A 68,100-nucleotide genomic window follows, 5' to 3' on the forward strand; every position below is an offset into this window, starting at 1 on the left:
TTACCGGTATTGTACCGGGACCACCGGAAGGGTCCCGGGGGTCCACCGGGTGGGGCCACCTATCCCGGAGGGCCCCGTGGGCTGAAAGTGGAAGGGAACCAGCCCTTAGTGGGCTGGGGCGCCCCCCTTGGGCCTCCCCCCATGCGCCTAGGGTTGGGAACCCTAGGGGGGGGCTTCCCCCTTGCCTTGGGGGGCAAGGCAACCCCTTCCCCCCTTGGCCGCCGCCCCCCCCTTGAGATCCATCTCTGGGCCGGCGCCCCCCCCAGGGGGCCTATATAAAGGGGGGGAGGGAGGGCAGCAACCTACAGCCTTGGGCGCCTCCCTCCTCCCCTGCAACACCTCTCTCTCTCGCAGAAGCTCGGCGAAGCCCTGCCGGAGACCCGCTACATCCACCACCACGCCGTCGTGCTGCTGGATCTCCATCAACCTCTCCTTCCCCCCTTGCTGGATCAAGAAGGAGGAGACGTCGCTGCACCGTACGTGTGTTGAACGCGGAGGTGCCGTCCGTTCGGCACTCGGTCATCGGTGATTTGGATCACGGCGAGTACGACTCCGTCATCCACGTTCATTGGAACGCTTCCGCTCGCGATCTACAAGGGTATGTAGATGCACTCCTTCCCCTCGTTGCTAGTAACTCCATAGATGCATCTTGGTGAGCGTAGGAAAATTTTAAAATTATGCTACGATTCCAGTCCCTGGCGCCTCCCTCTCCCTCGCAACACCTCTCCCTCTCGCTGAGCTTGGCGAAGCCCTGCTGAGATCACCGCTACTTCCACCACCACGCCGTCGTGCTGCTGGATCTCCATCAACCTCTCCCTCCCCCTTGCTGGATCAAGAAGGAGGAGACTTCCCACCGTACGTGTGTTGAACGCGGATGTGCCGTCCGTTCGGCGCTCGGTCATCGGTGATTCGGATCACGACGAGTACGACTCCATGAACCCCGTTCACTTGAACGCTTCCGCTCGCGATCTACAAGGGTATGTAGATGCACTCCTCTCTCTCGTTGCTAGATGACTCCATAGATTGATCTTGGTGATGCGTAGAAAATTTTTAATTTCTGCTACGATCCAACAGTGGCATCATGAGCTAGGTCTATGCGTAGTTTCTATGCACGAGTAGAACACAAACTTGTTGTGGGCGTAGATGTTGTCAATTTTCTTGCCACTACTAGTCTTATCTTGTTTCGGCGGCATCGTGGGATGAAGCGGCCCGGACCGACCTTACACGTACGCTTATGTGAGACAGGTTCCACCGACTGACATGCACTAGTTGCATAAGGTGGCTAGCGGGTGTCTGTCTCTCCCACTTTAGTCGGATCGGATTCGATGAAAAGGGTCCTTATGAAGGGTAAATAGAAATTGGCATATCACGTTGTGGTTTTACGTAGGTAAGAAACGTTCTTGCTAGAAACCTATAGAAGCCACGTAAAAACTTGCAACAACAATTAGAGGACGTCTAACTTGTTTTTGCAGCATATGCCTTGTGATGTGATATGGCCAAAAGGATGTGATGAATGATATATGTGATGTATGAGATTGATCATGTTCTTGTAATAGGAATCACGACTTGCATGTCGATGAGTATGACAACCGGCAGGAGCCATAGGAGTTGTCTTTATTTATTTATGACCTGCGTGTCAATGAATAACGCCATGTAATTACTTTACTTTATTGCTAAACCGTTAGCCATAGAAGTAGAAGTAATCGTTGGCGTGACGACTTCATGAAGACACATGATGGAGATGATGATGGATCATGGTGTCATGCCGGTGACGAAGATGATCATGGTGCCCCGAAGATGGAGATCAAAGGAGCATAATGATATTGGCCATATCATGTCACTATTTGATTGCATGTGATGTTTATCATGTTTTGCATCTTATTTGCTTAGAACGACGGTAGCTAAATAAGATGATCCCTTATAATAATTTCAAGAAAGTGTTCCCCCTAACTGTGCACCGTTGCGAAGGTTCGTTGTTTCGAAGCACCACGTGATGATCGGGTGTGATAGATTCTAACGTTCGAATACAACGGGTGTTGACGAGCCTAGCATGTACAGACATGGCCTCGAACACACGCAATACACTTAGGTTGACTTGACGAGCCTAGCATGTACAGACATGGCCTCGGAACACGGAGGACCGAAAGGTCGAGCATGAGTCGTATAGAAGATACGATCAACATGGAGATGTTCACCGATCTTGACTAGTCCGTCTCACGTGATGATCGGACACGGCCTAGTTGACTCGGATCATGTTTCACTTAGATGACTAGAGGGATGTCTATCTGAGTGGGAGTTCATTGAATAATTTGATTAGATGAACTTAATTATCATGAACTTAGTCTAAAATCTTTACAATATGTCTTGTAGATCAAATGGCCCACGTATGTCCCTCAACTTCAACGCGTTCCTAGAGAAAACCAAGCTGAAAGATGATGGCAGCAACTATACGGACTGGGTCCGGAACCTGAGGATCATCCTCATAGCTGCCAAGAAAGATTATGTCCTAGAAGCACCGCTAGGTGAAGCACCCATCCCAGAGAACCAAGACGTTATGAACGCTTGGCAGCAGCGTGCTGATGATTACTCCCTCGTTCAGTGCGGCATGCTTTACAGCTTAGAACCGGGGCTCCAAAAGCGTTTTGAGCAACACGGAGCATATGAGATGTTCGAAGAGCTGAAAATGGTTTTCCAAGCTCATGCCCGGGTCGAGAGATATGAAGTCTCCGACAAGTTCTTCAGTTGTAAGATGGAGGAAAATAGTTCTGTCAGTGAGCACATACTCAAAATGTCTGGGTTACACAACCGCTTGACTCAGCTGGGAGTTAATCTCCCGGATGACGCGGTCATTGACAGAATCCTTCAGTCGCTTCCACCAAGCTACAAGAGCTTTGTGATGAACTTCAATATGCAGGGGATGGAAAAGACCATTCCTGAGGTATATTCAATGCTGAAATCAGCGGAGGTGGAGATCAAAAAGGAACATCAAGTGTTGATGGTGAATAAAACCACTAAGTTCAAGAAAGGCAAGGGTAAGAAGAACTTCAAGAAGGACGGCAAGGGAGTTGCCGCGCCCGGTAAGCCAGTTGCCGGGAAGAAGCCAAAGAATGGACCCAAGCCTGAGACTGAGTGCTTTTATTGCAAGGGAAGTGGTCACTGGAAGCGGAACTGCCCCAAGTACTTAGCGGACAAGAAGGCCGGCAACACCAAAGGTATATGTGATATACATGTAATTGATGTGTACCTTACCAGTACTCGTAGTAGCTCCTGGGTATTTGATACCGGTGCGGTTGCTCATATTTGTAACTCAAAACAGGAGCTGCGGAATAAGCGGAGACTGGCGAAGGACGAGGTGACGATGCGCGTCGGGAATGGTTCCAAGGTCGATGTGATCGCCGTCGGCACGCTACCTCTACATTTACCTACGGGATTAGTTTTAAACCTCAATAATTGTTATTTAGTGCCAGCTTTGAGCATGAACATTGTATCTGGATCTCGTTTAATTCGAGATGGCTACTCATTTAAATCCGAGAATAATGGTTGTTCTATTTATATGAGAGATATGTTTTATGGTCATGCCCCGCTGGTCAATGGTTTATTCTTAATGAATCTCGAACGTGATGTTACACATATTCATAGTGTGAATACCAAAAGATGTAAAGTTGATAACGATAGTCCCACATACTTGTGGCACTGCCGCCTTGGTCACATTGGTGTCAAGCGCATGAAGAAGCTCCATGCAGATGGACTTTTGGAGTCTCTTGATTACGAATCATTTGACACGTGCGAACCATGCCTCATGGGTAAGATGACCAAGACTCCGTTCTCCGGAACAATGGAGCGAGCAACCAACTTATTGGAAATCATACATACTGATGTGTGCGGTCCAATGAGTGTTGAGGCTCGCGGAGGCTATCGTTATGTTCTCACTCTCACTGATGACTTGAGTAGATATGGGTATGTCTACCTAATGAAACACAAGTCTGAGACCTTTGAAAAGTTCAAGGAATTTCAGAGTGAGGTTGAGAATCAACGTGACAGGAAAATAAAGTTCTTACGATCAGATCGTGGAGGGGAATATTTGAGTCACGAATTTGGCACACACTTAAGGAAATGTGGAATAGTTTCACAACTCACGCCGCCTGGAACACCTCAGCGAAATGGTGTGTCCGAACGTCGTAATCGCACTCTATTGGATATGGTGCGATCTATGATGTCTCTTACCGATCTACCGCTCTCATTTTGGGGCTATGCTTTAGAGACTGCCGCATTCACTTTAAATAGGGCTCCGTCGAAATCCGTTGAGACGACACCGTATGAATTATGGTTTGGGAAGAAACCTAAGCTGTCGTTTCTAAAAGTTTGGGGATGCGATGCTTATGTCAAGAAACTTCAACCTGAAAAGCTCGAACCCAAGTCGGAAAAATGCGTCTTCATAGGATACCCTAAGGAAACCATTGGGTATACCTTCTACCTCAGATCCGAAGGCAAGATCTTTCGTTGCCAAGAACGGGTCCTTTCTGGAGAAAGAGTTTCTCTCGAAAGAAGTAAGTGGGAGGAAAGTGGAACTTGATGAGGATAGTACCCCTTCCGAACCGGAAAGTAGCGCAGCGCAGGAAATGTTCCTGTGGTGCCTGCACCGACTAGGGAGGAAGTTAATGATGATGATCATGAAGCTTCGGATCAAGTTACTACTGAACTTCGTAGGTCCACAAGGACACGTTCCGCACCAGAGTGGTACGGCAACCCTGTCCTGGAAATCATGTTGTTAGACAACGGTGAACCTTCGAACTATGAAGAAGCGATGGCGGGCCCGGATTCCAACAAATGGCTTGAAGCCATGAAATCCGAGATAGGATCCATGTATGAAAACGAAGTATGGACTTTGACTGACTTGCCCGATGATCGGCGAGCCATAGAAAATAAATGGATCTTTAAGAAGAAGACAGACGCGGATGGTAATGTGACCATCTATAAGGCTCGACTTGTCGCTAAGGGTTATCGACAAGTTCAAGGGGTTGACTACGATGAGACTTTCTCACCCGTAGCGAAGCTGAAGTCCGTCCGAATCATGTTAGCAATTGCCGCATTCTATGATTATGAGATATGGCAAATGGACGTCAAAACGGCATTCCTTAACGGCTTTCTTAAGGAAGAATTGTATATGATGCAGCCGGAAGGTTTTGTCGATCCTAAGAATGCTAACAAGGTATGCAAGCTCCAGCGCTCCATCTATGGGCTGGTGCAAGCATCTCGGAGTTGGAACATTCGATTTGATGAGATGATCAAAGCGTTTGGGTTTACACAGACTTATGGAGAAGCCTGTGTTTACAAGAAAGTGAGTGGGAGCTCTGTAGCATTTCTCATATTATATGTGGATGACATACTGTTGATGGGAAATGATATAGAATTCTTGGGAAGCATAAAGGCCTACTTGAACAAGTGTTTTTCAATGAAGGACCTTGGAGAAGCTGCTTATATATTAGGCATCAAGATCTATAGAGATAGATCAAGACGCCTCATTGGTCTTTCACAAAGTACGTACCTTGACAAGATATTGAAGAAGTTCAATATGGATCAGTCCAAGAAGGGGTTCTTGCCTGTATTGCAAGGTGTGCAATTGAGCACGGCTCAATGCCCGACCACGGCAGAAGATAGAGAAAGATGAGTGTCGTCCCCTATGCCTCGGCCATAGGGTCTATTATGTATGCCATGCTGTGTACCAGACCTGATGTAAACCTTGCCGTAAGTTTGGTAGGAAGGTACCAAAGTAATCCCGGCATGGAACACTGGACAGCGGTCAAGAATATCCTGAAGTACCTGAAGAGGACTAAGGATATGTTTCTCGTTTATGGAGGTGACGAAGAGCTCGTCGTAAAGGGTTACGTCGATGCTAGCTTCGACACAGATCTGGATGACTCTAAGTCACAAACCGGATACGTGTATATTTTGAATGGTGGGGCAGTAAGCTGGTGCAGTTGCAAGCAAAGCGTTGTGGCGGGATCTACATGTGAAGCGGAATACATGGCGGCCTCAGAGGCAGCACAAGAAGCAATCTGGGTGAAGGAGTTCATTACCGACCTAGGAGTTATTCCCAATGCGTCGGGTCCGATGACTCTCTTCTGTGACAACACTGGAGCTATTGCCCTTGCCAAGGAGCCCAGGTTTCACAGGAAGACCAGGCATATCAAGCGTCGCTTCAACTCCATTCGTGAAAATGTTCAAAATGGAGACATAGATATTTGTAAAGTACATACGGACCTGAATGTAGCAGATCCGTTGACTAAACCTCTCCCTAGAGCAAAACATTATCAACACCAGAACTCTATGGGTGTTCGATTCATCACAATGTAACTAGATTATTGACTCTAGTGCAAGTGGGAGACTGTTGGAAATATGCCCTAGAGGCAATAATAAAATGGTTATTATTATATTTCCTTGTTCATGATAATTGTCTATTGTTCATGCTATAATTGTGTTATCCGGAAATCGTAATACATGTGAATACATAGACCACAACATGTCCCTAGTGAGCCTCTAGTTGACTAGCTCGTTGATCAACAGATAGTCATGGTTTCCTGACTATGGACATTGGATGTCATTGATAACGGGATCACATCATTAGGAGAATGATGTGATGGACAAGACCCAATCCTAAGCATAGCACTAAGATCGTGTAGTTCGTTTGCTAGAGCTTTTCCAATGTCAAGTATCATTTCCTTAGACCATGAGATTGTGCAACTCCCGGATACCATAGAAGTGCTTTGGGTGTGCCAAACGTCACAACGTAACTGGGTGGCTATAAAGGTGCACTACGGGTATCTCCGAAAGTGTCTGTTGGGTTGGCACGTATCGAGACTGGGATTTGTCACTTCGTATGACGGAGAGGTATCTCTGGGCCCACTCGGTAATGCATCATCATAATGAGCTCAATGTGACCAAGTGTTTGGTCACGGGATCATGCATTACGGTACGAGTAAAGTGACTTGCCGGTAACGAGATTGAACAAGGTATTGGGATACTGACGATCGAATCTCGGGCAAGTAACGTAACGATTGACAAAGGGAATTGTATGCGGGATTGATTGAATCCTCGACATCGTGGTTCATCCGATGAGATCATCGTGGAACATGTGGGAGCCAACATGGGTATCCAGATCCCGCTGTTGGTTATTGACCGGAGAGTCGTCTCGGTCATGTCTGCATGTCTCCCGAACCCGTAGGGTCTACACACTTAAGGTTCGGTGACGCTAGGGTTGTAGAGATATTAGTATGCGGAAATCCGAAAGTTGTTCAGAGTCCCGGATGAGATCCCGGACGTCACGAGGAGTTCCGGGATGGTCCGGAGGTAAAGATTTGTATATAGGAAGTCCAGTTTTGGCTACCGGAGAAGTTTCGGGGGTCACCGGTATTGTACCGGGACCACCGGAAGGGTCCCGGGGGTCCACCGGGTGGGGCCACCTATCCCGGAGGGCCCCATGGGCTGAAGTGGGGAAGGGAACCGGCCCTGGTGGGCTGGTGCGCCCCCCTTGGGCCTCCCCTGCGCCTAGGGTTGGAAACCCTAGGGGTGGGGGGGCGCCCCACTTGACTTGGGGGGCAAGTCCTCCCTTGGCCGCCGCACCCCCCTTGAGATGGGATCTCTAGGGGCCGGCGCCCCCCAGGGCCCCTATATAAAGAGGGGGGGAGGGAAGGCTGTACACACCAGTCCCTGGCGCCTCCCTCTCCCCTCGCAACACCTCTCCCTCTGAGCTTGCCCTTCTGAGATCACCGCTACTTCCACCACCACGCCGTCGTGCTGCTGGATCTTCATCAACCTCTCCCTCCCCCTTGCTGGATCAAGAAGGAGGAGACGTCTTCCCAACCGTACGTGTGTTGAACGCGGAGGTGCCGTCCGTTCAGCGCTCGGTCATCGGTGATTTGGATCACGGCGAGTACGACTCCGTCATCCACGTTCATTGGAACGCTTCCGCTCGCGATCTACAAGGGTATGTAGATGCACTCCTCTCTCTCGTTGCTAGATGACTCCATAGATTGATCTTGGTGATGCGTAGAAAATTTTTAATTTCTGCTACGATCTCCAACACTTCTAACTCGCCTCCATCGGTTGTGGCTTATTCCTAGACGAGGCCTTGCCAGCATCCCCGTGCCTCACTTCCCTCGCCTTGGCGCCGCCGGCGGCAGCCTCGGTGCCCCCCCCCCCCCCCCCCCCCCCCCATCACACCTCCATCGTTGTTCCCACACAAAATCGAATGACCCACATTTGAAATTCAGGCAACTTACTTCCCACACAAAGCAAAACTGTGATTTATTCGACCACCACACGTCTACGGCAACTATCCATCCGACGCACGCGGTATTTTATTTTCTCTTTATCTTTTCATCATCACCACCATTCCACCAAGTAAAAGCGCCAGCCAAGATTCGAATCCCGTAGGGAGCAGGCTGCCGTCAGCATCGGCGGTCGTCGTCGAGGCACCAACATCGGTAGTCGGGCTTGGACATCGCCAGGAGCTCCTCCGGCGACATGCGCTCCAGCTCTCGCTGCCTCCACGCCGGGAAGGCCTTGACCGCGGACTCATCATCGTCGTCCTTGGGCCGGCCGTGCAGGTGCAGGTGACTCATGGCGCGCATCCTCTTGTAGAGGCGCATGGCGGCCACGCAGTCGTCGTAGGGGTGATGGTGTCCGCCGGTCTGTATGTCATAGCCCAGGCAGCTCCGCGTGAGATACCGGAGCGAGTTGCTCATGAGCCTGGCGCTCGTCTTCATCAGCGGCGGGTACGCGGCCGTGTCCCGCCTGAGGTGCGCCGGGTAGTCCATGCCGAGCGCGTCGAGGTCGTGCTCCAGCCCGTGGCCGACGAGGAGCCGGGCCGCGCCGCGGGAGGAGTAATAAGATTGCTCGCCGTTGAGGAGGATGTCCTGGACCCGCCTCATCGCCTGCTTCACCGTCGGCGCGTCGCGCAGGTGCTCGGGCCGGATGCCCGTGGTCTCGTACCGGTAGTGCGTGACCGGGATGAGGGGCTTCACGAAGCTCTCGTAGAGGATGGCCTCGTGCTCGTCGACGACGCAGACGCGCGCGCACACGTCCAGCGTGCCGTCGCTCCCGCCGCCCACCATCTTGCACCCCAGCGCCACCGCGCCGCGGCCGCCTCGCGCGCCCACCCTCGACATAGTCCTCGTGAGGCTCTGCACCGAGGAAGGATGGGGGGCGCCGGAGAGCTTGCATGCTGGGCGGTGGGCGCGAAGGGCGGCGGAGGTGGGGAAGACGGCGAGGCAGAGCGGGCAGCCGTGGGCTTGGAAGGTGGCGGCGCAGGCGGGCTTGGAGGGCAGGGAGGCGCCGAAGCCGAGGTGGTCGCGGAGGGCGTCGAGGGAGCGGCAGTGCTTGCCGCAGACGCCGCAGCGGGGCTCGTGGTGGGAGTGGTGCGACGACCGCATGTGCTCCACCAGGTGCTCCATCCGGTTGAACTGACGGTAGCACGCCGCGCAACTGTGACGGCTACACACCCAAGAAGTCCTCGTTAGCAAGAAGAAAACGTATACTATGTGTTGTAGTACGTGTGATCGTGCAATGTGGCATGCACACGTAGCCACGTACGTACGTACTCCCTCCGTCTCAAAATAAGTGTCTTAATTTTAGTATAACTTTATACTAAAGCTAATACAAAGTTGAGACATTTATTTTGGGACGGAGAAAGTACAAGAGAAAACAAAGCAGTGCAATCTGAAGATGGAGTATACGATGATGGAGAAGGAGTGGGCACCGTACCTGTGAGCATCTGAAGAGTTGTCCATGGTCGGCAGTGAGTGAGTCACCTAAGTAAGTGCAGAGACGCAGCAAACCGTAGTGGTTGTGCTTGGATGGTTGATTGGGGCTGTAAGAAACGGACGGCTATTTATGTAGCTGCAAAACGGACGGCATTCGATTCCTGACAGCGTCGCCAACGGCTACGGGCCTAGCTACTGGAATAACTTTCTTCACGGGTACAGTAGACAGTACATTATAGATGAGCGACAAAACATATGCTATCAACTTTCTTTTTTGCAGCATCACACACCATATCATGATGCAAAGGCGGCAGAAGTATATTCATGGTTCAGGATACTAGCTAGCTAGCTAGCTACTATGCTCAGAGATAGTAGAAGAAATAACATAGACACCGGAATATCCTCAACATACACCCACCATTTGCCTTTTGCAGAAAGAAAAAGAAATGACGAGAATAGATACTCTGGTCAAAATATCCGGTTTGAAGGCAAGAAGAACAGCCCACCCAATCCTCGCAGATCGATGCTGCGGACGAAAAGATTGGATTGGGATTCCGGCTGGAGATCGACCGACGTGCACACGCTGGCAGGTAGGTAGCCGCTGCAGCGTCGGGCGGACGACGATCGTCGTCGTCTTATATTGGCTCCGTCTTTTGGCGGTGGCGGAGAGCCGCGCAGAGCGCGTGATGGGATCTGCGTGGATATCCTGGGAACATAGCATCTCTAGATGAGCTTTGGGTTGGGAGATATCCTCATCTCATTCTCCTGGTCCTGGTTCTGGACATCTGTTTTGCTGCCTCTGTGACTGAAAATACATGTTGAATTGATTCCCAAAGATTTCTGCTGAGCACAACAAACGGCATATTGGACGGATCTCACCAAAGCTATGTTTGGCATATCATGAGACAAAAAAGAAGCATTGGCCTATGCATACCGGTGCATGACGGAGAAAATAGCACATCTTCGGCACCTGAAACGGACATGGAGTTTCTTAGCCCAGGCTCAAATGATCCCAGATGGACAGTAAAATAGTTCTTTTATAGTTTTTTTTAAATTAAGATTTTTTTGTGGCAAACATTAAGAAATGTTTAGAGTGCTTGTCAAGTTTCATCATGAAATCACATTCGTGGAAGTCATGGCGGAAAAAGCAAAATCGATTAAATTATTTTTGAACAAATTAAATGTTTTTATTTACAACTATAACTATGACATTTGAATGTCAAGTTATTAAGATAAAAATAATTGTTCTTAATCCAATCTTTTAGTTTTAAATGGTTGAACTTTTAGTTTCTGTAAATTCATGAACATGAACTTCATAATCCATAACATAAGATGCACGCTGTAAGAACATGCGTTCATGTTGAATTTTAATCTCCTATAACACTCACACATATTCTCTATATTGTAAAATATTTCATTGTCTAGGGGGTAATCACTTTCTCCATCTAGTTAATAAAAGTTCGGGGGAGCAGTTGATACGTCTCCAACGTATCTATAATTTTTTATTGTTTCATGCTATTAATTATATTAGGGCCATTTGCATTTCTGTCCCTAACTCGAACCACCTACTCAGATTTGCCCCTCCGCCGTTAGGTGACCTTATAGAAATGCCCTTCCGTGCCGTTTCCGTTAGGTCAAAGGCCTTTGACCGTCTACCAGACATTTTCTGGACATTTTGCCCTTGCCTCCGTGTGTCACTTACATGTGGGACCCACTCAGAGAAAAAAGAAAAAGAAAAAACGCTTTCTCTCACCCCTCTATCTCTCACTTACACGTGGGTCCCAACTAATAAAAATAAAAATAAAACTAGATATGGACCGGTCAAACTCCATATAGGGCCCATGTGTCATTGTTCAATTATTTTCTGAAACGGTGTTCAACTGCTATGCTGCATATTCTCGTTTGTATTAAATTAAACTAATGTGCACCTAAACTAATTCCTTCAAGGGTTGCCGGCGGCGACCAAATCTCGCGGCGGAGGCACGCCGGGAGGCTGCGGGGAGGCCGGCTGAGGGAACCACATGATAGCCTTGGCTCGACCGCGTCCACATATGGTGTCTTAAGACCATATGGTCGCCGGGGCTGATGGCGAAGACCGTTCCCGCGGCGACTTTGGGCGGCGCAAGTGGGTGAGCTACTGTGCAAGAGGGAGCGGCTAACAGGATGTGCAAGACTAAGGAAATGACTAGGAGCACGATGGCGACGCTGCTGGGGCTCGAGGAAGACTGAAGTGTGTACTTCAACGACGGCGGTCATGGCATTGCTCGGAGCTTGCGAGGAAGATGACCGGAGGTCACGAGGCCTTCTGTAGAGGACGCACACATCTTTTGAGGTACCTCAGGATGCTCGGGGAACGTAAGGGGTCGGCCGGGGAGCTTCAATGGCGGCGAATCGGTGGCGGCTATTCGAGATCGGAGGCGGGGAAGATGCATTGTGGCACTTGGTCCTGAGTTTCTCTGGTCGAATTCGTAAGCTGGGAGCATGAGGGCATCTCGTAAGAGCTTCCTGGCGAGGTGGTGGCGCTTGGGGTTGCCGTTGGTCACGCGGAGACGAAGGCAGTGGCGACGGTGGCGCTCTGCACAAGGAGGAAGGGAGAGGGAGGGAGGGAGAGGGCGGGAGGGAGGGAGGGGTGGAGGAAGGGGTGCGGCGCGTGGGGAGCTAGCGGCGGCGGCGCACAGTCCCTGGGCAGCCGGCGCTCGCCGGAAGTGAGAGAGAGAGGTCGTGAGGTAGGGGGAGAGAGGTGGGAGGTGAGAGAGAGACCGTGAGGGGGTCACATGTAAGTGTGTGAGAGAGAGGGGTGAGAGAAAGAGTTTTTTATTTTTATTTTTTCTTGAGTGGGTCCCACATGTAAGTGATACATGGAGGCAGGGGCAAAATGCACTAGTAGAAAACAGGGCTTTCGTTCGGGCATGGCCAGCCCATTAGTCCCGGTTCACTCACGAACCGGGACCCATGGGGGAATTTGTCCCGGTTCGTGAGCCCAGGGGGCCGGCCGGGGCCTCGTGGGCATTGGTCCCGGTTCATTTCGACCCATTTGTCTCGGTTCTAGGCACGAACCGGGACCAATGGTCCTCGCTCCTGGCCCACAACCATTGGTACCGGTTCTTGGCTCGAACCGGGACAGGAAGTTGGGCTTTAGTCCCGGTTTATACCACGAATCGGGACAAATGAGTTGCCTATATATACCCCATCGCCGCAGCAGAGCACTCCACAGTGCTCTGTTTTTGCTGGCCAGCGAGGGGGGGGGCATTGAGTGCTCTAGCTCACCTCCCATGCACATGAGGTGTTCGATGAAATGCCCGAGCCACAATAGTTAAGCTTTCTCCTCTCGAAGCTCAACCTCCGAGCTCCATTTTTCCCAAGATTTGTCTAGGTTCATATTAGCGGTCTGTCACGCCCCGTCCCCGTCTTCACCGCCGCCGATCGCCCGCGCCGATCTCGTCGCCGGCACCACCGTGGTGAGCCTCTTGGTCTTATCTTCTTTCTGAAAGAAAAAAATTCTTACTTTACATAGATACTTGTCTAATTTTCTTACTTTTGACACACATAATTATATATAATGCACGCAGATGAACCGGCAATGGATGTACGGTAATAGACACACCTCCGAGTACATTAAGGGCGTGCATGATTTTCTCGAAGTGGCTGAGGCAAACAAGCAGAATGGTTTTATGTGTTGTCCATGCCCTAAATGTGGGAATACGAAGTCTTACTTTGACAGGAAAATCCTTCACACCCACCTGCTTTACAAGGGCTTCATGCCACACTATAATGTTTGGACGAGGCACGGAGAATAGGGGTTATGATGGAAGACGGCGAAGAAGAAGAGTACGATGACAACTATGTGCCCCCTGAATACGGTGATGCTGCTGAAGATCAAGAGGAACCAGACGATGTGCACGATGATGCTGCAACGGGCGAAGCTGCTGAAGATCAAGAGGAACCAGACGATGTGCCCGATGATGATGATCTCCGCCGGGTCATTGTCCATGCAAGGACGCAATGTGAAAGTCAAAAGGAGAAGCTGAAGTTCGATCGCATGTTAGAGGATCACAAAAAAGGGTTGTACCCCAATTGCGAAGATGGCAACACAAAGCTCGGTACCGTACTGGAATTGCTGCAGTGGAAGGCAGAGAATGCTGTGCCTGACAAAGGATTTGAGAAGTTACTGAAAATATTGAAGAAGCTTCCAAAGGATAACGAATTGCCCGACAGTACGTACGCAGCAAAGAAGGTCGTATGCCCTCTAGGATTGGAGGTGCAGAAGATACATGCATGCCCTAATGACTGCATCCTCTACCACGGTGCGTACAAGGATTTGAACGCATGCCCGGCATGCGGTGCATTGCGGTATAAGATCAGACGAGATGACCCTGGTGAGGTTGACGGCGAGCCACGTAGGAAGAGGGTTCCTGCGAAGGTGATGTGGTATGCTCCTATAATACCACGGTTGAAACGATGTTCAGAAACAAAGAGCATGCCAAGTTGATGCGATGGCACAGTGAGGACGGTAAGAAATACGGGAAGTTGAGAGCACCCGCTGACGGGTCGCAGTGGAGAAAAATCGAGAGAAAGTACTGGGATGAGTTTGCAAGTGACCCAAGGAACGTATGGTTTGCTTTATGCGCGGATGGCATTAATCCTTTCGGGGAGCAGAGCAGCAATCACAACACCTGGCCCGTGACTCTATGTATGTATAACCTTCCTCCTTGGATGTGCATGAAGCGGAAGTTCATTATGATGCCAATTCTCATCCAAGGCCCTAAGCAACCCGGCAACGACATTGATGTGTACCTAAGGCCATTAGTTCAAGAACTTTTACAGCTGTGGAATGGAAATGGTGTACGTGCGTGGGATGAGCACAGACAGGAGGAATTTAACCTGCACGCGTTGCTGTTTGTAGCCATCAACGATTGGCCCGCTCTCAGTAACCTTTCAGGACAGACAAACAAGGGATACCACGCATGCACGCACTATTTACTTGACACCGATAGTATATACCTGGACAAATGCAGGAAGAATGTGTACCTGGGCCATCGTCGATTTCTTCCGACCAACCATCAATGTCAAAAGAAAGGCAAGCATTTCAAAGGCGAGGCAGATCACCGGAAGAAGCCCGCCATGCGTACCGGTGATCACGTACTTGCTATGGTCAATGATTTACACGTAATCTTTGGAAAGGGTCCCGGCGGACTAGCTGTTCCGAGTGACACTAAGGGACATGCACCCATGTGGAAGAAGAAATCTATATTTTGGGACCTACCTTACTGGAAAGACCTAGAGGTCCGCTCTTCGATCGACGTGATGCACGTGACGAAGAACCTTTGCGTGAACCTGCTAGGCTTCTTGGGCATGTATGGGAAGACAAAAGATACAGCTGAGGCACGGGAGGACCTGCAACGTTTGCACGAAAAAGACAGCATGCCTCCAAAGCAGTATGAAGGTCCTGCCAGCTACGCTCTTACCAAAGAAGAGAAGGAAATCTTCTTTGAATGCCTGCTTAGTATGAAGGTCCCGACTGGCTTCTCGTCGAATATAAAGGGAATAATAAATATGTGATACGTCTCCAACGTATCTATAATTTTTGATTGCTCCATGCTAAATTATCTATTGTTTTGGACTATATTGGGCTTTATTTTCCACTTTTATATTACTTTTGGGACTAACTTATTAACCGGAGGCCCAGCCCAGATTTGCTGTTTTTTGCCTATTTCAGTGTTTCGAAGAAACGGAATATCAAACAGAGTCCAAATGGAATGAAATCTTCGGGAACGTGATTTTCTCATCAGATAAGATCCAGGAGACTTGGACCCTCGGTCAATAAAGGAGGGAGGCGGCCACGAGGGTGGAGGGCGCCCCCTAGGGCGCGCCCCCTGCCTCGTGGGCCCCCCGAAGCTCCACCGACGTACTCCTTCCTCCTATATATACCTACGTACCCCCGACAGATCAGATACGGAGCCAAAAACCTAATGCCACCGCCGCAACTTTCTGTATCCACGAGATCCCATCTTGGGGCCTGTTCCAGAGCTCCACCGGAAGGGGATTCCACCACGGAGGGCTTGTACATCATCACCATAGCCTCTCCAATGAAGTGTGAGTAGTTTACTTCAGACCTTCGGGTCCATAGCTAGTAGCTAGATGGCTTCTTCTCTCTTTTTGGATCTCAATACAATGTTCTCCCCCTCTCTCTTGGAGACCTATTCGATGTAATCTTCTTTTTGCGGTGTGTTTGTTGAGACCGATGAATTGTGGGTTTATGATCAAGATTATCTATGAGCAATATTTGAATCTTCTCTGAATTCTTTTATGTATGATTGAGTTATCTTTGCAAGTCTCTTCGAATTATCCATTTGGTTTGGCCAACTAGATTGGTAGTTCTTGCAATGGGAGAAGTGCTTAGCTTTGGGTTCGATCTTGCGGTGTCCTTACCCAGTGATAGAAAGGGTTGCAAGGCACGTATTGTATTATTGCCATCGAGGATAAGAAGATGGGGTATTTATCATATTGCATGAATTTATTCCTCTACATCATGTCATCTTGCTTAAGGCGTTACTCTGTTTTCATTAACTTAATACTCTAGATGCATGCTGGATAGCGGTCGATGAGTGGAGTAATAGTAGTAGATGCAGGCAGGAGTCGGTCTACTTGTCTCGGACGTGATGCCTATATACATGATCATGCCTAGATATTCTCATAACTATGCTCAATTCTGTCAATTGCTCAACAGTAATTTGTTCACCCACCGTAGAATACTTATGCTCTTGAGAGAAGCCACTAGTGAAACCTATGGCCCCCGGGTCTATTTTCATCATATTAATCTTCCTACGCTTTATTATTACTTTGCTCTTTACTTTGCCTTTTATTTTACTTTGCATCTTTATACCAAAAAAATACCAAAATATTATCTATCATCTCTATCAGATCTCACTCTCGTAAGTGACCGTGAAGGGATTGACAACCCCTATTCGCGTTGGTTGCGGGGAGTTATTTGCTTTGTGTAGGAACGAGAGACTTGCGCGTGGCCTCCTACTGGATTGATACCTTGGTTCTCAAAAACTGAGGGAAATACTTACGCTACTCTGCTGCATCATCCTCTCCTCTTCGGGGAAAACCAACGCAAGCTCAAGACGTAGCAAGAAGGATTTCTGGCGCCGTTGTCGGGGAGTCTACGCAAAAGTCAACATACCAATTACCCATCACAATCCCTTATCTCTCGCATTACATTATTTGCCATTTGCCTCTCGTTTTCCTCTCCCCCACTTCACCCTTGCCGTTTTATTTGCCTCTCTTTCGCAATCTTCTCCTCTCTTTTCGCTTGCCTTTTTCTGTTTGCTTGTGTGTTGGATTACTTGTTGCCATGGCCGAATCAAAAAGAACTAAGGGCCCTTTCACTACAAAAAAAGACACATCCGTGACATTTTGGGCCGAACGAAATTTTTTCCTGTCATACATATGACAGTTCTATGACGATAATTGTGACAAAACCCGGCATCATAGATGTGGTGGGCTCCTACTTCTATGACAAAAAATCATGACAGAGAATGGGCTTTTCGTCCTGGGCGGGCCGGAGACGTAGCTGCATGACATTCTTTGGGCCGTCCATGACGGAAAAAACCGTGGTAGAAGCGAGGGGGAGGAAAATTTCGGGGAGTTGCCGATTACGGTGGGAGGTCGGGGGCCGAGCGATGCGAGTTTCTCTCGTACACGTACGCGCGTGTGTGCGAGGCGTTGGCTCTAACTGAACCCGAGCGAGGCGTTGGGCTCTAACTGAACCCGAGCGATTGCACTGCAGGCTACACGTTACTGAACCCGAGGGATCGATCGATGGCTGTTAATTGAACCCGATGGAGCGATTCCTTCGCTACTACTGCTAACTGAAGCCGATCGATTGGATGAACAGTGAGTGTTGAGGGAGGGGGGGGGGTGGATGAACAGTGAGCGGTGGCGTTGCCTCTGGATGAACAGGACCCCGTGGTGTGGAGGGCTGGAGGAACAGTAGACGATGGAGGGGTGGCCGTGGAGGGGTCGTTGAACAGGACCCCGTGGTGTGGAGGGCTGGATGAACAGTAGACGGTGGAGGGGTGCCCGTGGAGGGGTGGTTGAACAATAGCCGGTGGAGTAGCGCGCGGTGGAGGCTGGATGAACAGAAGCCCGTGGAGGCTGGAGGAGGTCGACGGTAGCCCGTGGAGGCTGGAGGAGGTCGACGGTAGCCCGTGGAGGCTGGAGGAGGTCGACGGTGGAGATGAACAGTATCCCGTGGAGTCCCGTTTTGCGGTACGCCACACCCCTCCCAATGAACAGGACCCCCGTTTCGACCGTAGCGCTCCAACACAAGTCCGTTTCGTCCGTTTTGCGGTACGCCACACCCCTCCCGATCAACAGGACCCCCGTTTCGACCGTAGGAGGTCCGTTTCGTCCGTTTTGCGGTACACCACACCCCTCCCGATCAACAGGACCCCCGTTTCGACCGTAGGGGGTCTGTTTCCTCCGTTTTGCGGTACGCCACACCCCTCCCGATCAACAGGACCCGTTCCGAACGTAGGAGGTCCGTTTCCTCCGTTGTGCGGTACGCCAGGCCTCGTTTCCATCGCCTGTTCCGTCCAAGCCGGTTGGCTCCCACGCGTTCCGTTGCCTCCCGGTGAACACGACGCATTCCGTTGCCTCCCCATGAACACGAGGCATTCCGTTGCCTCCCCATGAACACGACGACGACGCTGTTTCTCCGTTCCGACCCAGCCATGTACACGAGCCCTGGCCGTACGTATGCGCGAGTAGGCGTTCGAGACCCTGCCCGTATGTACGTACGTGGCCGTATTTTCTTTCTTGCACCCTCGCCGCTGTACGTATGTATACATGCTACGTGCGCGCCTCTACTACGACACGTGCGTGCCTCTTCAACGACCAGTATGTACGTACACGTTCGCGACCAGAATGACAACGCTACGTACGCTTCGACCAGGTGGGTCCCGACTGTCAGGCACTTCCTTGCCTGCGAAGATGTAGCTGGTGGGTCCCAGCAGTCAGGGGGCGAATCGTTTTTTTTGCCCGGACGCACTTCCTGGCGTGCGAAGATGTAGCTGGTGGGTCCCAGCAGTCAGGGGGAAATGTTTTTTTCACGAAATACGGTGGCCCGTCCGGTGGGTCCCCGCTGTCAGGTGGAGGAATAATTATTTTGCGCGTAATAAGGAGGCACTTCCTTGCTGCGGCCGTGGACCCAGCTGTCAGCCTCTCCATGTACAGTCCACGTCCGATGGAAGCCATTCCTTGACCACGTTGACCACGCCACGCCGAGAGCACCAGGGCGGTGGACGACGGCGAGGCCTAGGAAGGGGACGACGCGGAGCCGGCGAAGACGCGGCAGTGGATGCCCACGCGTAGAGGAGTACGAGGGTTCACTGGTTCGCTGCGGTGTGAGGCTGCCGTCGCCGCAGAATAACAGGGGGTGTGGGTGAGTAGAGGGATGGTCTGGCCAGCGATGGGAGTAGTAGGGGGAGGTGAGGCCTCCGCCGTATCGCAGCTGGCCACGGGAGGCAGGAGCACGAGGCACGACCGGCGCTGGTTTGGGTGGCTGGAGCAAGAAGACCAGAGGTTGAAGAAGCACTACGGCCGTTGGATGGACATCATACGGTCACTGGAGCTAGAATCGTGCATATTGACTAAGTTAACAAAGCCCCCCATCCCCGTCAAGTTAGTAGGCCCACAAGTCAGCCTGCCACTATATTGGGTCCCAGCTAACAGGGGGAGTATTCATTTTTTTGTGCGCAATAAGGAGGCACTTCCTTGCGTGCGAAGATATAGCTGGTGGGTCCGAGCTGTCAGCGGCGGTAACGTTTTTTTTCGCGAAGTACAGAAGCCCTTTCGGTGGGTCCCTGATGTCAGGTGGAGAAATCATTATTTTGCGCGTAATAAGGAGGCATTTCCTTGCGTGCGGCCGTGGACCCAGCTGTCGGCCTCTCCACGTACAGTCCACTTCAGATGCATGTCGGTCGTTGACCACGTTGACCAGGCCGCACCGAGAGCATCAGGGCGGTGGACGACGACGAGGCCTAGGAAGGGAACGACACGGAGGCAGGGAAGACTCGGCAGTTGTTTCCCACGCGGAGGGGAGTACGACTGTACGAGGGTTTACTGCTTCGTCTGACGTCGCCGGAGAATAACAACAGGTGTGGGTGAGTAGAGGGATGGCTAGGCTAGCGATGGGAGTACAGTGGGGCGGTGAGGCCTGCGCGGCAGCACAGCCAGCCGCAGGGAGGAGGGAGCAGGCAGTCCCGTCGGCACTTGTTTGAGCGGATGGAGCAGGAAGAGCAGAGATTGAAGAAGCACGACGGCCGTTGGATGGACATCCAACAGTCACTGCTTGTGCGTCAACCTTTTTTTTAGGAAAGCCTCAAATCAGTGGAAAACAGCATACAACCCATCTGCCATTATTTCTAATAATTTACAGCCCATTTGCTAATTCTTAAGGTTTTTTTTGGAGCCCATATTCTTTTTGTTAGCATTACAACCCATATTGTGGCCACGGTTAAAAAATTATACGAAATTTTGCATATTTCGATGCGGTCCGAACTGTTTTTAATCCCAAAATTTCGACTCACATTCAAACTGATTTTAAAAATAAATGTATATCAATATAAAATCCAACAAATTCTCCACGCATAAAAATTAATGTAATTTAAAATCTCGAAATGAAAAAAAGATATTTGAAACTAATTGCCGGTTTGATGTGTTTTAAAAATGTACAGCCCATTTCTCATTACTGATAGGCCATTTTCTCGGTCAGCCGAATGAAGCTCTCCTCGTCTTGAAAGATTTGCAGCCCAACAGGCCTGACAAAGCGACTTACTTGGCAAATCACAAAAAAACTGGGCTGTGGCCGTGGACCCAGCTGTCAGCCTCTCCACGTACAGTACTCTTCCGATGGAAGTCGGTCGTTGACCACATTGACCACGCCGCGCCGAGAGCACCAAGGCAGTGGACGACGGCGAGGCCTAGGAAGGGGACGACGCGGAGCCGGGGAAGACGCGGCAGTGGATGCCCACGCGGAAAGGAGTACGAGGGTTCACTGGTTCGGCTGCGGCGTGAGGCTGCCGTCGCCGCAGAATAACAGGGGGTGTGGGTGAGTAGAGGGATTCCCTGGGCTAGCGGTGGGAGTAGTAGGGGGCGGTGAGGCCTCCGCGGCATCACAGCCGGCCATGAGAGGCAGGAGCACGTGGCACGACCGGCGCTGCTTTAGGCGGCTGGAGCAAGAAGACCAGAGGTTGAAGAAGCACTATGGCCGTTGGATGGACATCGTACGGTCACTGGAGCTAGAATCGTTCATATTGACTCAGTTGACAAAGCCCTCCGTCCCCGTCAACTTAGTTGGCCCACAAGTCATCCTCCCACTATGGTGGGTCCCAGCTAGCAGGGTGGGTATTCATTTTTTTGTGCGTAATAAGGAGGCACTTCCTTGCGTGCGAAGATATAGCTGGTGGGTCCGACATGTCAGCGGGGGGAACGTTTTTTCGCGAAATACAGAGGCCCTTCCGGTGGGTCCCAGCTGTCAGGTGGAGGAATCATTATTTTGCGCGTACAGTCCACGGCCGATGGATGTCGTTCGTTGACCACGTTGACCAGGCCGCGCCGAGAGCACCATGGCGGTGGACGACGGCGAGGCCTAGGAAGGGAACGACACGGAGCCGGGGAAGACTCGGCAGTGGTTGCCCACGCGGTGGGGAGTACGAGGGTTTACTAGTCCGGCTGCCATCGCCGGAAAATAATAGGAGGTGTGGGTGAGTAGAGGAATGGCCTGGCTAGCAATGAAGTAGGGTGAGGCGGTGCGGCCTGTGCGGCAGCACAGCCGGCCACGGGAGGCGGGAGCAGGCAGTCCCACCGGAGCTGGTTTGGGCGGCTGGAGCAAGAAGATCAGATATTGAAGAAGCAGCACGGCCGTTGGATTAACATCCAACGGTCACTGCTGCTAGAATCGTTTGTGGACTAAGTTGACAAAGCCAAAGTACACGTCAACCTAGTAGACCCACAAGTCAGCCTCCAAATCTGTCCCAAACAGCATACAACCTGAAATTTGTAGCCAGATTCAAATTACTGCGCGCGCTGCTGGGTCTCTACTGTCATCCTCACCATGTACAGTCATCTCCTTATTCCTCTCGGTTGTTGACCATGTTGACAACACCAGAGGGCGGCGCCGCGGCGAGCGAACCAAGGCGGAGGACGATGGTGAGACCTCGGACGGGAACGAACAGGAGCCGGGGAAGATCACAGCCAGCCGTGGGAGGCGGGAGCAGGCGGTCCCGCCGGCGCTGGTTTGGCTTTGGCGGCTCGAGGAAGAAGAGACTGAAGAAACGCGACAGACGTTGAATGTCAATCCAACGGTCAAGGTTGGCACAATAGTTTTTTGACTAAGCGGACACCAAGTAGCATACTTTTTTATATATAGGAAGAAAACTGCGAGGAAAATGCGTTCGTCTGCCGTCCTCCACACAGGGAACGTTCGCCACATAAGTGACTAGCACCCTTGGTTTTCAACCGAGAGGTCTTGGGTTCGAGTCCGAGGAACTCTCAGTTTTGTCCTCCTTCCTTCCTCGCAAAAAAAGGGAAAGAAAATCAAAGACTTGGGAAGGCGTACAGAACAAGCTAGTTTACCAGTAAAGAGACGTTGCCGAGTTTTAGAAAAAAGAAAGACGTGCTCCTGTAGCTGGTTCGAATCCAAACCTAGACTATGACTATATATGGTGCTATGCTACTCTGCAAGTAATGAAACTGACATATCCAACGTTCGCTTCTCCTCTTCTCTACTTACTCTGCCTAGCATCAGAAGCTCTGGCCGCAGCAACCATGTCCGCTGGCTGCTCGTCCACCCGCTCTTCAGCAGGCAACAACCAGATATGCGCCAAGTCGCCACCCGTACCATCGCCTGTGGGTCTCATCACACCCCCGCCGGCACGCGCACCGCAGCCGATTGCTCATCGCAACCCGCTGCCGTTGGTGTGGTGCCACTGCTGCAAATCACGCAGAGTTATCCGTCGCGTCTCAACCACAATCCGCAACCCTGGCCGAGTCTTCTACAAATGCCCGAATCATGGGGTAATAATATGTTTAAGTGTTGTTCTGCTGCTTTCAGTTGCTGATTTTTTTAATAGTTTGGTTGATGATCTTCCAATTTGATTCGTGCAGAAAAGGGAAGATTCGTGTGATTTGTATTTCTGGGAAGTTGCTGATGTGGGGGAATGCAACTACGCTGATTATTTGGTTAGCCGAGGAATCCCAATACCAGCAGGTTGGGGTGTTGGACAAGTAACTGAAGGAACGTCAGAAGAGGAAGATGCAGAGCAGAAGGTTAAAGATGCAGTTCCTCTGATCATGGCCAAGCAACAGCTGCTGAACGGCCTTGACAGCAATGAGGAGATGAAAGAGCTTGTGAAGATAATGGGCAAAATCGATGTGCTCTGTAGGATGATTGTCTCTTTATTTGCAGTGTATGTAGCACTCGTGATGTATTCAGTGGCTACGACATGAGCACTTTGCTGAAACTAGTAATGAATGAAACCTGTGTAGCAGGCTGGGCGTAGTGTTGTGAACATCTAATGATTTCTATTAACGGAAATAAGGGGGTATCCCCTTTTGCTCATATAAATAAATAAATAGCAGAGGCCCTGTCGGGTCAGCTTTGTTCTCATTCGAAGACGTCGAGCAAATTGCAGTCCAACAGCAAACTATGTCATCAAATTCAAGTTTCACAGCCAAATATGAGTACAACTAAACAACAATGTCATCATGTTTTAGTTGTCATACAATCACCAAACACAAATCAGCATACATAACAAGTGATGTTCTCACAGCAAAATACTAAACAACATGTTCATCAGGTTTCAGTTGTCATAGCAAACACAATTTCACATAGTAGATAAAAAACGTCTTCTGACAGGCAAATACGACAAAAGCAATGTAATCATCATCCGCAGCAGCAGCGTCAACATCTTCGCCATGTGTATCAGTCTGAATCGTAATTCCCCACGGTGTCATCTTCTTCTTCGTCCTCAACGTCCTCGAACGTTGGCTTCTTCTTGATCAACTCTTGTATGTCCACAGCACGACAGGCAATCTTTTCGCCGGCGTCATTGACGTGATGGTTCTCAAAGATATTAGGAACATCTGTGTTATCTTGTACATCAGGAGCAGTGTAAGCATCATCTTGTTGTGCAACTTCATTAAACGAATTCCTCTGCTCAAACCTTTGCAATACTCTCCAGTCATCGCTACGTGCAAATGTGTCTTCCAAGAAAAATATCTGTGTTGCTTGATTTGCCAAAATAAAAGGCTCGTTGGTCTGGTACGCCGCCTTGACATTGATGGATTTGAAATAATCATCAGCTCTGGGTTTTGCGATCCTGGAAAACAGGTTATACCAACGACAACACAACAGAACCACACACCGATGATCCTCGAAACTGGAGATATACTGCAACTGAACAATGTCTGTTATGTTAGCATACATTTCAGTTGTCTCTTTGTCATACGTATCCGTGCTCATGATGGCACTGTTTTGTGTCTTCCTGCCTTCGTCTCGTGCAAGGGTGTTGTAGCGCACATCTCCAACAACGCAAGATTCATAATGTCTTACCCGAGTATCAGGACCCATTGCTAGTGAGTAAAGGGCATCATCAACTGCCTGCCCATCCTCCCGCATCTTCTTAACCTATGGTTAGAAAATAGACAAGCTGATCATCTTATGTACTCAATATATTAAAAAACTGACAGTGCACTTCAAAAGCTTACATGGTTCTTGAACCATTTCGCAAATCCTGCCATAACCAGTTTGTCAATGTTTCTTGGATTTTGCGGCAGTAACTCCTCTTTGTAGATGCTGCACAACATAGTGATCGCGTCAAACATCTAAATATATAAGAATGTGCTACAAGTTTAGTAGATTACGATGTATAAGCTGCAGTACTGCACTTACTTGATATAAGGTAGTATCTCAGGACAGTTATTCAACACATACCAAACCATTTTGTCCAAATCTTTAGGTTTGTCCTCCTGTCGACTCTTCCCTGTAACTCGAACAGAATAATCGAAAACATTGAGCCCGGGATTGTCTTCACCCACCTCTTTGCTAAGCTGATCAGCTGTTTCAATGTATTTTGAGCAGAATGTCAACGCTTCTGTAGCAATGTAGGCCTCTGCAATGGAACCCTCGGGTCTAGCTCTGTTCCTAACATAGCCCTTGAAAGTGCCTAGCCGCCTTTCAATAGGGTACATCCAGCCATACTGTACTGGACCTCTAAGTAGTGCCTCATCAGGTAGATGAACAGCCAAATGCACCATCACATCAAAGAAGGCTGGAGGATATATCTTCTCAAGGTCGCATAGGATAGTTGGTATCTTGTCTCTAAGACGCTCCAAAGCATCTATCCTGATATTTCTACTGCAGAGTTCCCTGAAGAATTGTCCCAACTCTGCAACTGCTCTGTATAAGTCAGGGCGGCCCAATCCTCTAAGGATAACAGGTAAAACCCTTTGAAGTAGGACGTGGCAGTCATGAGTTTTCAACCCTTGTACCTTGTTTCCATCTGCACTGACTCTCCTTTCAGGGTTGGAAGCAAATCCATGTGGGAATCTCACACGTGACAGGACCTCGCAGAATTCTTTTCTTTTTACCTTGTCCAAGACGTACACAGCTGGTGCCATATCCCGTGGTTTACCTTCATCTTGCACCTGCAAATCCTTTCTGATACCCAGGTGTGTCAAATCAATCCTAGATTTTAAGGTATCTTTCGTCTTGCCTTCAATGTTAAGAAGTGTGCCGATAATGCTGTCACATATATTTTTCTCGATGTGCATCACATCAAGATTATGCCGCAGATCCAAATCTTTCCAATACTCCAAGTCCCACAAAGTGGACCTGCGGGTAAACAATAATCTCTCTTCTACCGTGCCACGCTTCCTTTTCCCGCTACCATTACCAGGATGGTTTCCTGGTGTAATATGCCTGACCTTCTCTAATTCCACTTGCAACTCATCGGCGGTGAGCCTCTTTGGCGCATCACGGTTTTCATGCTTTGCATTGAACACATGTCTTCGGTATTTTCTAGGATGCGGCTTGTCCTTGGCAAGGAAACGGCGGTGTCCAATGTAACAGATCTTGCTAAGTATTGCGTATGACAGCGGATTCCTGTCACAGCGAACACATGCATTGTAACCATGTGTCGTTCGCCCTGACATAGTGCCCAAAGCCGGATAATCATGGATGCACCAAATTACAACAGCACACAGAAAGAAATCAGCTGGTGGGCTGCTATATAGGTCTCGAGTGAGAACACCCTTCCATAGCTGTTGAAGTTCCTCCACAAGAGGCTCCATGAACAAATCAAAATCCTTTCTAGGACTTTTTGGACCTGGGATGAGCAAGGCCATCATGTAGTTTGATTCTTTGGTGCAGACATTTGGAGGCATGTTGTAAGGGATAACAAGCACTGGCCACATGCTATATGTGGCGCTCTGGTGGCCAAATGGGTTAAATCCATCTGAAGCTAAGCCAAGTCTAATGTTTCTCGGGTCAGCAGCAAACTCTTTGTGTTTATCATTGAAGCTTTTCCACTCACTACCATGAGATGGATGGCTCATTACATTTTGATCTCTGTACTCCTGGTTCCTAGAATGCCACAGTACATCCTCTCTTGTTTCAGCATCATGAAACAACCTCTGCAATCTTGGTGTAATTGGAAAATGTCTCAGAACATTATGAGGAACCCTCTTCACAGCATCGCCATCTTTCCATCTTGATGATTTGCATTTCGGGCATTCACTTAAGTTGGCATAATCCTTCCGAAACAGAACACAATTATTCTTACAAACATGGATCATATCATATCCAATTCCAACTGCACGAAGGAAATTCTTCATTTTACTGTAGGTGTGTGGCAGCTCAGACGCATCTGGGAAATATTTGCGGAAAGCAGCCAACATCGCATCGAATGATTTGTTGGTCATCCGCTCAGATGTCTTCACCTGAAGAAAGGTGACCATAGCTGAGAATACTGACAGCTTATTTCCTGGGGTGACAGCAACGTTGCATTGTTCCAACATGCGGGCCCACCGTTTTTCTTCTGCAGGTGAAAGTTCACGGAATGCACGAGCATTTTGTAGCATTGTTTCAATGTTGGTCAAACTCACTGGCTCCGCCACCACCACCTCCTCCTCCTCTTCCACCTGAGCATCAGGCAGATCAAGATGGTGATCTGCTGCTTCCACGTAGTCAATAACATTGACGTTCACAGCTTCACCATGATGAACCCACCTAGTATATGTGACCGACATCCCATACAAGTATAGATGATTTTGCACAGTTGACTGGGGTCTTGTAACTGAATTCATACAACTGCTACACGGGCAGAGCACATCTGATTTCGGACCACCGTACTCAGCTCTGATAAAGTTCATGAAGTTTTCAACCCCCTCGACATATGCAGTGGAGAATCTTCGAGCAGAAGTTATCCAAGTCCTGTCCATCTGTTAGACATAAAATTAGTTCTTCTACTAGATATTACAGGAAAAACATATATGCTTTTTTATGAAGTCCAGAAAAAAATACCTAGGTCGATGTCTAAAGCTATGGCAAGATATTTGGACGAGCAGATCCAAGTAACGAAATATATGTAAAGCTAATTCAGCAAACAGATTTGAGTGCTAAATTATGGCAGGCTGTTTCAGCAGTCAATGAGGCCGAGCACACAGCCATCGAACTATCGAAGGCCATCGCAGCAACAAAGATCGAGTATAAAACAGTGTAGAGCTATTTCACCTAACAGATTGGCTACTAGACCATGGCAATCTACGTCACAATAAATATATGGCAGGATATTTTAGCAACAAATCGGCCTTGGCATGCCATCTCAGCTAAGCAGATTGAGTGCAGAACAGGGCAAGGAAGCTTCTTAAGCAGAGCATATTGACAGTAAACTACTTCGGCAAACAGTGAGATTAACAGCGTCTATCAGCTAACATTCAGCGCTACACCAACATGAACGGGGCCTCGGTCTAGAATGCGCGTACCGTGGGAGAAGCTGACCGCCGTGCGTCTCCACACGAACATCGCCAGCGGTGGCGGCGCTGACCGCCGTGCGCCTCCACAAGAACGTAGCCAGAGGTGGCGGCGCGGCTAGAGGACGGCGGTCTACGAGAGCGTACTGTGGGAGCGAGAGGATCGCCGTGCGTCCCCTCGACGAACCGCGGCGCCGACGTATCGGCGCGGCGGGGAGGGCGGCTTTGGCGGAGCGAATGGAGTGGAGGGGGGACGGGGGGGAGGGGGGTTTGGGGAATATTTGGCCAAAGGGCGGTTGAATCGGATTTGGGGGGAATTTTTGTGTGTGGGGGGGGGAGGATTTTCGCGTGGTGGGTGGGGGGAGTTTGGCGCATGGTCGGTTTCTCCAAGTGCAGTCCCACGTGTCAGTGAAGAGGCAAGCCGAAGCGCGTTCCGTTTGCATGAGCCGTGTGCAGGACCGAACGTGTGTGGGGTGCAATGCGACCGCGACAGGAGTGCTGTGAGTGTACCGCCTTTTTTCCTTTTAAACTAGGTGCTTCGCCCCCTAAAAAAAATGTTGCTTCGCGCGATCCATCGATACTACTACTAGTAATCCGGTAATCCCGACTAAAACGGCGCGGCCGGGTCTTTTCCCGCACGATATGCTAGGAGGTTGGCTTAGTTGGGTTTTTTAGATTTGTCTCGGTTTAATAAAAAGCAGAGTTGGTGATGATGGTGTGCCTGTCATCCTGCAATATAGGCCGTCCGATCTATATCTAACGGATAGGAAGGAAACTATGACAATTTACCCGCACTCCTCTCCACATTTGCAGATAAGGCTTTCACTCGTTCATCCTTTTCTCCCACAAGATCTTGATCTTTCGTGCAACGCACGGGCATCTTGCTAGTACTCCTACAATATGTATATTATTGTGAAAGTTCATATACACCGGCCGAGATTAATGCAAACATGGCAAATTTTCATTACATTTCAACATTTTATAGGACAGAAAAATAAAAGAAACCCGACCCTAAACCTATTCTACGGCGGTGACCGACGTCCTCCATCTGCGATCTCTATGTACGGGGGCGGGGTTCAAGACCCGTGAAGTGAAGGTGTGGTCTCCGGCGAGGAAGAGTAGAACACGGGATACGGACCGGCCAGTTGGCACACCATGCCCTGCCGCCTCCCATGCCCTACTCATCCTCGGAGGAGTCCCCGACCTCGGCGGTGCCGGACGTTGGACGGCGGCAAGTAGGACGCGAGGCTGACGGTGCTCCCGTCGTCGGCCGCCAGCGTGGCCACCGCTTGTGCGGTCGCGTCCGCGTCCGGCTACACCGCTATTGCGTCGTGAGAGGCGACTTGAGCGAGCGGCGACCTCGAGCTTCATCCCCGAAGACAAGCTCTCCCGCAGAGCGTTCACACTTGCGGTCATGGCGGATGTGGTGCCAGGTAGGAGGATGATGCGCTATGGTGTGGAGGTTAATTAGCTAGGCGTTGCCGCTTTAAGTAGCGCATTCCGGTGAGGCCAAGCGTCCGGGTGCGTCATTAAGTCGCCGGAGTTGGTTCCTCAGGCACCGAGCCTCTTAACGATGACATACGAACGGACGGCATGAATGCGGGCAGCTGGCGCCGGTAGCAACGAGAGGGGAGAGTGTTGTCCACGTACCCTCGTAGACCGAAAGCGGAAGCGTTATATCAACTCGATTGATGTAGTCGTACGTCTTCACGGCCCGACCGATCAAGCACCGAAACTACAGCACCTCCGAGTTCTAGCACACGTTCAGCTCGATGACGTTCCCCGGACTCCGATCCAGCAAAGTGTCGGGGAAGAGTTCTATCAGCACGACGGAGTGGTGACGGTGATGATGTTCTACCGACGCAGGGCTTCGCCTAAGCACCGCTACGATATGATCGAGGTGGAATATGGTGGAAGGGGGCACCGCACACGGCTAAGGAACGATCACGAAGATCAACTTGTGTGTCATGGGGTGCCCCCTTGGCCCCGTATATAAAGGAGGGAGGGGGGAGGTGCGGCCGGCCCCTAGGGGTGCGCCTGGAGGAGTCCTGCTCCCACCGGGAGTAGGACTCCCCCCTCTTGCCTTGTTGGAGAAGGAAAGGGGAAGGGGGAAAGAGGAAAGGTGGGCGCCGCCCCCCCCCCTTCCTTGTCCTATTCGGACTAGGGGGGAGGGGGCGCGCGGCCTGCCCTGGCCGGCTCCCCTCTTCTCCCTTAGGGCCCATGTAGGCCCATTAACCCCCGGGGGGTTGCGGTAACCCCCCGGTACTCCGGTAAAATCCTGATTTCACCCGGAACGATTCCGATATCCAAATATAGGCTTCCAATATATCAATCTTTATGTCTCGACCATTTCGAGACTCCTCGTCATGTCCGTGATCATATCCGGGACTCCGAACAACCTTCGGTACATCAAAAACTATAAACTCATAATATAACTGTCATCGTAACGTTAAGCGTGCGGACCCTACGGGTTCGAGAACTATGTAGACATGACCTAGAACTGTTTCCGGTCAATAACCAATAGCGGAACCTGGATGCTCATATTGGCTCCTACATATTCTACGAAGATCTTTATCGGTCAAACCGCATAACAACATACATTGTTCCCTTTGTCATCGGTATGTTACTTGCCCGAGATTCGATCGTCGGTATCTCAATACCTAGTTCAATCTCGTTATCGGCAAGTCTCTTTACTCATTACGTAATGCATCATTCCGTAACTAACTCATTAGTTACATTGCTTGCAAGGCTTATAGTGATGTGCATTACTGAGAGGGCCCAGAGATACCTCTCCGACAATCGGAGTGACAAAACCTAATCTCGAAATATGCAACTCAACATGTACCTTTGGAGACACCTGTAGAGCTCCTTTATAATCACCCAGTTACGTTGTGACGTTTGGTATCACACAAAGTGTTCCTCCGGTAAATGGGAGTTGCATAATCTCATAGTTATAGGAACTTGTATAAGTCATGAAGAAAGCAATAGCAATATACTAAACGATCAAGTGCTAAGCTAACGGAATGGGTCAAGTCAATCACATCATTCTCCTAATGATGTGATCCCATTAATTAAATGACAACACATGTCTATGGTTAGGAAACATAACCATCTTTGATCAATGAGCTAGTTAAGTAGAGGCATACTAGTGACAGTAAGTTTGTCTATGTATTCACACATGTATCATGTTTCCGGTCAATACAATTCTAGCATGAATAATAAACATTTATCATGATATGAAGAAATAAATAATAACTTTATTATTGCCTCTAGGGCATATTTCCTTCATTAACTCCTTGTGATTTCCCACAACAACCGAGTCAAGGTGTTTCGATGTCCCAACACCTAAAAATGTGTGCACATATTTGTTGGACTTTGGATGACGTGCATCCCTCAGGTGTCATTCAACCCAAGGTTGAATCATATTTACTGATCGAGGGGTCAATCTCCTCTGTTTCCACTGAAACATATGAGAACTTAATCTCATGCAACCAGAATTCTCCCCCTCTTGCTCTCATCTAGGGAGACAAGTGGTTTACTAGGTACCTCCACTCGTTCTAGTACTTGACCAAAGTGACACCTTTGTCATCAGTAAATATACTTGGCAGATTATTTGCAATATGCTGCAAATTTGACATAACCTGAACCTGGAGTTCATATTCTTAAGTACATGGACAAAATGTCTACGACATTTCTTATCCATTTTCTGGCATTCTCTATGGTACTCATCTCCCCCTAATGCCAGAAAATGTTCTTATTGCAAAAGCAATCAGCGTATGGGCTGCAAATAACTCCCTTGCTAGAGTTAAGGTATTCGGCGGATTAACGAATATACCACAGTTATTCCTCACATAGATCCCAACCATATGTGAAGGCCCATGATGTACGCTGGGGTGGTGATATCGGTATACAACCGAATTACCGCAGATGGGAAATACTTCACTTATTTCCACTTACAAACTGCAAGGGGGTGCAGTATCATTTGATCTTATTTAGACCAAATATGCGGAGTGTGAGACCGCATGTTACAATCAACAAAATGTTGGTAAATCACAATTCTGCAACAATGGCCAAGCAATATTGAATCTCTTTCATAAGAGATCAAACCAAACCATTCTGGTTATATACTATATACTGAATATAACCATTGAATGCTCATGGATCAACTTCAACGACATTTGCATTCCAATGGAATTATCCCACGTTAGGATAATTTGCTCTAAATTCCTCAATTTGAGCAATTAATTCAGTAAACACATTGTTTTGTGTGGATGATACACATCTAAGACCATCTTCTAGATGCGTCTATTAACACCATGAAATACCAACATAACCCAGATAATGGTTGAATAATCCAAACATATTCTTGAATGCAATCAAGAATATTGGCTTGCTCATTTCAAATTTTAAGGTGAGAGTGCCTTAAAATTAATTTCCCAATGTCACATGCAGTGCACAAAACAATCTCATGATTGTTGGAAATATTGCAACTTGTCAAGTTGTGGCCAACAGAATTGTCAATAATTTCTCTAATCGTCCAATTCCATTATGATAAAGGAGGAAACATTATTATTTATGTAACAAGATTGAGTATGAACTAATTCATACACTCAATTATCTCAACTATCATGTCTGAGGGACAAGATGTTGCAATTTATACTGTATGTAGTAGTACAATTATAGGCTAATGATATTTAGGGATAACTAGGAGACTACACGAGATCTCCAAACTATCTTGGGAATATCATTCCACAAGCATATCATCAGTGTAGAGGAGTCCATTCTCCTTTACCATGCCAGGATATTTTCTGGTTGTTTTCCTTTTGAAGTAGAACTTCAAACTTATCCCATTAAAAATATTTGCCTCCAGTGAGACGGTGGTATGATTCAATCCAATACTTGACCAATTGGTAATCATTAATACGACATTTCGTAAAACCACCATTTTTGACAAAATTGAAAGTTGTCATTATGATCATTTAAATTAAATGATCCATTCCCTTTTGAGATATACACTCAATTTCTGCTTGTCATTTTTTTTCACTTTACATTCAACTCCTCATGGTTCTCTAACCACTATTGCTTAGTACTAAGAGTACTAGCATGAATTCCAGGCATTGCAACCTGAAACAAAGATGATATTTCTGTTTACCATCCTAGGAGAATGTAAAGCGCACTAAGGAGTTATAGTCAGATATGTATCTAAAGCCGCCTTATCACATAATCTCAACATAGCGTTGATTTATAGACAACAGTATTATAAGGCTCAATGGACTCGAAGTCCTGACAACGAATGGATAATCATTCATGTGATGCTTATAACAATATTCTCGCCTCAAAGGGAAAATGGATATTCATCATCCATTACATGCTCAGATTGAGAACCGAGCCATTGCGATGGCAAATAAATGCAAATGTGCACATTCTTAGCTATTTATAAATAGCCATGACATTTTCTGCAGGTGGAGTTTCTGTGGCAACAAGGCTCCAGGTCGACAAAATCTTTAATGTCCATGACCCATCTTAAATAGTTACTCCCACCAAATGTCATCTCATCGCATTTCCTTTCCAAAAAGGTCAGCCATATGTTGCATGAAATTCGCATGCATTAATTTACCTTCAGTAAATTAAGTAGGATGAAAAATGCATGGCTAAGCATAATCATGGTGATGGTGATTCTTAGTGACCCATAGGGCAAGCTTTCTAGAAGAACATCACAGTGTGGTGTGGATCTTCCAAGTAAAAGTAGTCACCTCAAAAGGGAAAAACCTTTAATTTCCTTAAAACACATAGAGGTAGTCGACCACCTAGTGGTGCCTCACTCTTATCGACAATTCTCATTGATCATAGCTTCCACAACCTTATGTTATTTATAACACATGAAGGTAATCACCAAAAAATGGTGTGAACCTCTCAGCTGTGCATGATACTTAATTCATAGCGATGGCTTCCCATAAGTTGTGTATGCATGGAAGGTAATCACCAAAATATGCAAGTGTTTTGCATAATTCTCTTCATAGCATAATATGTAGCATAGTCACCATTGCCTTGGATTCATTTCCTGATGGAGTATTTGACACTATAGTCACAACCAATGACAAATGCTATGAAATTGACAAGTATTTGGAAAAAACATCATGAAGGTAGGCACCAACAGTGTAGGCCTCATAATGGCTATGTCATAAGTTTTGTGCCATCACTTTTTGCTTTGAACACATGGAGATAATCACTACTAAGTAGTGTAGACCTCACTCTTATGGAGCATCTCACAACCTTGTGTTAATTAAAAACACATTGAAGGTAATCACCACATGGTTGCGTAGACCTTACAGTTGTGAACAAAATACTTTGTTGCCATAATGCAATCCATAAGTTGTGTGCCAAATTGAAGGTAGTCATTATGTCGGAATGACACGTAGACCACACAATAACGGTGAATAATATGCAGTTATGCAGTAGATAGCATTTGTCCATTTCCTTGTGACAAATGTAAAATTGACATAGTCAGGCAGTTTCATACACTTCACTACCTTATGTTTCCCAAATTTGCAAGCGAGTTCCATATTCAATGCGAATAATGGAATCAACATAGTGCTTTGCAACAGTATTACTCATGTAATACAAATAAATGCAGAAGTATAGACATACTTGTGCAACATATATGAGGACTTGGGGACTCAAACGGTCATTTTACATGATGTAAAATGATGCATAATTAATTACTATGCAATTCAGCAAGACCCATTGGTCTATTATGTATATTTGCTCTGGAGCCTGGGGCATAAAACGCAAATAACAATAACCTTACGGTTAAAGTGCTGAAAATAGCAAGCCCAATGGCTTGATAAAGTCCAACGAGCCCGATCGCTCTACTGTAATTTTCAATAAGCCGTAGGGCTAAACTACAAGTCTCAATAAACTTGGGTCATAACATAAAATTACAGGGACTTGTACAGGACTATCAAATAATCCAGAGGCACATTTGCAAAATCGCCAAAGATATAGGATTTCACATCCTTCTCCCGTGCGGTTACTCCCTCTTGGAATAACCGCCGCCGCCGGTTGGAACCTGTGCGCCCCCGTGGTGGTGTGCCACCGCCGGCCGGGCCTCGCACTGGCCCCTGATTCCCACCGGTCTGACCATGCGCTATAGTCCTGCTCGCCACCGGCTGGTCCTTGCGCTGGACAAGGAGGCCGTGGTACCGCGCGCCGGAAAGCGCCGCCGCTCTGCAGGATGCTACGGCAAAGGTCCCTTACGCGCGACGCGCGGGCAACTACCTTCATGCCGTGATTCGCGGTCACCGGCAGCCGCGGAGGTCTCCATTGGCCGCCGTCTCCACATCGGAGCCGTGGGCGACAGCCGCCTCCTCCTTGGTTTGGTCGTCTCTGGACGCCGGCCGAAGCCGCACTTCTACATGCGGGAGCGAGGACGCCGTCGTCTGCCAAGAACCGCGTCGCTTTGTTGCCGGTCGTCAAGACCAAGCGTTGTCTGTACGCCAAAGATCGTGTCGCTTCCATGAACGGACGAGACTTGCCTGCTCCCTTCCCATGCTCCCATCTGTGCTCCCGCATACGTGGCTTTATTTGATTGGAAGAAAATAAGGCCCGGCCCCAAAATCAGGGGGGAAATGATTAGATTAGAAAAGAAAAAAGAAAAAGAACAGCCATAGGATGAAGTGGGAGCATGGATGGAAGCATGAAGAGGGAGCAGGCAAGCCGGATCCTCCATGGACCGGCGTCGAGGACGTCCATCGCCTTATGTGTGAGCCATGAAGGCAACTGCCGCATGCGTGCTCGTCGCAGACGCTGTGCCGAATGGATAGATGCCATCGCCAGTTATTCCGTTGCGATTGTTCCTGTGCATGCGTTTAGTTCAATTGAATAATTCTTAGATCATATATTACCCTTATAAAAACACGAGAGGGCGGAGAATCAAAACATCTACACCGTTCAGAGCATCGAATCCTAGGCTCCAGATTGCTCCAATGTTTAGCAGCAAACCATGTTTTAGCCACGCTTAATTAATTACCCACGCTGCCACGCGACCCACGCCGTCACCCACGCGCACACGTTCCTCACCCCACCCTTCTCGCTCCCGATCCCATCTCCCCACCGGCCTCAACTTGGCTATGGCGACGGGGAGACGAGGATCAACAACTCCTCTCCTTTGCCTTCTAAATCGCCGCCCCCCACACGCCTCCCCGCGTCCCTCCTTCATTCCCGTCCCCGATTAGGCCGCCGCCGCCACCGCACCATCAGGGGACGCCGGGGGAGTGCAACCACCGCTCCGCCAGGGTACGCCGCGTGTACCGGCAATGCGTGAGCCGCCGCGGGTACCGCGCCGATCGCTGCTTCTGACGATGCGGGAGCCGCCCCATCCGGCGAGGACGAGGGGCGTCGGCACCGCTGATCCTCAGGGCGCATGCTGCATCTGAAGCCTCCCTAATGATCTCGTCCATGGAGCACTGGAGTATTGTTGTTGCGCCACTCCTTTTGTTCATCGCCAAGAAGCAGGAGCAAGGCGGTGCGTCTCCCTTCCCTGATGATCTCACATACACCGTAGAGTATTTTGTTTAGCTTTACACTGACATCACCACATTGCTATTGCTAATTTCCATGGGCCCCTTTCATGTGATTGGTGATGGAATTCCTTCTGTCATGTCCATTTACTCCCCATCTCATGGCTGGAGTTTGGTCCTAATTACAGGCCCCGGCTTTGAATTAGTAATTAGGAGGCACTAACATTTTGGCTGAGAAGAAGGAAAAGAACTAGCATGCATATTTAGATCGATAACCCTGTCAATTTCTAAACTGAACGTCTCGGTTCCAGTGCATATAAAAGAATATCCATTGTTTTAGGTTTTCGTGCAACTTGCCCGAAGCCACCATATGCACACTTTTGCCAATGTCACAACTTTTAGTTTTAGATATATACATTATTCATATTATGCTTGTCAGAATATATAATTATGTTTACTGTTCCAATGATTGCAGCTACTGATGATGCTGGTTTAATTTGATCATGTGGCATGTAACTAATTTGTTGTTTGCTGCAATATAGAGAGGAATTGTCCAACTGCCTTAATTCAAGTTCATTCTGAACAACACATAATTTTTCAATGTATAGAAAAAGATCCAAAAGCCCATTGTTATATAGAAAAAAACTAATTCAACTCATAGGGTTGTGCATGGCATTTATTAATTGTAGGTCCCCATTTTGCATTTCGCACTGGGGCCTTGAATTTCTGGAATGGCCATGCGTGCCGAAGAGGATGCACGGCGCTGCAGCGGTGGCCACCATGACAGGGCAAGCTGATGGCATCAAGCGTAAGTATCGATTATAGGCTTGTAACTTACGAGATTGCTCCCCTGTTTGTTCACATGATTGTTCCCCTGCTTGTTTCCTGTAGAATCGCAGTGGTAACTTTTACTGTGTGGCGCCCTTATCAGTGTTGCATCCAAATCCACTCCACTAAGTACTTGTGCTCTCCACTTTATAAGATTTTAGGTAAATTTTGGCGGTGGTCAGTGGTATGCCGGGAAGCTTTCAGTTTTAATCTTGTTGGCAATTCTTCGGGTAGACTTATTGGTTCTGAATCCAAAGTGCATGATGGGACTGAAGAGTTTGACTCTTCGAATAAGAGGAAACCAAGGCTAGCACATAGCATAATCCCCACAAGAACTTGGGTTCATGCAGTAATATTTTCTGGACCCATGAAAAAAAGCAAGGATTTCACATATGAGGTACACGTGACATCTCCAGATTGGAGATTTTCAAAGATCTTGAAACACTTACTGCTAATTGTATCGTGTAGGAGTCTGCTTTGTTAATCCACTCAAAACCTTTTGCATAACAGAGCTGAGCTACCAAGTGAATCCAGTTATCTTTATCATGTTGTTTGTCACTGTGATTTGATTTTTTTTTCTTCCATAGCAACACACTATACTCACAGATGTATAAGAACAACATTAGTGTTGAGACCTCTTGGTTTCCTCCGATCCACTCCAGCTTTCTTTTATTACAGGGGTTCATGCCTCTGGTATTTGCTAATATAGCATGTATGTATCAATCAATCCAACAAACAATACACTACGTACCAACTAGTGATATCAATATGCATGTGATTACCTTACGTTGTTGATGCGACGCGCCTGCAGTGAGCCATCATGCGGCGCATTGGAGATCGCGCTCGGAGATCGGAGGCGTCCTCCATCACGGCTGCACTCGTTCGCTTCCCTGTGCGAGGTTTAGGCCGCCGGCTGCTGCGGCGGCGCCGGTGGTAGGTCATGGCCATCGCCATCGCCGGTCGAGATCGGATGTGTTTGGTAATCGTGGGAGAGTCTTGTGTGGTGCTGTGCGCGCGTGCGATCTTGGGCTTGAGCTAATGGCCGATCCACAAAAATAGGCTTACGATCGACTCGTGGTGCCAGCGCCCACGCAGAAGAAGGTTGATTGGGTCGCTCCTCCTCGCTCGCTCGGGTCGCTCCCTCGTCCCTCGATCCCAGCTCGCTAGTTGACTCTTGACCGCGACCATGCACTACTGAACAGTTTGCTGACGGTTGACTTTTACAAAATAGTTCAAGAAAAGTTCAAAAAAATCGTAAAGGAGATCACAAATTCGAAAAAAGTTCATCGGTTCTGGAAAAAGTTCATCAATTTTTTAAAAAATACATGAATTTTAAAAAAACTCGTCCATTTTGAAAAAAAATCATCAGTTTTGGAAAAAAACATCGATTTGAGAAAAAAGTTCAACAATTTGAAAATAAATCCGTCGCTCGATCCCAAGTCGCTAGTTAACTCTTGACCGCGACCATGCACTACTGACTAGGTTTTTGACTATTCACTTTTAGAAGAAGTTCAAAAAAATCATAAATTCAAAAGCAAGTTCGCAAATTCAAAAAAACGCAGAAATTTTGGGAAAAGTTAATTTTTTTTTTAAAGTTCATGAATTTGAAAAAAAAGTTCATCGGATTTGGAAAAAAAATCATGGATTTCGAAAAAATCACAAATTTGAAAAAGGTCATCTTTTTTTAAATCATGAATTTGAACAAGTTCGTGGATATTGAAAAACGTTCTATCAGTTTTGGAAAAAATCACGAATTTGATAAAGGAGTGCAGATTTTAAAGGAAAAGTTCATGAACAAAAACCGGCCAGAAAATGAAAGAAAAAAAAGAGTAAAAGCGAAGAAAACCGGCCAAAGAAAAGGAAAAACGAAATTGATCTTTTCAGGGTTGCAAGTTGATGCACAAACAAAGAGGAAAAAAAGAGTAGGTAGGCACGAGCTGTGAGCTGACCCAGTGGTTATCGCGGTTAGGATTGGAACGTGAGGTCCAGGTGTCTAATTCGGCGTAAACCTATTTTTTGACGTTTGAAGAATGCAAAAACCAAAATGGGCCAAGCCTTGGACGGAGTGGGTGTGCGCCGGTTTGCGAGAGATGAAGAAACGGGCGCTTGCCCGTTTAAGGCGCCCGGTAGGAAATGCCCTAAGGCTGGCCATCGCTGCCACTGGGCCGATACATAGCCACCCCCCCCCCCCCCCCTCCACCCTTGGCTGAAAAAGAAGCGCAAGGCCGGTCTGTTTATGCGGAGAAGGATTAGCGCATTGATAATAACACTAGTTGAATGCCCGTGCATTGCCATGGGACTTTTTTTTCATTATACATATAAATATAACACATAACACATTTTACATGTATAGAAAAGACAACCTGCAACGATCGGAAAATAATCAAAATCCACTTCACTTGTTATGTAATTCGATCACTGGATATGGGAGGGGCCCCTTAGATATAGATTCCCACGATTCTTTGTGATTAGGCACAATCCAAGTGCAAGAGTCATGGAGGTCAGGGCGGGCGACAGATGGACTTAGTCGTTCCAGCAATCGTTTGGGCCATTGAAAGTGGCGGATTGGGACCTCCTCTGGGACAAGCTAGCTAGGTGAGGTTAACCAATGGGCGTCTGGACCCTTGGAAGTAGCGGATTGGGACCTCCTCCGGGACGAGCTAGCCGGGTGAGGTTAACCAACGGGGGACGACTAGATTTATTGGAAGTTGGAACCTTTAGGCAAATTCTCCACATGATCCCTATACAAAGAAATTTTCAAGACGGATGCACAAGGTGAGGTGATGGATATCTGGAAGATGAAGATTCCTTCCAAAATATAAAAAATTCTTTGGCAACTTCCTAGGAACCGAATTCGGAGTGGTGATCAAGTGATCAAATGGACAGGGTCGTCAAATAGCAAGTGTACTTGGCTCGTGCGTGCGGCCAAGACGGAGCTTGCGACCATGTTCTATTTAGATGCATCATTGTAAGGTTTTTTTGGTGTGTCATTACGGAGACCACAAGTTGTACCTGGAAACCCTGTGAGGTTTGCTAATTTACACCATCTTTTTATGGGGACCATGAAAGAGATAGACGAATAGTTTGGATGGGTTTTGCGGCGATTGCTTTGGACTTATGGACGACCTGCAACAAGGCTTTAATAGAGTGACAATCTATAAAACACTCGGCTAATCTAGTGTATAAAATTGTGATTTAGTTGCAACTTTGGAAACCACTCGGACGACCGCGGGACCGACCTCAGCTTGACTAGTTGATCAGCACCCTTCGGGACAAGTGCTGGAGCCTTCGTGACACATCACAACGGAACGACATTGACTAAGGGAGTCATCCTCGGCGTGAAGTGGTGTTGTGGCCGCCTTCGATTGATACGCCATGCTTGCGTAGCTGCCTTTTATACCAACTTCTTAGTACTTATTTTAGGAATGCTTCTTATTAGCTTTAGCCTCCAAATCTGCGAAGCCGCTATGATTCGGTCCTATGGGCTATGCAATGATTTTTAGACTTATTCTTTGCTATTCGTGTAATAATCGTAATGCCTCTGTTTAAGATCAGTCAATCGCCTTTTATCCCGAAAAAAATAGATACAATTTCTAATTTGGTGCTCTATTCTCTAAAAGCGATTTTTAGCCTTACATCATCACATAAGCTGCTCGTTTCCTCATTTTCTTAAAGAAAAAAAGCCTAACATGACAAGGCTGTGTGCTTGTTAGTTTTTTTCATCTACATAGCTTTGTGCCCTTATTCTTACTTAACCACGACACATAGGCTCATTCTTCTCGCTCCCTCACAGCAGCAGCTGGATCCTCTCGCTCTCTCACCGCATCACAACCGCCGCTTTCCCCTCCCCTCCATAGCGTCGCTCGCCCCCTCCTATCCTCACCCCGCCATCTCTCCTCCACGTCACGGCGAAGCCCGTCCTCTCCTCTAACCGCTGTCTTCCCTTCCCTCTACGGCATCGCCCGTCACACTCTCCCCCCGCCATGGCATCGCTTGCGTCCTTCTCTCCCTGACGACCGTTTGCGTCGGGACTGAGCGCGCGCGCCTGCCAGTAAGGCATTCTGGGTAGTTGGATCCGATCGGGAGGTGCAGAAGGGATCGACACTCTTCGCTCGGGTCGCTCGTCGCTTCATCACAGGTCACTAGTTAACTGTTGACCGTGAACACGCACTACTGACTAGGTTGTTGACTGTTGACTTTTACAAAAAGTTCACAAAAAGTCCAAAAATCATAAATTCAAAAAAGAGTTCGCAAATTCAAAAAAAGTTCATCGATTTTGGAAAAAGTTCATCAATTAAAAAAACTGTCCACGAATTTGAAAAAAAATGTTCATCGATTTTGAAAAAAACACGAATTTGAAAAAAGTTCATTTTTTTAAAAAAAATTCATCAATTTGAAAAAAAAAGTACATCAATTCCAGAGTGAATGATGTAGCGCCGAAAATAGACGACTCTCATATGGGAGTTCCTTGCATTGAGAAACTGGCCTCATTTCATGCGGTCGGTAGGTTTTGTGCGCTTTTTACTGTCATCCTTAAGATAGCTTCCTGAGATGGCTTGCTCCTCCTGCCTGGCACGAACCAGCTGGTTTGGCATTTTTTAGCTTACAAAGAAAACCTGACATTTTTTTCCCATTTTTAAGGGACACCCAAATTAAGGTCATTTCATATTCGAAATTCATTTAGAAAATAACAGCCAGTACGAAGATACGATGAGAAAGACGCCATGTCGGTTCTTCATGTCGAACAAATTTAGGCTGCCAAACGATGTGGTTATATATATGTGTCTACTGTGACGTTTCACCAATCGGTTTCTTCATTTATTCATTTAGATGAAAAGTTTTCGTACTGTCTTGATACTAAAAAATACAAATGGATAATAATGTTTGTACCAGTGTACTGTATATTTGTGGGTTTTACGGGTTTCATCATTATTCATCTGGACGGATGGAAATGCGGAGGTCAGTTTTTGGTACTGTCTATAATGGTACTCCCTCCATTCAAATGTATATGGCTTAATACATTTTTTTAGTTTGTCTTTAACCACAGGTTAGAGAACAATATTTGACATGCATGTTATACCAAACATATCATCAAATTTGCATGTGGAGTTTTAAATGATTTATTTTTATCACATGCATCTCATGTATTATTAATCTTATTATTGATCAAAGACAATATTAAAAAACTATTAGGCCCCATATATTTGGACGGAGGGAGTGCCGTAAATGTACGATTCACCACGACATGTGTACGTATCTCCTGAGAGCAACTCTAGCAGACCCCGCATCCCGCCCCGGCCCGCAAAATAACCGCCAAATTGCGGGTCGGGGCCAGAAAATCTGCACGATCAGACCCCGCATCCCGCCCCGGCCCGCAAATATTTTTGCGGGGCGCGGCAAATCTTCTCCCCCAACCTCTATCTTCACGGGCTGGGAGGCCGACCCGAGCTCAACCCCTATCCGGCGCGAGATTTGGCGGGAGGGACATTTCCGCGCGCCCTTTCCCGCTCCGCCACCATTGCCCCCCCTCCGCAAGCTTCGGTTCCTCCTCCCCGGCCGTTCCTCGCCGCCATGGACGACCCCATGCTGTCCCCCGTCACCGTCGAGGTCGCGCATGCTCCTTCCCCTCGGGCGGATCTCGTCGCCGGCCATGTTGGCCTCGCCGCCGTCGCCCAAGCACACGCCGCGCCTTCCCGCAAGCGGCAGGGCAACATGGTCGTGCAGGGCGGTAATCCGGCTGCCCCCGCCGCGATGGCCCGCGCTCCGGGCACCAACGCTGCAGTGCGATCCCGGCCGACGGCGGAGAAGGTCGGCAAGGCCGCGGGCGTAAAGCGGAGGAAGGTTCCGGCTTCAAGGAAGCCACCTTCTTCAACCTCTCACTCCATCCCCCCGCAAGGAGGTGCTCCGACGATGCCGTTCAACGGTGCCGCTCCCCCCGCGAGCGAGGTGTTCGACGAAATGGCCGGAAGGTATGCGTCTTCGGTCTTGGCGTTTCCCTTTCATTTTTCGCCATTATTCTCGATAGCTCTTGACTTGTTATCGTTCGCTATAGCGGTGGTTCGAACAATGCAACGACCGAGTTCGTGAACTTGTTTGACACGAACGCGGTTGACATTGATCAAGCCCCTTTCGAACCATTCGACTACAATGAAATGGAGGGCGGCGTGGATGACCATGGTTGTGCGGACGAATTGGAGGAGACCGAAGCGGAAGCGTTTGAGCAATCGCAAGCAAAAACTGGGAAAAGCCAAAGATCGAAGAACTACACGATCTTGAAAGATCAAGCTTTGATCCAAGCATGGAGTGCGGTGTCTCTTGATGCATGCACGGATACTTCTCAAACCGCCAAGAGATATTGGCAAAGGATCGAAGATCAATACTTCCGCATTATGAAAAAGTATCCCAATAGGACTGCACGCACATTTCGGTCGCTTCAAGGGCGTTGGGAGAATATCAAGCCTATGTGCAGCCGTTGGGCAGCTTGCTTGGAGCAAGTACGCAATGCACCTCCAAGTGGCACCGTGGAGTCCGACTATGTGAGTTTGTTTTGCCTTTGTTCAAGTTGTGCATCATCATATTGTATCATGGGAAATGATTGCATCACTTTGTTCACATTGTGTAGGACAAGATTGCTCAACATAGATACAAGGACATGGAAACTTCGGAAGGCAGATTCTTCAAACTAGAGCATTGTTGGGAGTTGCTCCAAAAGTGCGAGAAGTGGAAGTTGATCGACAAAGAATCCCCACCAAAGAGAGGCTCACTTACAAACATGGATGAAGATGAGGATGATGATGGCCCAAGAAATTTGCACAAGCCCGATGGCGACAAGAAGACTAAAGAGAAGATAAAGAGAGAGCAAGAAGCATCGAGCTTGAGGGAGAAGATTGATGCCATGGTGCACTCCAACGAGTCGATGTTGTTGAAGTCGTTGGAGATCAAGAAATAATTGGCCGAGAAGAAGGCAAAGGAGAAGCAAGAAAAGTGGCAATTCCTCGAGGAAGAGGGGTTGCGCAGAGCTGCCATTGATGAGAGAAAAGCACGCGCCGCTGAAAACAAATCCATGTCCATGTTGCTCGCCGAAGAGAACAAGATCATGTCAATGAACCGCAATGACATGGACGACCTCACCAAAACATGCCATGATATGGCAAGGAGAGAAATCTTAAAGATGAGAATGGTCGCCTCGGCCGGTCCGTGTTACAGTTCCGTTGATGTCTTCTCTGCTCCATACGGTGGCAATGTGGATGATTTCGGTGCGGGAGTTGGAACAAGCGACGGAGGTGGATTCGATGGCGCCGATGAACTTCAAGATGGCCTCGATGGCGCGGAGTGAAGATCGACCCCCAAGATGATGTCGGACATGGACGCAAACCTTTGCAGGGCCCTCTTTTGCGTTTGTCGTAATGAACTTGGCTTTTATTTGCGCGTAAAACTGTTTATATCGTTTGAATTTGAACTTGTTTGTGAAACCCTATGTCAAATGCGAGATTTGCAATTTTTCTGTTTGCGGGTCGTCGCGGTGGTGCTCGAGCAGAACCCGCAGAAGCCGACCCGTAAAAAAGCATATTCCGCGAATATACTTTTTTACGGATCCATTTGGGGGGTCTGCATCTGTGCCAGCCCGCGCCGGCCCGCAAAAGCGGTTTTGCGCGAACTACAAACGCGTTTTGCGGGCCGGTCGTCGCGGTGGTGCCCGAGCAGAACCCGCAGAAGCCGACCCGTAAAAAAGCATATTCCGCGGTGTTTTTTTTACGGATCCGTTTGGGGGGGTCTGCATCTGTGCCAGCCCGCGCCGGCCCGCAAAAGTGGTTTTGCGCGAACTGCAAACGCATTTTGCGGGCCGGTGGGATGCGGGGTCTGCTAGAGTTGCTCTGATTCTCATCAGCACCCGTGGAACAGCAATGCCTAAAAAAACGTGGAACAGCACAAACTAAAAGCCTAAAATACAGCAAATTCTATGCAAAAAAAATGCAGCAAATTAAAAAACAAAAAATTCCATCGCCGGGACTTGAACCCGGGTCTCTCGGGTGAGAGACGAGGATCCTAACCACCTAGACTACAACGGAATGATTCTTGATAGGCAACAATTCACTTGACAAACAGAGAGTTCACTGTACTGTCAAGCATAGTTACAGCTGCTTTGTTGTGCTGGACTGTAAAATTGTGGTTCGATTATGGGATCAATAATAATGTCATGTCAGGGTTCTCTCTATCTGTGTTAGTCCATTCGGCATACACATATGTCAGTGTTCTATTGTCATACTCAACAATGTCAGGAGCATGTTTTCTCTCCCTTTTCCTTCCAAGTCTCAAGGATAAATTTACACTTAGACTAGTCTATTCCAGATCAGGTTACAATATTACATCAGCTCCTTCCTTCAGAGTTCAGACCAAAGATGGATGATGAGCCGGTGCTACATTGCTAATGCCCTATTGCCGTACCCGGAGCACCTGGGTCATCATGCTAAACCAAACTGACCGGCACCATCGTAAAGCAGATGTCAGTATGTTCTGCAATGCAGATATCCCGGAAGGAGTTTTCATTCACGGAAGAGACGCGGTCATCGCTGACAACCTTGTGCTCCCATTCGACGACGCGCTCGTTTGGAGCACATTCTCGCGGTACCGGAGAGAGACGTGCCAAAGCTTAAAAGAAGTTCTGCACAGTGCACACGGAGCCCGTCAAGTATGACATCTTAGTTGTAATATACTGCACATTGACTTTTCAAAATTCAAGTGTCACCCTTTTTTATCTTATATTTCGAGAAAAACTTTTGATCTATTATGTGAAGCCCCGCCGACCTCCAGTTCCGATGTTGACAGTCTCCGCACCTAAACTCGTTAACCTTTTAATTCGCCTAAGCCGGCTGCAGCTTATTCTTTTTTTGTGGGGGTAAAGGGAGTTTTATTGCATGATGATAGAGTTACAGTCTTGAGGCCACAAATTCTCAATACACGGTGGTACTGAGCCCAACCACACAGCAGTAGTTCGCTCCGTGCGGCTATAATGGGCCAGTCGATCGGCAACTCTATTCTAAGAGCGGTTAATCTTTAGAGGAAAAAACTCCCTAATACCTAACAAGTCCTTTATCTCCAACACAAGGTGGCCATAAGCTGATCTACACAGGGCATTATTGGAAAGACTGGATAACGCCTCCAAAGAGTCCGACTGCATCATCACCGGGAGGTCCGAGTGTTGTATAGCTAAAGCCATACCTTGCATCAATGCATGTAGTTCCGCCTCCAGCGAGTCGTTGCAGTGGAAGATAAAACGATAAGCTGCGAAAAGGATTGTACCATCGGGGTTCCTTAGAACCATACCAGCTGCCGCAGAACCGTCATCTTTTTGGAAGGATCCATCCACCGAAAGCGCCACCATCCCAGCTGCAGGCGCCGGCCATAGAGTTGGGGGGGGGGGGGGGGGCTGGCGTACTATCTTTCCCATGCATCAAATCATTGCGCATCTGCCAAATCCTCCACACCAACATAATTAGCATATCCCTGACCGCTGCAGTGCACTTGCTCAACAAAGACAGTAGCCATTCCTTTCCAGAATCAAGAAGCATATCATCAGTTGGTAATGGCCATCGACGACGCATGTTCACCCAGAGGATTCTTGCATGCGTACATGCTACCAGCGCATGGTACGTGCTCTCCTCCTCAACACCACAAAGAGCGCATGTCGATCTCGTTGATAAGTGCCTAAATTGTTTGCACTTTTGTGTGGCAGTGTACCAGCACCGGTAGAAAATGGGCCTTTAGTCCCGGTTCGCAAAGGCCTTTAGTCTCGGCTGTGCAACCGGGACTAAATATGCGCGACTAAAGACCCCTCCCTAGTCGCGCCTCTTACGAACCGCGACTAAAGGCTTTAGTCCCGGTTCTCGTGGCTAACCGGGACTAAAGGCCCGTCCACGTGGGCGCCAGGGGTCCGTCGGGGCGGAGGACCTTTAGTCCCGGTTCTCGTGGCTAACCGGGACTAAAGGCCTCCTCCGCAGGTTTAGGGTTTTAGCCCCCTAAACCTGGTTTCTTTGCGAATTTTTTTAATTTTTATTTTATTTTCAAATTTCTGAATTATTTTAACCTCTAATCTCTAATCACCACCCCTCATCACTGCTCAATTTATCCTCTAATCTCTAATCACTCCTCATCATTCCAAATCATCTAACTTCCCGGACGGTCACCCATCCTCTCACTACTCCAGCCTGAGCACGCCTAACTTTCGGGTTCTATTCTCCCTCGTTTCCAAGTCTGCACTTGTTGTTTTCCTGACAATAGTAGGATGTCAATTCTATTAACCCTCAGGAATTTAGCTTGAGCACGAAGTGACACATTACACTGTTTGAGTTTGAAACTATTGTTTTAAAAAACAATAATTATTTAGTAACACTAATATTTCTGGAATATTTAGTTTGACCACTGTTTGACCACAGTTTGACCAGATTTGACCAAAATTTAAAAAAAACTGAAATAATTATTTAGTAACACTAATATTCTAGAATAATTAGTTTGACCATTGTTTGACCACAGTTTGAAATTTTTTGAATTTTTTTGCCTCTCCAGATCTTAAAAGCCCTGTATCTTTTTTTCTGTTAGGTTTTTGAGGATTTTGAAAATGTTTAACGGGGTTCCCCCGATTAAATTCGGATGTAACTTTTCGAGTAGATGATTTTTCATATAAAAAACTTTTTCATCCGAGTTCGTATGCAAAAGTTATGCCCATTTTAAGAAATTCCAGAGAGATTTTGCAAATAAAGTCAAAATTCATATTTGTTAATTTTCCCAACAACTAGACCACATATCACATGGGAAACTTATTTTTTTGACATTTCCATCATTTTCTTTTGTTTTTTCTAAAACTGAAAAGGCGATCCAGGGGGGTTAGAGTTTGAAAATGAGGCCTTTAGTACCGGTTCGTGCCATGAACCGGTACTAATGCCTCAAATCCCATTAGTCGCGGTTGGCCAGACCAACCGGGACTAAAGGTCTAACCTTTAGTCCCGGTTGGTCTGGCCAACCGCGACTAAAGGCCTTCGGGCCAGCCTGAGGACCTTTAGTCCCGGTTGGCCAGGCCAACCGGGACTAAAGCCCCTCCCGTCCGCCAGCTGTCGACCGAGCGCGCTGGGTCCAGATAGTTGGTCGCGGGTCTCCTCCCGAACCGCGACTAAAGACCCCTTTGGTCGCGGTTCGATTATTTTGGGGACTAATGGGGGCGTATGGAAGCCTCTTTTTCTACTAGTGCAGTAACAATACTCCAAGTGGTAATCTTCATTTTTTGTGGTACTTCAGACTTCCAGACGAGGTTCCACAAAGAGCGCTCCCCGTCCGGACTAGTACTGGATGAACCGTTGGCGAAGACAGTGTTGTGTTCCTGAGTTGCAAGCCTGTAAGCACTCTTTACCGAAAACAGTCCGCTTTTTTTCGGGAACCAGGACAGAAAATCACCTCGCTGCCGGGGAGAAGTTCTGATTTTCAGAATATGCACCACATCCATTGGCCAGAAAAACTCATTCAGGCTTTCTACTCTCCAAGCACTGTTATCATCCAAGAAATCCGACACTCGATTTAGTCTGCAGTTCCCTTTAGGAGTAATTGGCCGGAACGAATCAGGTCTCGGGATCCAAGGATCCCTCCTGGTACGTACCGAAGCACCATTTCCCACACGCCAAATTGCCCCTTTCTTAACCAGCTCAAGACCGTATGAAATTCCCTTCCACACATCCGAACCACTGTTTGGGAAAACAGTGTCCAATAACTGGCCATGTGGGTAATACTTAGCCTTTAATAATCTTGAGCACAAACTCTCGGGGGAATCCAGAAGCCTCCACGCTTGTTTGGCTAACAGAGCTTGATTAAACGATCTCATGTCGCGGAAGCCCATACCCCCCATGGATTTAGGAAGCCTCAACTTATCCCAACTCATCCATATGCCATCTTCCTTTTCCCCTTCTCAACGCCCCACCAGTATTGGTGAATCATACGTGTAAGATCTGTTGGAATATTAGGCAAGTTCATGATTAATTCCAGTAAATCATTCATGACTAGAAGAGATACTAGCATGCAATAATCTAGCAAACTAGAAGAACAACAAGACATGCATAACGGCAGCAAACACGTAACAATAGCTGTAGAGACAGACATGAACAGAGGATGTTGGACGTACTGATCGTTAGCTATTATGGGTGCGACGGTGTTGATGATGATGTTGGCGACGATCTGCTGCTGACGGCGATGAATACGACGATGAGTAGCACCGCCCGACTTGGACGGAAGACGACCCGTGATGACGAATTTGAGCAGTCGCGCACAGCGCTTCCCAAAAACCTAATTCGTCCTCTCCCGGTGCAGGATCGCAAAGACGAACGGTTCCGGAGACCTGCTCTCCTACGCGCCGATGCACGCCGGCGTTTGGGATGGAGTAGACTACGATGGCGGCGCAAGTTGTGAGATGAGGCAAAACCCTAGGTGTTTTTGGTGTGTCTCTGGCCGCAGCCGGTAGCTGTATATATATTAGGACCAGAGGCGGTATTGTGTCGCGATCACAATCCCAAACCGACTCGGTTTCTAATTCGTATACTTTCCGGACAAGAAATCAAAAACTTGTTTGCCAAGACATAAAAATAAAACGACAAAAGGAAGCTGCGCTCCTGCAAGGAGACGGACCGGATTTCGGCTGACCATTCACGCGCATGTCGCATGTACGCCTCGCCTCGCCACGGCCCGGCAAGGCGAGGCGAGGCGAGCGAGCGCGCGCGTGTGATTTTCCCTTTCTCTTCTCACACACCACTTAGAGTGGTGGAGAGAACCCACTATATAAAGAGGTCCAACTCTTCTTCAACTTCCGGGGTGGGACTAAACTTAGCACCACCACTTGCCATTTTACACATGGGCTTTGAGATTTCAGAAATTGCTATGGGCCTAGCCCATTAATTCTAACAAGATCGTCACAAACCGATGCAGGAAGCTTGAACACGCTCATCACATAAGTAGGAATGGCTTGGGCAACGGCCTTGATGAGAATCTCTTTATTGCCCGAGGACATATATTGCTCACTCCAATCCACAAGCCTCTTCCGCAACCGATCTTGAGTAGTTTCAAATCTACCTTTGTGCATTCTTCCTTCAGGGACCGGCAAGCCCAAGTATTTTGGTTCAAAAACCTCCTGAGTAATCTCCAACACATTCTTTACCTCCTGTATAACATTAGGCTGGCAATGATTCGAGAAGAGGATGGAACACTTAGACGGATTGATTAGTTGTCCCGTCGCCGACGCATACGTGTTCAACAAACCTTTTACCAAAGTTGCCTGCTGCTCTGTCGCATGAAAGAACAGGAGAGAGTCATCCGCAAACAGAAGATGAGAAATCTCTGGAGCACTTCTGCTGATTTTGACCCCCTGAAGATCATCCTCCCTCGTAGCCTTCTTTATGAGAGAAGAAAGGGCATCAGCTACAAAAAGGAAGAGAAAGGGGGACAGCGGATCACCTTGACGGAGCCCCCTGGAGGGGGTGAACGCCTCCAATAACTTGCCATTAAATTTTACCGAATATTTCACCGAAGACACACATGCCATCACACGAGAAATCCAGGTTTGGGAAAAGCCCCATTTAGCTAAAGCCTTCTCCAAAAACTCCCAATCCACCCGATCATAGGCCTTGGATAGATCAAGCTTATAGGCACATAAGGCGGGAGAATTGTTTTTTGCTTCCTAGATATGATGAATACATTCAAAGGCAATGATGAAATTGTCTGATATTAGCCTCCCTGTAATAAAAGCGCTTTGATTTTCCGAGTTCAGCCAGGAGAGGCCGTAATCTGTTTACCATGCATTTAGAAACAACCTTATACACCACGTTACACAGGCTAATCGGTCTGAAGTCCTTTAGTTCCTTAGGATGGGGATCTTTGGAATCAGTACGATCGTTGAGGCCTAGCCGGCATCCCATACCTCGCTTCCCTCGCCTCCCCGGGGCCGTCGGCAGCCTGTTCCCAAACAAAATCTAGGGGCTGTTTGGATTGCCACCAACGCAGACCCTACCAAAAAATTGGCTCGCCCGTGAGAATTGAAAGTTGTTTGGACTGTCACCGAAACATTGGCTCGCCCACGCTGCCCGGAACGACTCCATGTTATTTTTGCCAACGCATGGGCGTGCGGAGGGCCCCGAAATCGGTCGCCAAAAAATTGGCGAGCGCACCTCTCGCCCGCTTAGTACGTGGATCCCGTGCTGTGTTTGTTAAGCGAATAGTCAACGGATTAATCAGAGGCGGAAATGAACGATACGTACGCGTATTTTCTTTTGACGCGAAATTAGGAAGTGATTGTTTGAATCGGTTACTCCCGTCGACCTTTTACTGCTACCGGTTGTCTTCTAAGCAAAACTAATGGTTTCAGTTTCCGTAAAGGCAGCCGTGAGCTTAGTCTAGTTCAAAAGTTATACATGTTTTTTTTTGCATATACGGGACGCCCGTACGTATTTACTCTTACATGCCAATTTTGGTCTTTTCTTGATAATTGCTAATTTCGTTTTTTCGCATGTTATAGTTAATTAAGTTTTCATATTAAAAATATAATTGCTAATTTCGTTTTTATTGCCTCAACAGTACAACTAAATTAAAATCAAACCAAGCATCAATCAATCCAAATTGCCAAACCAAATGGAGAACTTGCCAAATTTTTGGGAGGTACAATGGCTACAATCCAAACAATAACAACTTGCCAATTTTTTGGTCATGCCAAAATTTTGGTTGGGCAAGTTGGGGCACAAACCAAACAGCCCCCTAATGACCAACATTTGAAAGTCAGGCAACTTTATTCGACCACCACACGTCGATCGTAAGGTACGGCAGCTATCCATCCGAGATCCAACGCACACGGCATTTTATATTCTCCTATCTTTCATCATCACCACCAAGTAAAAGCGCCAACCAAGATTCGAATCCGTCAGCATCGCCGGTCGTCGTCAAGGCACCAACATCGGTAGTCGGGCCTGGACATCGCGAGGAGCTCCTCCGGCGACATGCGCTCCAGCTCCCGCTGCCTCCACGCCGGGAAGGCCTTGGCTGTGGACTCATCATCATCGTCCTTGGGCCGGCCGTGCTGATCCCTCATGGCGCGCATGCTCTTGTACAGGCGCATGGCGGCCACGCAGTCATCGTAGGGGTGATGGTGGCCGCCGGTCTGTATGTCATAGCCCAGGCAGCTCCGCGTGAGATACCGGAGCGAGTTGCTCATGAGCCTGGCGCTGGTCTTCATCAGCGGCGGGTAGACCGCCGTGTCCCTCTTCAGGTGCGCCGGGTAGTCCATGCCGAGCGCGTCGAGGTCGTGCTCCAGCCCGTGGCCGACGAGGAGCCGGGCGGCGCCGCGGGAGGAGTAGGAGTAGGAGTAGGACTGCTCGCCGTTGAGGAGGATGTCCTGCACCCGCCGCATCGCCTGCTTCACGGTGGGCGCGTCGCGGAGGTGCTCGGGGCGGATGCCCGTGCTCTCGTACCGGTAGTGCGTCACCGGGATGAGCGGCTTCACGAAGCTCTCGTAGAGGATGGACTCGTGCTCATCGACGACGCAGACGCGCGCGCGCACGTCGAGAGTGCCGTCGCTCCCGCCACCGACCATCTTGCACCCCAGCGCCACCGCGCCGCGACCGCCTCGCGCGCCCATCCTCGACATAGTCCTCGTGAGGCTCTGGACGGATGAGGGGATCGGAGCGCGGGAGAGCTTGCATGCGGCGCAGTGAGCGCGGAGGGCGCTGGCGGTGGGGAAGACGGCGAGGCAGAGCGGGCAGCCGTGGGCTTGGAAGGCGGTGGCGCAGGCGGGCTTGGAGGGCAGGGAGGCGCCGAAGCCGAGGTGGTCGCGGAGCGCGTCGATGGAGCGGCAGTGCTTGCCACAGACGCCGCAGCGGGGCTCGTGGTGGGAGTGGTGCGACGACCGCATGTGCTCCACCAGGTGCTCCATCCGGTTGAACTGACGGTAGCACGCCGCGCACCTGTGACGGCTACACGCACGTACAAACCCAAGAACTCCTCGTCAGCAAGAAGAAAATGTGTATATGTTGTAGTACGTGTGATCGTGGAATGTGGAGAAGATGGAGAAGATGGAGCATACGAAGATGGAGAAGGAGTGGGCACCGTACGAACCTGTGAGCATCTGAAGAGTTGTCCATGGTCGGCAGTGAGTGAGTCACCTAAGCAAGTGCAGAGACGCGGCAAACAGTAGTCATCGTGCTTGCTTGCATGGTTGGTTGGGCTGTAAGAAACGGACGGCTATTTATGTAGCTGCAAAGTGCAAAACGGATGGTATTCGATTCCTGACAACGGCGCCAACGGAGAGCTTCTTATTTGCAGTAGCAGTATATTCATGCGAGGTTCCGGAGATGCGACCGAAGCCGGCCGGCAGTGTACTTCGTCAGTGATCGAGCTCGATCTCTGCATGTTGTTCAGACTTCAGAGCATAGACACCAGATTGCATGCCCTCAAGAAAAAGAAAAGGGGATGATGCGATGCCCTGGTCAAAATATCCGGTTTGAAAAGGCAAGAACAACCCGATGGATAGAAAGATGAGATTGGATTGGGATTCCTGCCGGAGATCGACCGACGTGCACACGCCCGGCGGGTAGGTATAGCCGCTGCGGTAGTCGGGCGGACGATGATCGTCGTCATCGTCGTCTTATGTTGGCTCCGTCTTTTGGCGGTGGTGGAGAGCCGCGCGGAGCGCCGGGTGATGGGATCTGCGTGGATATCCTGGGAACACACCTCTCCGGCTGAGCTTTTGCGTTGGGAGATGTCTTCATCTCATTCTCCTGATCCGGGTTCTAGGCATCTGTTTTGCTGCCTCTGTGATTGAAAATACATGTGGAAATAGGTTCCCAAAATCATGATTTTCCAACACACTTCATGAGAAACCATGCATTTACTATCTTGTAAGTAAACTGAACCGAAACTTTCTGTTTGGAGAGAAAAATGAACTCATACTTAACTGAAAAAAAATAACATAGCCAGACAGTACCACCAATGCCAGACGGAATGATAGCTACGTCTCTCACCAAGCATATATACATGCATAGATGCAGCCACATCTACTAGTACTGCAGAACATGCAACGTGAAAGTCAATGCTGCATTGTAGTAAACCCCAAAGATAAAACTGACGAAGAAAGTTATGCTTCATACACGCGAACAAAAAAGAAATCAAATGTTTCTGTTTCAAGCCGACAGCATGTCCAGCGAGACTTTACTTTGTCCTTCCAATTCATTATTTTTTAATGAGGTCTCAGTCCTCAGAGAGCTAAGAAACAAAAAAGTCTCAACAGCACAGTGAAAAAGAAAAACTTGCTCTAGTCCTAGCCCATGAGTAGTTTTCCACAAATCCAAATGTTTAATGACTTGATCCTCAAACAACACTCAATATGACCAACTGAATCCAAAGGACAGACAAGCAGAAGCATTAGAGTTAAAAAGCAAAAGAACTAGAAGAAATAGTTCAGTATAGGCTTCCTTCAGAGCTTACACACACAAAATGTCAAACAACAACAGTTGGAGCAACCTGAAGCTCAGGGGTTCATATAGGCTTTCCTTCAGAGCTTGTCCTAGAAGAAATAGTTCAGTACAAAGTTTGAACCATAAACAGTGATACCAAAGTCAGCTGGAATCAGTACACTGCGCTAGTACCAAAATTGAGTCGTTTACATCAGTTTTAGCCACTGCTCTACTTGCTAAGCCTTTCAAACCATTGACCATCATAACCTGCTTGTCTCATCTGAATCCTTGTACAGAACTTGTAATTGTAATTGAGGAGCAACAGTTCACCACCCACCAAAGATTCCAATATAATCTTGCCATCACCTCTTCGGAAGACCAAGCCAGCACTCGCATATTTGGCCTCATATGGCTCCCACCTTTTCTTAGCATCAGACAGGGTACGAGCAAAAGGACTGAGCTCCTTCAGGTCGTCCAAAAGGGCATCAAGAAAAGGGATCTCAACATAATACTGGAGTAGATGAAACGAACAATCGCAGAGCTTGGAATAATCATGCAGTAGTTCGAGAAGGACAGCTTCAGGATGCTGCCAATTGACATTAAGAGCATTGTCTCTAGCCCACTGCTGCGCAATACGGAACCGGGGTCCTTCACCAAACAGCAGAAAGAATAACTGGCAGTGCAGTTTACCCTGATCTGTAGACTGCTGGTGAGGATTATCCAGATATGTGGAAAAGAAGTCCACTGCATCCGAGACAGCTCCAGCTCCGAATAAGACCAAGTCACTGGTACAAAAAAAAGTTTCGTTTCGCTAATCACTAACACAGGAAAAGACCAAAAGATAGGTCAAATAAAATACATGATGACAACAATAACTGTAGCAAATTAAAGAATGAATGACAAACATACACATTAGTGTAGCTCAAGGGATAGTTGATTGGTATGCATTCTCCGAAGTATTGAGGTAATGTCACTGTATCAAATACAAACCAAGGGGCAGCATTTCTCTGATTTTCAATCCGATATACTCTCAACCCAACAACATAATTCTTTGATTCTTGAATAAGAAACTCCACAACATATCCATTGTCAAGGCGTATGACAATGGTGTGGTAAGTCTTTTCCTCCTGTTAAAGTAAACAGTATATAACGTCAATAACAACACATCACAGTTGCTACACAAGAGAATAGACATAGCATATGAGTAAGATTTGAGAAAACATACGATGTAACTAGGGGCCGTGACTGGTATCTGAACAGGTCTGCCATCATATAGAACTCCAGGAACTGACATAAAAGAGATTGCTTCATAGCGTTCCCGAGTAACTCTATAGAATTCCATAAATTGATCTGGAGTTGGTCTTAAGGGAAATTCTATTCTGAAAAGGTCATTCAGGTGCCTTTGGATGTTGATGGGTCTGCGAAAAATGGCCTCAGTTTGAGAAATGACGGTATTCTCATAATGGCGACACTTAGCTGCATCCCGCAGTCTTTGACGGTAACTAGCATCAGCCATCTTCAACCTGCAATAAGAGAATAAAATTTAGGAACATCTAATGCTGCATTGCAAGTAATCAATCAATACTAAAACATTCAAAAACTGCGCCATACCGGTAAATCTAAAATCATAACAACGCACACAAAAGGCTATAATGCAAGACTATAAAATAGATGGATAGTAAAGCGCTTCATTCACAGATATCATCTGCCACGCAAAACTTGCAGCTACCAAAACTTATTGCCCTGTTTCATAGTTTCTACATTTATGATGGATACAGAGGATTGTAAAGATCACAAATACTCCTACATGTCAACAGAATAGCATCATAAACTTTCCATATACGATGGGAAATGGACAAAAACTTGATGCTGCTAAACTTTGCATAAACAGGATGTACTAGAGCATGCAGCTTTCCGTATATGATCCGAGATGAACTATGTGAACAGCAAATCTTAAGCTACAAGGCAATAATCTGCATGAATTGGCACACACATTGCATGTTTAAACAGGTAGCAGCGAACGAACTAATCAAAACATCACAGCCCCATACAAGTTGCAAAAGCCCTGAACTTCAAATCAGGGAAATATCCTTGCACGACCAACTTCAGTTAGCTAGCGGGTACTAAATAGCAACAGCACCAGGCACTGCACACATGGAAACAAGCATAGCAGGACCGAACTGATGAATCCGATTGGATTTTAGGTAGGAGCCAACTGACGAGTCCGATTGGAGTTCAGGTCGGGAACACACAAGGGTTTAGGGGTTATAGAAGAGAGAGCTGACCTCTCAGATTGTTACCTCAGGCCGCCCTCGCCAGTCAGCTCTGGCTTCCCGCAGTTGTGTCTCGCAGTCGCAGCCACCAGTGGCCACGGGCCCTCCGCCCTGAGTTTAGGTCGCCAGATTGGAGTTAGGACGAACTGACTCCGATTGGAGATTACGTCGGAGACGCATTGAGGTTTAGGGGTTTAGGAGAAAGGCACTGACCTGACCACTCAGATTGCAACGCCACCGCCAGTGCGTTCCGCCTCCCCGCAGCCGTGTCTCCCAGCCGCCGCCGCCAGTTGGCTCCGGCCCTCCGCCCCCCGCCCCTCCGCCAGCCCACCCGACCGGAGCCACAAGCAGCCGCAGTAAGGAGGGGAACGAAACGGAGGCTCATATGCGGCTCGGGGCGTCCGGTGGGTTCCAGTAACGGGCCTTGGGCCGCGCATTGCTGCATCTCTTCGTGCATTGGTATGGAGAGCGCGCGTAACGGGCCAGGCCCAAGAAGCAGCCAATCCGCAGATTGAATCGGAGCTTTTCCGATCCGGGGCAGTTCCGCTTGTCGGATCCGGGCGCAAGCACGAGCCCCAAGAACCCAATAAATCGATCATCCATATGGAACTGACCCGCCAAACTTTACGGATTCGGGGACTCGATCCATATGGAGCCGCTCTGCCCTTGTGTGACAGATCCTCTCCGAGCCCGGAAGATTGCATCAGCGCCGGATCTGGTCCTTGGTGGAAGCGTCCCCCGATGAAAATCAGTCTAAGAGAGATACAACCTGTATAGGTTGCAAACCAGTTAGACGACGTCATAAAGAAAATTGCAAAAGAAGCATGAAAACAATTACCTTGAACAGATGACCTCACTGATTAAGGGAGAAAAGACGCCCTGCTGGTCATCGAGCAGGCGGCATGGCGGATCTATAAACATCTCCAAGGCGCCGTCGAAAATTTATCGGCGTTGCGCCGCCAGCGGTACCAGCCGGTACCCTGGTACGCAGAAAATCATCTACCGCCGTCGGCAAAAGCCGGAGCATCGGCGACGGTGGATCCGCCCCGACCTGGCGGCGGCGAGGAGCGCTCTGGGGGGAACAAGGATAGGGATTAGGTTTAGCCTCCGTGGGGGTATTTAAGCACAGAGGTGTGAGTCATATCCGGCCACGTATCAAGCGTTTCCTTATTAACAACTCCGCGTGGCGTGAGCCGCGCCGCGCCGCTACACCTAGTACTGTACTATACTACATACTGTACCAACAAACAAATATAGATACACACCCAAGGTGCGCGCCTGCTCGAGTGAACCCGCCACGCAAGTTGCCCTGCGGCCGTTGGAGCACCTGTGCTAAACGAGCAGAACCAGAATGTCATGAATGACACCACGGGCGAGCCATGGGCATGCTGGAGGGACTCCACAACATCACCAAGGGCAGAAGAAGGCGACCGAGTCAAGCTGACTAGTGGGTCCACAGTGTAAGCGTGAGTGTGTGTGTGGGCTGTCGCCAGGCTATATGTACGGGGCCCTGTGCGCGTGAGTGAGGCATCGAGACTTTGGACGAATCATTCAACATAGGAAGCTGCTCTTCCCCACCTATCTCCTTCCTCCTCTGATCTCCTTCTAGATCCAATCCCCAGGCACGTTTACACAAAAGAAGAATTTTAAGGAATTTTAGAGACTCTCCCTCCGCGTCGTCCCCGCTAGGGCGACTCGGGCGGCGCCCAAACCCTAGCCGCCGGGGGCGTGATCTCCCCTTTCCCCTCCCTCCGCCGCCGCCGGGCTAAGCCCGGAGGCCGACAGCGGTGGTGGGGGACTCCCGCGTCTTAGGGGTGGTGCGGGGCCCCTAAACGCGTGGAGGCGCGGCCGATCCAATCTATGTCGGTGATGGCTGCAGCAGGCGGCGGCGTGGTGGTCGGCCCTGCCTTAGGCCTACAGGCGCGGCACGTCACTGTGCCAGGAAGGGCAGTGGCTGCGGTCAGCGGCGGCGCGCCATCGGGCGTCGGATCGGCGACGGCGGCGGCGTGGAGGGCCTGGTGGACTGTTCGGCGACGCCTCTGGTCAGATCTGATCTGGCCGGTGTAGCCGGCGGTGGTGGCCATCTCCTCCGTCAGAGGTGGTCGGCCTAAGGCTGGATGGTCATATCTCGAGTTCTGCCATCTAGTCCCGGCTACGAGTCGGGAAGACAAAGTTGCCGGTGAAAACCGAGCCGATGGAAGGCGATGACGGCGTTATGCGTCTTTACCTTGATGAATGCATCGTCGCTTAACTACTGTCGACCCACTCGTGCTGCTCCGGGGAAACCCTAGGATCTGGTCTTCCAGATCGGATGATGGCGGTACTGCGGTGTCGTTGATACGTCTCTGTCGTATCTATAATTTTTGATTGTTCCATGTTAATATTATACAACTTTTTTATACTTTTGGCAACTTTTTATACTTTTTCTGGGACTAACATATTGATCCAGTGCCCATTGCCAGTTCCTGTTTGTTGCATGTTTTTGTTTCGCAGAAAATCCATATCAAACGGAGTCCAAACGGGGTAAAAACTTACGGAGATTTATTTTTGGAATATATGTGAATTTTGGGCCACAAGGCAGGGCGCGCGCCCTGGGCCCTTGTGGCCACCCCGTAAGGCGGTTGGTGCCCTTTTTCTGGCGCAAGAAAACTAATATCCGGATAAAAATTGTATTAAAATTTCAACCCAATCGGAGTTACGAATCTCTGGGAATTTAAGAAACGGTGAAAGGCTAGAATCTGAGAGCGTAGAAATAGAAGGAACAGAGAGAGAGAGAGAGAGATCCAATCTCAGAGGGGCTCCCGCCCCTCCGCCGCCATGGAGGCCATGGACCAGAGGGGAAACCCTTATCCCATCTAGGGGGGAGGCCAAGGAAGAAGAAGGAGGGGGCTCTCTCCCTCTCTCTACCGGTGGCGCCGGAACGCCACCGGGGCCATCATCGCGACGACGATCTACACCAACAACTTTGCCGCCATCATCACCAAGTCTCTCCCCCTCTATGCAGCGGTGTAACCTCTCTTTTACCCGATGTAATCTCTACTTAAACATGGTGCTCAACGCTATATATTATTTCCCAATGATGTATGGCTATCCTATGAAGTTTGAGTAGATCCGTTTTGTACTATGGGTTGATTGATGATCATGATTGGTTTGAGTTGCATGTTTTATTATTGGTGTTGTCCTATGGTGCTCTCCGTGTCGCGCGAGCGTGAGGGATCCCCGCTGTAGGGTTTGCAATATGTCCATGGTTTGCTTATTGTCTGCATTGCGTGAGTGATAGAAACACAAACACGGATAAGTGAGTTATGGCGTATGGGAATAAAGAGGACTTGATACTTTAATGCTATGGCTGGGTTTTACCTTAATGATCTTTAGTAGTTACGGATGTTTGCTAGAGTTCCAATCATAAGTGCATATGATCCAAGAAGAGAAAGTATGTTAGCTTATGCCTCTTCCTCATATAAAATTGCAATAATGATTACCGGTCTAGTTATCGATTACCTAGGGACAAATAACTTTCTTGTGACAAAAAGTTCTCTACTAAAACTAACTTAGTTGTTTCGTTATCTAAATAGTCCCTAGCTTTTATTTATGTGCTCTTTATTATCTTGCAAACCTATCTTACAACACCTACAAAGTACTTATAGTTTCATACTTGTTCTAGGTAAAGTGAACGTTAAGCGTGCGTAGAGTTGTATCGGTGGTCGATAGAACTTGAGGGAATATTTGTTCTACCTTTAGCTCCTCGTTGGGTTCGACACTCTTATTTATCGAAAGAGGCTACAACTGATGCCCTATACTTGTGGGTTATCAAGACTTTTTTCTGGCGCTGTTGCCGGGAAGCAATAGCATGGGGTGAATATTCGCGTGTGTGCTTGTTTGCTTTATCACTAAGTTGATTTTATTTGATGTTCTAAGTTGTTCTCTATCTTTAGTAATGGATATGGAACACGAAATACCAAAAAAATTAGGTGTACTTGCTACTCATGGAGATGGGGAACCTCCTATAACCCTCGATGCTCATTGTGTGAAAGATATTATGCACTACTTTAATAATCCTGAGAAAACCCCATTCAATTATATGATGGGACACGTTGGATCAACGTGAAAACTTTAGGGATTATCGCCTGACTCAAAAAGAAAAACTGTTATGGGATCAAATTCATATGTTGCATTGGTATGCTTGGAATTTATGCTTGAGATATGATTATACTTGTTGCTCTAGGATGAAGGCTCTACACCTTCCCTTTTAATGTAAATTTAATAATAATAAAACCTTGGCTTCTTATGCTAATGGTGAAGGAAATATGCCCTAGAGGCAATAATAAAGTTATTATTTATTTCCTTATTTCATGATAAATGTTTATTATTCTTGCTAGAATTGTATTAACCGGAAACTTAGTACATGTGTGAATACATAGACAAACAGAGTGTCACTAGTATGCCTCTACTTGACTAGCTCGTTGAATCAAAGATGGTTAAGTTTCCTAGCCATAGACATGAGTTGTCATTTGATTAACGGGATCACATCATTACAGAAAGATGTGATTGACTTGACCCATTCCGTTAGCTTAGCACTTGATCGTTTAGTTTATTGCTATTGCTTTCTTCATGACTTATACATGTTCCTATGACTATGAGATTATGCAACTCCCGAATGCCGGAGGAACACTTAGTGTTCTATCAAACGTCACAACGTAACTGGGTGATTATAATGCTCTACAGGTGTCTCCGATGGTGTTTGTTGAGTTGGCATAGATCGAGATTAGGATTTGTCACTCCGAATATCGGAGAGGTATCTCTGGGCCCTCTCGATAATGCACATCACTATAAGCCTTGCAAGCATTGTGACTAATGAGTTAGTTACGGTATGTTGCATTATGGAACAAGTAAAGAGACTCGCCGATAACAAGATTGAACTAGGTATTAAGATACCGATGATCGAATCTCGGGCAAGTAACATACTGATGACAAAGGAAACAACGTATGCTGTTATGCGGTTTGACCGATAAAGATCTTCGTACAATATGTAGGAACCAATATGAGCATCCAGGTTCCGCTATTGGTTATTGACCGGAGATGAGTCTCGGTCATGTCTACATAGTTCTCGAACCCGTAGGGTCCGCACGCTTAACGTTCGGTGACGATCGGTATTATGAGTTTATGTGTTTTGATCAACCTAAGGTTGTACGGAGTCCCGGATGTGATCACATACATGACGAGGAGTCTCGAAATGGTCGAGACACAAAGATCGATATATTAGAAGCCTATGTTTGGACATCGGAATGGTTCCGGGTGAGTTCGGGCATTTACCGGAGTACCGGGGGGTTACTGGAACCCCCCGGGGAGTACATGGGCCTTAATGGGCCTTAGTGGGAGAGAGGAGGAGGCAGCCTAGGAGGGGGCGCCCCCCCAAGCCCAATCCGAATTGGGTGGGGGGCCGGCCCCCCTTTCCTTCCTCCTTCCTCCCCCTTCCTTCCTCTCCTAGTCCAACTAGGGAGGGGGGGGGGAATCCTACTCCCGGTGGGAGTAGGACTCCTCCAGAGCGCGCCATAGAGGGCCGGCCCTCCCCCTCCTCCACTCCTTTATATACGGGGGAGGGGGGCACCCCATAGACACACAAGTTGATCATTGATCTCTTAGCCATGTGCGGTGCCCCCCTCCACCATAATCCACCTCGGTCATATCGTTGCAGTGCTTAGGCGAAGCCCTGCGTCGGTAGCTTCATCATCACCGTCATCACGCCGTCGTGCTGATGAAGCTCTCCCTCGACACTCAGCTGGATCGAGAGTTCACGGGACGTCACCGAGCCGAACGTGTGTAGATCGCGGAGGTGCCGTACTTTTGGTACTAGGATCGGTCGGATCGTGAAGACGTACGACTACATCAACCGTGTTTTCATAACGCTTCCGCTTACGGTCTACGAGGGTACGTGGACTACACTCTCCCCAGTCGTTGCTATGCATCACCATGATAGATCTTGCGTGTGCGTAGGATTTTTTTTGAAATTACTGCGTTCCCCAACAGTGGCATCCGAGCTAGATCTATGCGTAGATGTTATATGCACGAGTAGAACACAAAGAGTTGTGGGCGATGATAGTCATACTGCTTACCAGCATGTCATACTTTGATTCGGCAGTATTGTTGGATGAAGTGGCTCAGACCGACATTACACGTACGCTTACGCGAGACTGGTTCTACCGACATGCTTCGCACACAGGTGGCTAGTGGGTGTCTGTTTCTCCAACTTTAGTTGAATCGAGTGTGACTACGCCCGGTCCTTGTTGAAGGTTAAAATAGCAAACTTGACGAAAAATCATTGTGCTTTTGATGCGTAGGTAAGAACGGTTCTTGCTAAGCCCGTAGCAGCCACGTAAAACTTGCAACAACAAAGTAGAGGACGTCTAACTTGTTTTGCAGGGCATGTTGTGATGTGATATGGCCAAGATGTGATTATATAAATATTTGTATGAGATGATCATGTTTTGTAACACAGTTATCGGTAACTGGCAGGAGCCATATGGTCGTCGCTTTATTGTATGAAATGCAATCGCCATGTAATTGCTTTACTTTATCACTAAGCGGTAGTGATAGTCGTAGAAGCAATAGTTGGCAAGACGTCAACGATGCTTCGATGGAAATCAAGGTGTCAAGCCGGTGACGATGGGGTACTACCACCTTTAAAATGCACAATCTTCCATAGACCATATTTCTCATATCCTCGAAAATGGTCAAAATCTTTCTTCATAGAGTAACAACTCATAGAACCCAAATCAATACCAATGATGCTAACCTTATTGATTTTCAAATTATTACAATCTCCTGCATTCCATTACATGCCTCAATCCGACACCTCACTAATAAAAGAAATGTCCACACTACTACTACTATACTTCTCGTTGCACTCAACTATTTGTCTCAAGTCTCCGTCTCCTTGGGGCATTCTCTGGCAAAGTGCCCTGCTTCATCACAACGGAAACATATTACTTCTGACATATCTCGGGGTTTCCTTGTGATTATATAGCCTCCTGGGGTCCTCATCTTCCCTTTTGGGCAATCATTGTGGTAGTGTCCTGAATTTTTGCACTTGAAACATGTGATATGACTCAGGTCTCTCTTTGTAGAAATTGGGTTGTTCCTGGGATCCAATCTACTTTTCTTCCTGGACTTTTCCGTTCCAATCAGGGTTTCTATTTCCTGAGGGTCATACTCTACTTCCTCTGTCGGGAATTCTACTAAATCCCCATTCAGACAATTTTGGGAGATGTGTCCTTCTTCTCCACATGAATAGCATGACTTGGTGTAGGGTTTAATTAGTTCTTCTTTGGGTGTGTCCTCCACCTCTTCCTTCATCACAGATTCCTCTAAAATTTCCATGAGGGCTCTTTTCATTGCTTCTTTCTTCTGCTGGACGGTCCTTTGTACCATGGGGTAGATGTGGCACTGAGCAGGGTAGTGGGTAGTCCCTTCACACAAGAATCAAGTGATCTGCCGAGTTGGGCATTCTTCAGCTGGGTGACTTCCTTCACAATTAGGGCATTCATCCTTGTGTTCCTTATGGTTGTGTCCTATTTCTCCACAAGGCTTGTATGCACAAGGTTTCTTCATATCCTTTCCATAAGGCTTAAATTTCTGGGACACAAGACGAGATCTTTGTAGAGTCCACTTAAATTCTTTCCAAGTGGTTACTCCTTTCCATCCATTGATGGTTTGGTACATCCTCCACCAAGTAGCAGCACCTCTTTCAAAGCATTGAAGAGCATGCCGGGTCATATGTTGTCCGACTGTAGGGTTATTCTTCATGTGATCCTCCATGTTCTAATCCATCGGTCCGTCTCCAACTGACTCATCGGTCCAGAAAATACAAGCTCATCTCCATTCATCCTCTATTGGGTCCATGGGTTTGGGGTGGGATAAGAGAGGTCGAGAGGGATGCACACAATACAAACAAATAGTTTTGAAAAGACAGATTTTTATTGTGGCTGTCGGAAAAACAACAAACAAATGACAGCTCACAAACATCGCATCTAACGTAGGTATAACAGGGGTTTGGTCTTCTAAAGGTCAATAAGTCTTCAACGTCGCCAAACTCTTCAAGTCTTGTTCATGTCTCCGATGGCTTCTTGCAATCATGCTTGTCCTTCTCAAGTTCTTTTGCCAAATCATCTCTGTTGGCGCGAAGTCTCTCGTGACGTCCTTTAAATTTCGGGAGTTGCGTTCCAACTTCTGGGTTTCAACATCCTTGACATGAACCATGATCCTACTGTCCTTTAGTTCCTGACGAGTCTCCGTTATCTCGAGATTTTGCTTTCCCTGCTTGGCTCATTTCAGTTTCTGGGTTCTGAGTTCTTCACGAAACACTTCTTTGTCAAATACAGCTTCCTGCAGGTCCATCCTAAACTTCTTGATGCAATACTCCGGATCCTGGTGATACACCGGTCTAAAGTTAAAACTTCATCTTGCTGATAGGTGCTCCATCAGCCTTCTACCATCCAAACCTTCCATGCATATGCATACTTAACTCAACACGGTGACAATATCATAAGCGGGCGATAACCTCATGGGTATCCGTGTTTCTGCTCTTGTCATTACCATGAGCTATCATTCCAATAGTTGATATCTCCTGCCTTAGGGTTTCCTTGACAAAACTTTGAGTTTCTAACTCTCCATGTTTCGGTCTTTCTCCGATACACCTTGGTCTCGGGTATTGACAGCTTCCATAGTCTGCCAAGTTCCATAAGGGTAACCTTCCTAGGTCATACACATCTGGCAATTCTTCAGAGCCTTCAAATTCTCCCAGTCTTCGGAATCTTCAACCGTTGTAGTTTCCATTATCATAATGCACGGTAAAATCCTCTTCATTCCGAATGGTCTTAGTTGTCCGATATCTTGTACTTCTTGGGGTGGTCTCATCAGTCGAATCTTCGTGTGGTCAAAAGGAGAAAGGGGTATGGTCTCACTAAAAGGGAATATTTGAATAAGACTCAGAAAAGGAGAGAGGTAAAAGATCTTTTTGAAAAGGAAAGTTTTAGATAAAATCCTTCCTATGGGCTTGCCAGTTTCTAGGGTCACGTCCTACAGTCAACATGTGCTCTGATACCATCTTGTAGCGACCCGACCCGAATGGATCAAGTCTCTGTGCTTAAGTGTCATCCCTGGATCGGTATGCTGACACACACAGTACTCGAGGATTTATAACAGAGGTAAATCACATGCATAAAGTAACGTAAATACCATTACCTCAATCCAAATAGCGGAAGTAACAAGGTTGTGGATTCCCATCAACACCAACGGCAAAGTTGAGTGTAGAAATCGTAACCCTACTTACTCGTCGTAAGATATCCTGCAACATGAAACGTTGCAGCCCGAAAACGGGTCAGCACATGGAATATGCTGGCAAATTCACACCATAGAGAAGTGATGAACAAAGGCTATCACTACATGCATATATGGCTGGTGGAAAAGCTCTATGGTTATAATGTTTTTGCGAAAAGCCAATTTTTCCCTACTTCAAAGGAATAAATTTTATTTAACTATCATGGTGGTTGTGAAACATTGAGATGGTTGTCAGCATCTCAATCCCAATTAAGTATCATCATTAACCCAACAAGATTAATTAAAGTAACATGATGAGATCAACGGGATAATCCAAGGACTAGATACTCAAGATGTCCATAACCGGGGACACGGCTAACCATGATTAGTTTGTATACTCTGCAGAGGTTTGCGCACTTTTCCCCACAAGACTCGATCGCCTCCGCTTGATTCTCGCACTGCATGATGTTTGAGAAATGGATGACCGAGACACAGTCTTTCAGAAACAATCACTCTTTACTCTGGATGGACCGGTACACCTACTTTCCCCTACATCTGCTAGTCCACCTCTTCAAGAGATCCTGTAACCTACTCAGCTATGCTAGAGCCCATAATAGCTTGTGGCTGCACACAGAAGTTTCTAGCATGAATAATCTTATGATCCCTTTGACCCTGGGTGGCGGTCCTTATACAAACAGACAACACTGGGTTCTCCAGGTGCCTCAATCCACCCAGATGTGAGTTTTAGTTGCCACCTTAAGTTGAACCATTAATAAACATCTCACATCTGTCATGAATATCACTCAAACCCAAATCCACGTCTACGAGCATAGCATGGCAATAATAAAAGCAACGTAGAAGTAACTCCCAAGGGTTTGAATAGAAAACATGTAATAGGTACTACCTCAGCTACTTCCCAATACCCACAATTTAATTAGGTCCTAACCATGCAATGTTTGAGGGTTGAATCTAATGCACAAAAACTGGGTATGAACGGAATATGATCAAAGTGTGAACTTGCCTGCAATGATGATGAAGATGATTCGCACTCAAAACTCTTGATAGATCTACTCGTCACACTCCGGTCAATCTATCGCAAGCAAGCAATAGCAACCACACATAAGCAATCACTCAAAAGATCGAGAAGAACAAAGAAGACGATTCGGGAAACATCAAAACCAAGCAAATAACTCTTGAAACATAAAACAATTTCTAACAGTACCAAAATTATGTGAATTTGGCCTTATCAGAAAGTTTAGGTCAAGAGCTTCGCTTTGCAAAAAGAATCAACTCAAACGGAGTTACGGAACTCAAGTTATGAACAAAAGAAGTTCAAATACAAATCTGTTTGAAATCAAATTTTAAAACTTTCAAAAACATGTTTAAGTTGTTTTACTGGATAGAGGAGATCATAACGAAGACGTGGGCATTGGTTTCGTTGGATTTGGACAAACGAGTAAAAAGTAGTGATCGTTTGAAAATCAGGGACTAATTGATAAGAAAACTTATTACAAATAGGTCCCTGGTGTAAAATAAACAGAAAAAGAAAAATTTAAATAGCGAACGTTCGTTAACTAGGATCTAAACAGTGGACGTTCACTAAATAACTAGATTAAAAGAAAAACCGGGTTTTAAAACAGAAAACCGAAAAAAAACCTAAACCCTAAACAAAATAAACCGGGCCTGGCGGTTTACCGGATCAGCGGTTCAGGCAAGAAAACCGAATGGCGACGGTCGACGGCAGCAGCGGCTCCGGTGACGGTTGGCGGTGGCGTGGGGCGGCGGCGCTGGCGGCGGAGAGGTGCGGCGAGGCAGCGGGGTCGCAGCGGCGGGCAACGGCGGTGCGGGCGGCGGATCCAGGCGCGACGGCGGCGAGCAGCGCAAGGAGGCGGCGCGG

At 47.9% G+C, this 68,100-nt stretch overlaps 3 protein-coding genes and 1 non-coding gene across 5 annotated transcripts; all 4 read right to left on the bottom strand.

Annotated features, from left to right (window-relative positions):
* Positions 1-8,283: 8,283 nt before the first annotated feature.
* On the bottom strand, positions 8,284-10,536 carry LOC123073907 (RNA exonuclease 4). The gene is made up of 2 exons (XM_044496906.1): positions 9,763-10,536; positions 8,284-9,492 (listed from the first exon to the last, which is right to left on the bottom strand). The coding sequence occupies exons 1-2, from the start codon at positions 9,786-9,788 to the stop codon at positions 8,448-8,450; spliced, it is 1,071 nt and encodes a 356-aa protein (XP_044352841.1). The 5' UTR covers positions 9,789-10,536; the 3' UTR covers positions 8,284-8,447.
* Positions 10,537-45,143: 34,607 nt separating this feature from the next.
* TRNAE-CUC (transfer RNA glutamic acid (anticodon CUC)) lies at positions 45,144-45,216 on the bottom strand. Its single transcript has one exon. It is a non-coding gene; the product is annotated as a tRNA-Glu (tRNA).
* Positions 45,217-51,810: 6,594 nt separating this feature from the next.
* On the bottom strand, positions 51,811-53,799 carry LOC123077093 (RNA exonuclease 4-like). The gene is made up of 2 exons (XM_044499307.1): positions 53,279-53,799; positions 51,811-53,136 (listed from the first exon to the last, which is right to left on the bottom strand). Exons 1-2 carry the CDS (start codon positions 53,302-53,304, stop codon positions 52,089-52,091), a joined length of 1,074 nt encoding a protein of 357 aa, XP_044355242.1. The 5' UTR covers positions 53,305-53,799; the 3' UTR covers positions 51,811-52,088.
* Positions 53,800-54,606: 807 nt separating this feature from the next.
* On the bottom strand, positions 54,607-58,035 carry LOC123077094 (uncharacterized). Of its 2 annotated transcripts, none has more exons than XM_044499309.1 (6): positions 57,727-58,035; positions 57,102-57,657; positions 56,916-56,999; positions 55,841-56,138; positions 55,525-55,742; positions 54,607-55,400 (listed from the first exon to the last, which is right to left on the bottom strand). In XM_044499309.1, exons 4-6 carry the CDS (start codon positions 56,129-56,131, stop codon positions 54,845-54,847), a joined length of 1,065 nt encoding a protein of 354 aa, XP_044355244.1. In that variant the 5' UTR covers positions 56,132-56,138; positions 56,916-56,999; positions 57,102-57,657; positions 57,727-58,035; the 3' UTR covers positions 54,607-54,844. The 2 variants fall into 2 exon arrangements, with proteins under 2 accessions (XP_044355244.1, XP_044355243.1); XM_044499308.1 differs by having other exon boundaries at positions 56,901-56,999.
* Between the last annotated feature and the right edge of the window lie 10,065 nt (positions 58,036-68,100).

This window comes from Triticum aestivum, chromosome 3D (assembly GCF_018294505.1).
Source record: "Triticum aestivum cultivar Chinese Spring chromosome 3D, IWGSC CS RefSeq v2.1, whole genome shotgun sequence".
Lineage (NCBI taxonomy): Eukaryota > Viridiplantae > Streptophyta > Magnoliopsida > Poales > Poaceae > Triticum > Triticum aestivum.

Excerpts from the sequence above, each read along its gene's own strand:
- LOC123073907 (XM_044496906.1), bottom strand. The coding sequence starts at position 9,788 with ATGGACAACTCTTCAGATGCTCACAG. Across the intron at positions 9,493-9,762 it reads AACTCTTCAGATGCTCACAG|CCGTCACAGTTGCGCGGCGT; the intron begins GTACGGTGCCCA and ends TTGGGTGTGTAG.
- LOC123077093 (XM_044499307.1), bottom strand. The coding sequence starts at position 53,304 with ATGGACAACTCTTCAGATGCTCACAG. Across the intron at positions 53,137-53,278 it reads AACTCTTCAGATGCTCACAG|CCGTCACAGGTGCGCGGCGT; the intron begins GTTCGTACGGTG and ends ACGTGCGTGTAG.
- LOC123077094 (XM_044499309.1), bottom strand. The coding sequence starts at position 56,131 with ATGGCTGATGCTAGTTACCGTCAAAGACTGCGGGATGCAGCTAAGTGT. Across the intron at positions 55,743-55,840 it reads TCACGGCCCCTAGTTACATC|GAGGAAAAGACTTACCACAC; the intron begins GTATGTTTTCTC and ends TTACTTTAACAG. Across the intron at positions 55,401-55,524 it reads CCCTTGAGCTACACTAATGT|TGACTTGGTCTTATTCGGAG; the intron begins GTATGTTTGTCA and ends TTTTTGTACCAG.